The 61,066-nt window shown below is 50.8% G+C and overlaps 1 protein-coding gene across 1 annotated transcript; it reads left to right on the forward strand.

Moving 5' to 3' along the window:
- Positions 1-31,297: 31,297 nt before the first annotated feature.
- LOC142188746 (cell adhesion molecule CEACAM19-like) lies at positions 31,298-56,730 on the forward strand. Its single transcript, XM_075261975.1, has 4 exons — positions 31,298-31,365; positions 39,601-39,951; positions 44,710-44,826; positions 56,556-56,730. Exons 1-4 carry the CDS (start codon positions 31,344-31,346, stop codon positions 56,564-56,566), a joined length of 501 nt encoding a protein of 166 aa, XP_075118076.1. The 5' UTR covers positions 31,298-31,343; the 3' UTR covers positions 56,567-56,730.
- Positions 56,731-61,066: the final 4,336 nt, after the last annotated feature.

Here is a 61,066-nt window from a genome sequence, read left to right on the forward strand (position 1 = left end):
TCCCCCCCCATACAGTGGTCTTTTCACTGCTCTCCCCCCATACAGTGGTCTCTTCACTGCTCTCCCCCCATACAGTGGTCTCTTCACTGCTCTCCCCCCATACAGTCGTCTCTTCACGGGTCCCCCATACAGTGGTCTCTTCACTTGTCTCCCCCCCATATAGTGGTCTCTTCACAGGTCTCCCCCCATACAGTGGTCTCTTCACTGGTCTCCCCCCCATACAGTGGTCTCTTCACTGGTCCTCCCCATACAGTGTTCTCTTCACTGGTCCCCCATACAGTGGCCTCTTCACTGCTCTCCCCCATACAGTGGTCTCTTCACGGGTCCCCCCCAATACAGTGGTCTTTTCACTACTCTCCCCCCATACAGTGGTCTCTTCACTGGTCTCCCCCATACAGTGGTCTCTTCACTGGTCTCCCCCATACAGTGGTCTCTTCACTGCTCTCCCCCCCCATACAGTGGTCTCTTCACTGCTCTCCCCCCCATACAGTGGTCTCTTCACTGCTCTCCCCCCCATACAGTGGTCTCTTCACTGGTCCCCCCCAATACAGTGGTCTCTTCACTGCTCTTCCCCCATACAGTGGTCTCTTCACTGCTCTCCCCCCATACAGTCGTCTCTTCACGGGTCCCCCATACAGTGGTCTCTTCACTGGTCTCCCCCCATACAGTGGTCTCTTCACTGGTCTCCCCCCATACAGTGGTCTCTTCACTGGTCTCCCCCCATACAGTGGTCTCTTCACTGGTCACCCCCCATACAGTGGTCTCTTCACTGGTCTCCCCCATACAGTGGTCTCTTCACTGGTCCCCCCCCCCATACAGTGGTCTCTTCACTGCTCTCCCCCCAATACAGTGGTCTCTTCACTGCTCTCCCCCCATACAGTGGTCTCTTCACTGCTCTCCCCCCATACAGTGGTCTCTTCACTGTTCTCCCCCCATACAGTGGTCTCTTCACTACTCTCCCCCCATACAGTGGTCTCTTCACTGCTCTCCCCCCATACAGTGGTCTCTTCACTGGTCCCCCCCAATACAGTGGTCTCTTCACTGCTCTCCCCCTATACAGTGGTCTCTTCACTGGTCACCCCCAATACAGTGGTCTCTTCACTGGTCTCCCCCCATACAGTGGTCTCTTCACTGGTCACCCCCCAATACAGTGGTCTCTTCACTGCTCTCCCCCCATACAGTGGTCTCTTCACTGCTCTCCCCCATACAGTGGTCTCTTCACTGGTCTCCCCCCATACAGTGGTCTCTTCACTGGTCACGCCCCCATACAGTGGTCTCTTCACTGGTCCCCCCCCAATACAGTGGTCTCTTCACTGGTCCTCCCCATACAGTGGTCTCTTCACTGGTCTCCCCCCCCATACAGTGTTCTCTTCACTGGTCCCCCATAAAGTGGTCTCTTCACTGGTCCCCCCCCCAATACAGTGGCCTCTTCACTGCTCTTCCCCCCATACAGAGGTCTCTTCAATGCTCTCCTCCATACAGTGGTCTCTTCACTGGTCTCCCACCATACAGTGGTCTCCTCACTGGTCTCCCACCATACAGTGGTCTCTTCACTGGTCCCCCCCATACAGTGTTCTCTTCACTGGTCCCCCATACAGTGGTCTCTTCACTGGTCTCCCCCCATACAGTGGTCTCGTCACTAGTCCCCCCCATACAGTGGTCTCTTCACTGGTCCCCCCAATACAGTGGTCTCTTCACTGCTCTCCTCCCATACAGTGGTCTCTTCAATGGTCCCCCCCAATACAGTGGTCTCTTCACTGGTCCCCCCCCCAATACAGTGGTCTCTTCACTGGTCTTCCCCCCAATACAGTGGTCTCTTCACTGCTCTCCCCCCATACAGTGGTCTATTCACTGCTCTCCCCCCATATAGTGGTCTCTTCACTGCTCTTCCCCCATACAGTGGTCTCTTCACTGGTCTCCCCCAAACAGTGGTCTCTTCACTGGTCTCCCCCATACAGTGGTCTCTTCACTGGTCTCCCCCATACAGTGGTCTCTTCACTGTTCTCCCCCCCATACAGTGGTCTTTTCACTGCTCTCCCCCCCATACAGTGGTCTCTTCACTGCCCTCCCCCCATACAGTGGTCTCTTCACTGCTCTCCCCCCATACAGTCGTCTCTTCACGGGTCCCCCATACAGTGGTCTCTTCACTGGTCTCCCCCCATACAGTGGTCTCTTCACAGGTCTCCCCCCATACAGTGGTCTCTTCACTGGTCTCCCCCCATACAGTGGTCTCTTCACTGGTCCTCCCCATACAGTGTTCTCTTCACTGGTCCCCCATACAGTGGTCTCTTCACTGGTCTCCCCCCATACAGTGTTCTCTTCACTGGTCCCCCCATACAGTGGCCTCTTCACTGCTCTCCCCCATACAGTGGTCTCTTCACGGGTCCCCCCCAATACAATGGTCTTTTCACTACTCTCCCCCCATACAGTGGTCTCTTCACTGGTCTCCCCCATACAGTGGTCTCTTCACTGGTCTCCCCCATACAGTGGTCTCTTCACTGCTCTCCCCCCCATACAGTGGTCTCTTCACTGCTCTCCCCCCATACAGTCGTCTCTTCACGGGTCCCCCATACAGTCGTCTCTTCACTGGTCCCCCCAATACAGTGGTCTCTTCACTGCTCTCCTCCCATACAGTGGTCTCTTCAATGGTCCCCCCCAATACAGTGGTCTCTTCACTGGTCCCCCCCCCAATACAGTGGTCTCTTCACTGGCCCCCCCCCCCCAATACAGTGGTCTCTTCACTGCTCTCCCCCATACAGTTGTCTATTCACTGCTCTCCCCCCATACAGTGGTCTCTTCACTGCTCTCCCCCCATACAGTGGTCTCTTCACTGGTCCCCCCCCAATACAGTGGTCTCTTCACTGCTCTCCCCCCTATACAGTGGTCTCTTCACTGGTCCCCCCACCCCCATACAGTGGTCTCTTCACTGCTCTCCCCCCATACAGTGGTCTCTTCACTGTTCTCCCCCCATACAGTGGTCTCTTCACTACTCTCCCCCCATACAATAGTCTCTTCACTGGTCTCCCCCCAATACAGTGGTCTCTTCACTGTTCTCCCCCCCATACAGTGGTCTCTTCACTGCTCTCCCCCCATACAGTGGTCTCTTCACTGGTCCCCCCCAATACAGTGGTCTCTTCACTGCTCTCCCCCTATACAGTGGTCTCTTCACTGGTCACCCCCAATACAGTGGTCTCTTCACTGGTCTCCCCCCATACAGTGGTCTCTTCACTGGTCACCCCCCATACAGTGGTCTCTTCACTGGTCTCCCCCATACAGTGGTCTCTTCACTGGTTCCCCCCCCCCAATACAGTGGTCTCTTCACTGGTCCCCCCCCCATACAGTGGTCTCTTCACTGCTCTCCCCCCAATACAGTGGTCTCTTCACTGCTCTCCCCCCTTACAGTGGTCTCTTCACTGTTCTCCCCCCATACAGTGGTCTCTTCACTACTCTCCCCCCATACAGTAGTCTCTTCACTGGTCCCCCCAAATACAGTGGTCTCTTCACTGTTCTCCCCCCATAAAGTGGTCTCTTCACTGCTCTCCCCCCCATACAGTGGTCTCTTCACTGCTCTCCCCCCAATACAGTGGTCTCTTCACTGCTCTCCCCCCATACAGTGGTCTCTTCACTGTTCTCCCCCCCATACAGTGGTCTCTTCACTACTCTCCCCCCATACAGTAGTCTCTTCACTGGTCCCCCCCCAATACAGTGGTCTCTTCACTGTTCTCCCCCCATAAAGTGGTCTCTTCACTGCTCTCCCCCCATACAGTGGTCTCTTCACTGGTCCCCCCCAATACAGTGGTCTCTTCACTGCTCTCCCCCTATACAGTGGTCTTTTCACTGGTCACCCCCAATACAGTGGTCTCTTCACTGGTCTCCCCCCATACAGTGGTCTCTTCACTGCTCACCCCCCATACAGTGGTCTCTTCACTGGTCTCCCCCATACAGTGGTCTCTTCACTGGTCCCCCCCCCCAATACAGTAGTCTATTCACTGCTCTCCCCCATACAGTGGTCTCTTCACTGGTCTCCCCCATACAGTGGTCTCTTCACTGGTCCCCCCCCCCCAATACAGTAGTCTATTCACTGGTCTCCCCCATACAGTGGTCTCTTCACTGCTCTCCCCCATACAATGGTCTCTTCACTGGTCCCCCCCCCCAATACAGTGGTCTCTTCACTGGTCCCCCCCCCCCCCCATACAGTGGTCTCTTCACTGCTCTCCCCACAATACAGTGGTCTCTTCACTGCTCTCACCCCCATACAGTGGTCTCTTCACTGTTCTCCCCCCATACAGTGGTCTCTTCACTACTCTGCCCCCATACAGTAGTCTCTTCACTGGTCCCCCCCAATACAGTGGTCTCTTCACTGTTCTCCCCCCATACAGTGGTCTCTTCACTGCTCTCCCCCCATACAGTGGTCTCTTCACTGGTCCCCCCCAATACAGTGGTCTCTTCACTGCTCTCCCCCCTATACAGTGGTCTCTTCACTGGTCACCCCCAATACAGTGGTCTCTTCACTGGTCTCCCCCCATACAGTGGTCTCTTCACTGGTCACCCCCCATACAGTGGTCTCTTCACTGGTCTCCCCCATACAGTGGTCTCTTCACTGGTTCCCCCCCCAATACAGTGGTCTCTTCACTGGTCCCCCCCCCATACAGTGGTCTCTTCACTACTCTCCCCCCAATACAGTGGTCTCTTCACTGCTCTCCCCCCATACAGTGGTCTCTTCACTGTTCCCCCCCATACAGTGGTCTCTTCACTACTCTCCCCCCATACAGTAGTCTCTTCACTGGTCCCCCCCCAATACAGTGGTCTCTTCACTGTTCTCCCCCCATAAAGTGGTCTCTTCACTGCTCTCCCCCCATACAGTGGTCTCTTCACTGGTCCCCCCCAATACAGTGGTCTCTTCACTGCTCTCCCCCTATACAGTGGTCTCTTCACTGGTCACCCCCCAATACAGTGGTCTCTTCACTGGTCTCCCCCATACAGTGGTCTCTTCACTGGTCACCCCCCATACAGTGGTCTCTTCACTGGTCTCCCCCATACAGTGGTCTCTTCACTGGTCCCCCCCCCAATACAGTAGTCTATTCACTGCTCTCCCCCATACAGTGGTCTCTTCACTGGTCTCCCCCATACAGTGGTCTCTTCACTGGTCCCCCCCCCCCCAATACAGTAGTCTATTAACTGGTCTCCCCCATACAGTGGTCTCTTCACTGCTCTCCCCCATACAATGGTCTCTTCACTGGTCCCCCCCCAATACAGTGGTCTCTTCACTGGTCCCCCCCCCCCATACAGTGGTCTCTTCACTGCTCTCCCCCCAATACAGTGGTCTCTTCACTGCTCTCCCCCCATACAGTGGTCTCTTCACTGTTCTCCCCCCATACAGTGGTCTCTTCACTACTCTCCCCCCATACAGTGGTCTCTTCACTGCTCTCCCCCCATACAGTGGTCTCTTCACTGGTCCCCCCCAATACAGTGGTCTCTTCACTGCTCTCCCCCTATACAGTGGTCTCTTCACTGGTCACCCCCAATACAGTGGTCTCTTCACTGGTCTCCCCCCCATACAGTGGTCTCTTCACTGGTCACCCCCCATACAGTGGTCTCTTCACTGGTCCCCCCCCCCATACAGTGGTCTCTTCACTGCTCTCCCCCCAATACAGTGGTCTCTTCACTGCTCTCCCCCCATACAGTGGTCTCTTCACTGCTCTCCCCCCATACAGTGGTCTCTTCACTGTTCTCCCCCCCATACAGTGGTCTCTTCACTACTCTCCCCCCATACAGTGGTCTCTTCACTGCTCTCCCCCCATACAGTGGTCTCTTCACTGGTCCCCCCCAATACAGTGGTCTCTTCACTGCTCTCCTTCTATACAGTGGTCTCTTCACTGGTCACCCCCAATACAGTGGTCTCTTCACTGGTCTCCCCCCATACAGTGGTCTCTTCACTGGTCACCCCCAATACAGTGGTCTCTTCACTGCTCTCCCCCATACAGTGGTCTCTTCACTGCTCTCCCCCATACAGTGGTCTCTTCACTGGTCCCCCCCCCCCCAATACAGTGGTCTCTTCACTGCTCTCCCCCATACAGTGGTCTCTTCACTGCTCTCCCCCCATACAGTGGTCTCTTCACTGGTCCCCCCCCCCCAATACAGTAGTCTATTCACTGCTCTCCCCCCATACAATGGTCTCTTCACTGGTCCCCCCCAATACAGTGGTCTCTTCACTGCTCTCCCCCCAATACAGTGGTCTCTTCACTGCTTTCCCCCCATACAGTGGTCTCTTCACTGTTCTCCCCCCATACAGTGGTCTCTTCACTACTCTCCCCCCATACAGTGGTCTCTTCACTGGTCCCCCCCATACAGTGGTCTCTTCACTGCTCTCCCCCCATACAGTGGTCTCTTCACTGCTCTCCCCCCCATACAGTGGTCTCTTCACTGGTCCCCCAATACAGTGGTCTCTTCACTGCTCTCCCCCCATACAGTGGTCTCTTCACTGCTCTCCCCCTTACAGTGGTCTCTTCACTGGTCCTCCCCATACAGTGGTCTCTTCACTGGTCCTCCCCATACAGTGGTCTCTTCACTGGTCTCCCCCCCATACAGTGGTCTCTTCACTTGTCCCCCATACAGTGGTCTCTTCACTGGTCTCCCCCCCATACAGTGGTCTCTTCACTGGTCCCCCCCCCCAATACAGTGGTCTCTTCACTGGTCCTCCCCATACAGTGGTCTCTTCACTGGTCTCCCCCCCCATACAGTGTTCTCTTCACTGGTCCCCCATAAAGTGGTCTCTTCACTGGTCCCCCCCCCCAATACAGTGGCCTCTTCACTGCTCTTCCCCCCATACAGAGGTCTCTTCACTGCTCTCCTCCATACAGTGGTCTCTTCACTGGTCTCCCACCATACAGTGGTCTCCTCACTGGTCTCCCACCATACAGTGGTCTTTTCACTGGTCCCCCCATACAGTGTTCTCTTCACTGGTCCCCCATACAGTGGTCTCTTCACTGGTCTCCCCCCATACAGTGGTCTCGTCACTAGTCCCCCCCATACAGTGGTCTCTTCACTGGTCCCCCCAATACAGTGGTCTCTTCACTGCTCTCCTCCCATACAGTGGTCTCTTCAATGGTCCCCCCCAATACAGTGGTCTCTTCACTGGTCCCCCCCCAATACAGTGGTCTCTTCACTGGTCCCCCCCCCAATACAGTGGTCTCTTCACTGCTCTCCCCCATACAGTTGTCTATTCACTGCTCTCCCCCCATATAGTGGTCTCTTCACTGCTCTTCCCCCATACAGTGGTCTCTTCACTGGTCTCCCCCCAAACAGTGGTCTCTTCACTGGTCTCCCCCATACAGTGGTCTCTTCACTGGTCTCCCCCATACAGTGGTCTCTTCACTGCTCTCCCCCCCATACAGTGGTCTTTTCACTGCTCTCCCCCCCATACAGTGGTCTCTTCACTGCTCTCCCCCCATACAGTGGTCTCTTCACTGCTCTCCCCCCATACAGTCGTCTCTTCACGGGTCCCCCATACAGTGGTCTCTTCACTTGTCTCCCCCCATATAGTGGTCTCTTCACAGGTCTCCCCCCATACAGTGGTCTCTTCACTGGTCTCCCCCCATACAGTGGTCTCTTCACTGGTCCTCCCCATACAGTGTTCTCTTCACTGGTCCCCCATACAGTGGCCTCTTCACTGCTCTCCCCCATACAGTGGTCTCTTCACGGGTCCCCCCAATACAGTGGTCTTTTCACTACTCTCCCCCCATACAGTGGTCTCTTCACTGGTCTCCCCCATACAGTGGTCTCTTCACTGGTCTCCCCCCATACAGTGGTCTCTTCACTGCTCTCCCCCCCCATACAGTGGTCTCTTCACTGCTCTCCCCCCATACAGTGGTCTCTTCACTGCTCTCCCCCCATACAGTGGTCTCTTCACTGGTCCCCCCAATACAGTGGTCTCTTCACTGCTCTTCCCCCATACAGTGGTCTCTTCACTGCTCTCCCCCCATACAGTCGTCTCTTCACGGGGTCCCCCATACAGTGGTCTCTTCACTGGTCTCCCCCCATACAGTGGTCTCTTCACTGGTCTCCCCCCATACAGTGGTCTCTTCACTGGTCTCCCCCCATACAGTGGTCTCTTCACTGGTCACCCCCCATACAGTGGTCTCTTCACTGGTCTCCCCATACAGTGGTCTCTTCACTGGTCCCCCCCCCCCATACAGTGGTCTCTTCACTGCTCTCCCCCCAATACAGTGGTCTCTTCACTGCTCTCCCCCCATACAGTGGTCTCTTCACTGCTCTCCCCCCATACAGTGGTCTCTTCACTGTTCTCCCCCCATACAGTGGTCTCTTCACTACTCTCCCCCCATACAGTGGTCTCTTCACTGCTCTCCCCCCATACAGTGGTCTCTTCACTGGTCCCCCCCCAATACAGTGGTCTCTTCACTGCTCTCCCCCTATACAGTGGTCTCTTCACTGGTCACCCCCAATACAGTGGTCTCTTCACTGGTCTCCCCCCATACAGTGGTCTCTTCACTGGTCACCCCCAATACAGTGGTCTCTTCACTGCTCTCCCCCCATACAGTGGTCTCTTCACTGCTCTCCCCCATACAGTGGTCTCTTCACTGGTCTCCCCCCATACAGTGGTCTCTTCACTGGTCACCCCCCATACAGTGGTCTCTTCACTGGTCCCCCCCCAATACAGTGGTCTCTTCACTGGTCCTCCCATACAGTGGTCTCTTCACTGGTCTCCCCCCCCATACAGTGTTCTCTTCACTGGTCCCCCATAAAGTGGTCTCTTCACTGGTCCCCCCCCCAATACAGTGGCCTCTTCACTGCTCTTCCCCCCATACAGAGGTCTCTTCAATGCTCTCCTCCATACAGTGGTCTCTTCACTGGTCTCCCACCATACAGTGGTCTCCTCACTGGTCTCCCACCATACAGTGGTCTCTTCACTGGTCCCCCCATACAGTGTTCTCTTCACTGGTCCCCCATACAGTGGTCTCTTCACTGGTCTCCCCCCATACAGTGGTCTCGTCACTAGTCCCCCCCATACAGTGGTCTCTTCACTGGTCCCCCCCAATACAGTGGTCTCTTCACTGCTCTCCTCCCATACAGTGGTCTCTTCAATGGTCCCCCCCCAATACAGTGGTCTCTTCACTGGTCCCCCCCCCAATACAGTGGTCTCTTCACTGGTCTTCCCCCCAATACAGTGGTCTCTTCACTGCTCTCCCCCATACAGTGGTCTATTCACTGCTCTCCCCCCATATAGTGGTCTCTTCACTGCTCTTCCCCCATACAGTGGTCTCTTCACTGGTCTCCCCCAAACAGTGGTCTCTTCACTGGTCTCCCCCATACAGTGGTCTCTTCACTGGTCTCCCCCATACAGTGGTCTCTTCACTGTTCTCCCCCCCATACAGTGGTCTTTTCACTGCTCTCCCCCCATACAGTGGTCTCTTCACTGCCCTCCCCCCATACAGTGGTCTCTTCACTGCTCTCCCCCCATACAGTCGTCTCTTCACGGGTCCCCCATACAGTGGTCTCTTCACTGGTCTCCCCCCATACAGTGGTCTCTTCACAGGTCTCCCCCCATACAGTGGTCTCTTCACTGGTCTCCCCCCATACAGTGGTCTCTTCACTGGTCCTCCCCATACAGTGTTCTCTTCACTGGTCCCCCATACAGTGGTCTCTTCACTGGTCTCCCCCCATACAGTGTTCTCTTCACTGGTCCCCCATACAGTGGCCTCTTCACTGCTCTCCCCCATACAGTGGTCTCTTCACGGGTCCCCCCCAATACAATGGTCTTTTCACTACTCTCCCCCCATACAGTGGTCTCTTCACTGGTCTCCCCCATACAGTGGTCTCTTCACTGGTCTCCCCCATACAGTGGTCTCTTCACTGCTCTCCCCCCCATACAGTGGTCTCTTCACTGCTCTCCCCCCATACAGTCGTCTCTTCACGGGTCCCCCATACAGTGGTCTCTTCACTGGTCCCCCCAATACAGTGGTCTCTTCACTGCTCTCCTCCCATACAGTGGTCTCTTCAATGGTCCCCCCCAATACAGTGGTCTCTTCACTGGTCCCCCCCCAATACAGTGGTCTCTTCACTGGCCCCCCCCCCCAATACAGTGGTCTCTTCACTGCTCTCCCCCATACAGTTGTCTATTCACTGCTCTCCCCCCATATAGTGGTCTCTTCACTGCTCTTCCCCCATACAGTGGTCTCTTCACTGGTCTCCCCCAAACAGTGGTCTCTTCACTGGTCTCCCCCATACAGTGGTCTCTTCACTGGTCTCCCCCATACAGTGGTCTCTTCACTGCTCTCCCCCCCATACAGTGGTCTTTTCACTGCTCTCCCCCCATACAGTGGTCTCTTCACTGCTCTCCCCCCATACAGTGGTCTCTTCACTGCTCTCCCCCCATACAGTCGTCTCTTCACGGGTCCCCCATACAGTGGTCTCTTCACTTGTCTCCCCCCATACAGTGGTCTCTTCACAGGTCTCCCCCCATACAGTGGTCTCTTCACTGGTCTCCCCCCATACAGTGGTCTCTTCACTGGTCCTCCCCATACAGTGTTCTCTTCACTGGTCCCCCATACAGTGGCCTCTTCACTGCTCTCCCCCATACAGTGGTCTCTTCACGGGTCCCCCCAATACAGTGGTCTTTTCACTACTCTCCCCCCATACAGTGGTCTCTTCACTGGTCTCCCCCATACAGTGGTCTCTTCACTGGTCTCCCCCATACAGTGGTCTCTTCACTGCTCTCCCCCCCATACAGTGGTCTCTTCACTGCTCTCCCCCCATACAGTGGTCTCTTCACTGCTCTCCCCCCATACAGTGGTCTCTTCACTGGTCCCCCCAATACAGTGGTCTCTTCACTGCTCTTCCCCCATACAGTGGTCTCTTCACTGCTCTCCCCCCATACAGTCGTCTCTTCACGGGTCCCCCATACAGTGGTCTCTTCACTGGTCTCCCCCCATACAGTGGTCTCTTCACTGGTCTCCCCCCATACAGTGGTCTCTTCACTGGTCTCCCCCCATACAGTGGTCTCTTCACTGGTCACCCCCCATACAGTGGTCTCTTCACTGGTCTCCCCCATACAGTGGTCTCTTCACTGGTCCCCCCCCCATACAGTGGTCTCTTCACTGCTCTCCCCCCAATACAGTGGTCTCTTCACTGCTCTCCCCCCATACAGTGGTCTCTTCACTGCTCTTCCCCCATACAGTGGTCTCTTCACTGTTCTCCCCCCATACAGTGGTCTCTTCACTACTCTCCCCCCATACAGTGGTCTCTTCACTGCTCTCCCCCCATACAGTGGTCTCTTCACTGGTCCCCCCCAATACAGTGGTCTCTTCACTGCTCTCCCCCTATACAGTGGTCTCTTCACTGGTCACCCCCAATACAGTGGTCTCTTCACTGGTCTCCCCCCATACAGTGGTCTCTTCACTGGTCACCCCCAATACAGTGGTCTCTTCACTGCTCTCCCCCATACAGTGGTCTCTTCACTGCTCTCCCCCATACAGTGGTCTCTTCACTGGTCTCCCCCCATACAGTGGTCTCTTCACTGGTCACCCCCCATACAGTGGTCTCTTCACTGGTCCCCCCCCAATACAGTGGTCTCTTCACTGGTCCTCCCCATACAGTGGTCTCTTCACTGGTCTCCCCCCCATACAGTGTTCTCTTCACTGGTCCCCCATAAAGTGGTCTCTTCACTGGTCCCCCCCCCAATACAGTGGCCTCTTCACTGCTCTTCCCCCCATACAGAGGTCTCTTCAATGCTCTCCTCCATACAGTGGTCTCTTCACTGGTCTCCCACCATACAGTGGTCTCCTCACTGGTCTCCCACCATACAGTGGTCTCTTCACTGGTCCCCCCCATACAGTGTTCTCTTCACTGGTCCCCCATACAGTGGTCTCTTCACTGGTCTCCCCCCATACAGTGGTCTCGTCACTAGTCCCCCCCATACAGTGGTCTCTTCACTGGTCCCCCCAATACAGTGGTCTCTTCACTGCTCTCCTCCCATACAGTGGTCTCTTCAATGGTCCCCCCCAATACAGTGGTCTCTTCACTGGTCCCCCCCCCAATACAGTGGTCTCTTCACTGGTCTTCCCCCCAATACAGTGGTCTCTTCACTGCTCTCCCCCATACAGTGGTCTATTCACTGCTCTCCCCCCATATAGTGGTCTCTTCACTGCTCTTCCCCCATACAGTGGTCTCTTCACTGGTCTCCCCCAAACAGTGGTCTCTTCACTGGTCTCCCCCATACAGTGGTCTCTTCACTGGTCTCCCCCATACAGTGGTCTCTTCACTGTTCTCCCCCCCCATACAGTGGTCTTTTCACTGCTCTCCCCCCCATACAGTGGTCTCTTCACTGCCCTCCCCCCATACAGTGGTCTCTTCACTGCTCTCCCCCCATACAGTCGTCTCTTCACGGGTCCCCCATACAGTGGTCTCTTCACTGGTCTCCCCCCATACAGTGGTCTCTTCACAGGTCTCCCCCCATACAGTGGTCTCTTCACTGGTCTCCCCCCATACAGTGGTCTCTTCACTGGTCCTCCCCATACAGTGTTCTCTTCACTGGTCCCCCATACAGTGGTCTCTTCACTGGTCTCCCCCCATACAGTGTTCTCTTCACTGGTCCCCCATACAGTGGCCTCTTCACTGCTCTCCCCCATACAGTGGTCTCTTCACGGGTCCCCCCCAATACAATGGTCTTTTCACTACTCTCCCCCCATACAGTGGTCTCTTCACTGGTCTCCCCCATACAGTGGTCTCTTCACTGGTCTCCCCCATACAGTGGTCTCTTCACTGCTCTCCCCCCCATACAGTGGTCTCTTCACTGCTCTCCCCCCATACAGTGGTCTCTTCACTGCTCTCCCCCCATACAGTGGTCTCTTCACTGGTCCCCCCAATACAGTGGTCTCTTCACTGCTCTTCCCCCATACAGTGGTCTCTTCACTGCTCTCCCCCCATACAGTCGTCTCTTCACGGGTCCCCCATACAGTGGTCTCTTCACTGGTCTCCCCCCATACAGTGGTCTCTTCACTGGTCTCCCCCCATACAGTGGTCTCTTCACTGGTCTCCCCCCATACAGTGGTCTCTTCACTGGTCACCCCCCATACAGTGGTCTCTTCACTGGTCTCCCCCATACAGTGGTCTCTTCACTGGTCCCCCCCCCCCATACAGTGGTCTCTTCACTGCTCTCCCCCCAATACAGTGGTCTCTTCACTGCTCTCCCCCCATACAGTGGTCTCTTCACTGCTCTCCCCCCATACAGTGGTCTCTTCACTGTTCTCCCCCCATACAGTGGTCTCTTCACTACTCTCCCCCCATACAGTGGTCTCTTCACTGGTCCCCCCATACAGTGGTCTCTTCACTGCTCTCCCCCCATACAGTGGTCTCTTCACTGGTCCCCCCCAATACAGTGGTCTCTTCACTGCTCTCCCCCTATACAGTGGTCTCTTCACTGGTCACCCCCAATACAGTGGTCTCTTCACTGGTCTCCCCCCATACAGTGGTCTCTTCACTGGTCACCCCCCATACAGTGTTCTCTTCACTGGTCCCCCATAAAGTGGTCTCTTCACTGGTCCCCCCCCCCAATACAGTGGCCTCTTCACTGCTCTTCCCCCCATACAGAGGTCTCTTCACTGCTCTCCCCCATACAGTGGTCTCTTCACTGGTCTCCCACCATACAGTGGTCTCCTCACTGGTCTCCCACCATACAGTGGTCTCTTCACTGGTCCCCCCATACAGTGTTCTCTTCACTGGTCCCCCATACAGTGGTCTCTTCACTGGTCTCCCCCCCATACAGTGGTCTCATCACTAGTCCCCCCCCATACAGTGGTCTCTTCACTGGTCCCCCCAATACAGTGGTCTCTTCACTGCTCTCCTCCCCATACAGTGGTCTCTTCAATGGTCCCCCCCAATACAGTGGTCTCTTCACTGGTCCCCCCCCAATACAGTGGTCTCTTCACTGGTCCCCCCCCCAATACAGTGGTCTCTTCACTGCTCTCCCCCATACAGTGGTCTATTCACTGCTCTCCCCCCATATAGTGGTCTCTTCACTGCTCTTCCCCCATACAGTGGTCTCTTCACTGGTCTCCCCCAAACAGTGGTCTCTTCACTGGTCTCCCCCATACAGTGGTCTCTTCACTGGTCTCCCCCATACAGTGGTCTCTTCACTGCTCTCCCCCCCCATACAGTGGTCTTTTCACTGCTCTCCCCCCATACAGTGGTCTCTTCACTGCTCTCCCCCCATACAGTGGTCTCTTCACTGCTCTCCCCCCATACAGTCGTCTCTTCACGGGTCCCCCATACAGTGGTCTCTTCACTGTTCTCCCCCCATACAGTGGTCTCTTCACAGGTCTCCCCCCATACAGTGGTCTCTTCACTGGTCTCCCCCCATACAGTGGTCTCTTCACTGGTCCTCCCCATACAGTGTTCTCTTCACTGGTCCCCCATACAGTGGTCTGTTCACTGGTCTTCCCCCATACAGTGTTCTCTTCACTGGTCCCCCATACAGTGGCCTCTTCACTGCTCTCCCCCATACAGTGGTCTCTTCACGGGTCCCCCCCAATACAGTGGTCTCTTCACTACTCTCCCCCCATACAGTGGTCTCTTCACTGGTCTCCCCCATACAGTGGTCTCTTCACTGGTCTCCCCCATACAGTGGTCTCTTCACTGCTCTCCCCCCCATACAGTGGTCTCTTCACTGCTCTCCCCCCATACAGTGGTCTCTTCACTGCTCTCCCCCCATACAGTGGTCTCTTCACTGGTCCCCCCAATACAGTGGTCTCTTCACTGCTCTTCCCCCATACAGTGGTCTCTTCACTGCTCTCCCCCCATACAGTCGTCTCTTCACGGGTCCCCCATACAGTGGTCTCTTCACTGGTCTCCCCCCATACAGTGGTCTCTTCACTGGTCTCCCCCCATACAGTGGTCTCTTCACTGGTCTCCCCCCATACAGTGGTCTCTTCACTGGTCCTCCCCATACAGTGTTCTCTTCACTGGTCCCCCATACAGTGGTCTCTTCACTGGTCTCCCCCATACAGTGTTCTCTTCACCGGTCCCCCATACAGTGGTCTCTTCACTGGTCTCCCCCCATACAGTGGTCTCTTCACTGGTCCCCCCCAATACAGTGGTCTCTTCACTGCTCTCCCCCCATACAGTGGTCTCTTCACGGGTCCCCCCCCCCCAATACAGTGGTCTCTTCACTGCTCTCCCCCCATACAGTGGTCTCTTCACTGCCCCCCCCACCAATACAGTGGTCTCTTCACTGGTCCCCCCAATACAGTGGTCTCTTCACTGGTCTCCCCCCATACAGTGGTCTCTTTACTGGTCCCCCCCAATACAGTGGTCTCTTCACTGGTCTCCCCCCATACAGTGGTCTCTTCACTGGTCCCCCCCCCAATACAGTGGTCTCTTCACTGCTCTCCCCCCATACAGTGGTCTCTTCACGGGTCCCCCCCCAATACAGTGGTCTCTTCACTGCTCTCCCCCCATACAGTGGTCTCTTCACTGCCCCCCCCACCAATACAGTGGTCTCTTCACTGGTCCCCCCAATACAGTGGTCTCTTCACTGGTCTCCCCCCATACAGTGGTCTCTTTACTGGTCCCCCCCAATACAGTGGTCTCTTCACTGGTCTCCCCCCATACAGTGGTCTCTTCACTGGTCCCCCCCCCAATACAGTGGTCTCTTCACTGCTCTTCCCCCTTACAGTGGTCTCTTCACTGGTCCCCCCCCATACAGTGGTCTCTTCACTGGTCCTCCATACAGTGGTCTTTTCACTGGTCCCCCCCCCCATACAGTGTTCTCTTCTCTGGTCTCCCCCATACAGTGGTCTCTTCACTAGTCCCCCCCAATACAGTGGTCTCTTCACTAGTCCCCCCCAATACAGTGGTCTCTTCACTGGTACCCCCCAATACAGTGGTCTCTTCACTGCTCTCCCCCATACAGTGGTCTCTTCATTGCCCCCCCCCCCCAATACAGTGGTCTCTTCACTGCTCTCCCCCCATACAGTGGTCTCTTCACTAGTCCCCCCCAATACAGTGGTCTCTTCACTAGTCCCCCCCAATACAGTGGTCTCTTCACTGGTACCCCCCCAATACAGTGGTCTCTTCACTGCTCTGCCCCATACAGTGGTCTCTTCATTGCCCCCCCCCCCAATACAGTGGTCTCTTCACTGCTCTCCCCCCATACAGTGGTCTCTTCACGGGTCCCCCCCAATACAGTGGTCTCTTCACTGCTCTCCCCCCATACAGTGGTCTCTTCACTGGTCCCCCCCAATACAGTGGTCTCTTCACTGGTACCCCCCCAATACAGTGGTCTCTTCACTGCTCTCCTCCCATACAGTGGTCTCTTCACTGGTCCCCCCCAATACAGTGGTCTCTTCACTGCTCTCCCCCCATACAGTGTTCTCTTCACTGGTCCCCCATACAGTGGTCTCTTCACTAGTCCCCCCCCAATACAGTGGTCTCTTCACTGGTCTCCTCCCATACAGTGGTCTCTTCACTGCTCTCCCACCATACAGTGGTCTCTTCACTGGTCCCCCACCATACAGTGGTCTCTTCACTGGTCCCCCCCAAAACAGTGGTCTCTTCACTGCTCTCCCCCCATACAGTGGTCTCTTCACTGGTCCCCCCCAATACAGTGGTCTCTTCACTGGTCCCCCCCAAAACAGTGGTCTCTTCACTGCTCTCCCCCCATACAGTGGTCTCTTCACTGCTCTCCCCCCATACAGTGGTCTCTTCACTGCTCTCCCCCCATACAATGGTCTCTTCACTGGTCCCCCCCCCCAATACAGTGGTCTCTTCATTGGTCTCCCCCATACAGTGGTCTCTTCACAGGTCTCCCCCATACAGTGGTCTCTTCACAGGTCTCCCCCATACAGTGGTCTCTTCACTGGTCTCCCCCCATACAATGGTCTCTTCACTGGTCCCCCCCCAATACAGTGGTCTAGTCACTGCTCTCCCCCCATACAATGGTCTCTTCACTGCTCTCCCCCATACAGTGGTCTCTTCACAGGTCTCCCCCCATACAGTGATCTCTTCACTGGTCTCCCCCCATACAGTGGTCTCTTCACTGGTCCCCCCCAATACAGTGGTCTCTTCACTGCTCTCCCCCATACAGTGGTCTCTTCACTGGTCCCCCCAATACAGTGGTCTCTTCACTGCTCTCCCCCCATACAGTGGTCTCTTCACTGCTCTCCCCCATACAGTGGTCTCTTCACTGCTCTCCCCCCATATAGTGGTCTCTTCACTGCTCTCCCCCCATACAGTGGTCTCTTCACTGCTCTCCCCCCATACAGTGGTCTCTTCACTGCTCTCCCCCCATACAGTGGTCTCTTCACTGCTCTCCCCCCATACAGTGGTCTCTTCACTGGTCCCCCCCCCCATACAGTGGTCTCTTCACTGTTCCCCCCAATACAGTGGTCTCTTCACTGCTCTCCCCCCATACAGTGGTCTCTTCATGGGTCCCCCCATACAGTGGTCTCTTCACTGGTCCCCCCCCAATACAGTGGTCTCTTCACTGCTCTCTCCCTATACAGTGGTCTCTTCACTGCCCCCCCCCCCAATACAGTGGTCTCTTCACTGGTCCCCCCCCCCAATACAGTGGTCTAGTCACTGCTCTCCCCCATACAGTGGTCTCTTTACTGCTCTCCCCCCATACAGTGGTCTCTTCACTGCTCTCCCCCCATACAGTGGTCTCTTCACTGGTCTCCCCCATACAGTGGTCTCTTCACTGGTCCCCCCCCCCAATACAGTGGTCTCTTCACTGGTCCCCCCCCCCCCCCCAATACAGTGGTCTCTTCACTGCTCTCCCCATACAGTGGTCTCTTCACTGCTCTCCCCCCATACAGTGGTCTCTTCACTGCTCTCCCCCCATACAGTGGTCTCTTCACTGCTCTCCCCCCATACAGTGGTCTCTTCACTGGTCCCCCCCCCCAATACAGTGGTCTCTTCACTGCTCTCCCCCATACAGTGGTCTCTTCACTGCTCTCCCCCCAATACAGTGGTCTCTTCACTGGTCCCCCCCCCCAATACAGTGGTCTCTTCACTGGTCCCCCCCCCCAATACAGTGGTCTCTTCACTGCTCTCCCCCCTATACAGTGGTCTCTTCACTGCTGTCTCCCCCTATACAGTGGTCTCTTCACTGCTGTCTCCCCCAATACAGTGGTCTCTTCACTGCTGTCTCCCCCTATACAGTGGTCTCTTCACTGCTGTCTCCCCCCATACAGTGGTCTCTTCACTGGTCCCCCCAATACAGTGGTCTCTTCACAGGTCTCCCCCCATACAGTGATCTCTTCACTGGTCTCCCCCCATACAGTGGTCTCTTCACTGCTCTCCCCCCATACAGTGGTCTCTTCACTGCTCTCCCCCCATACAGTGGTCTCTTCACTGGTCCCCCCCCCAATACAGTGGTCTCTTCACTGGTCCCCCCCCCCCAATACAGTGGTCTCTTCACTGCTCTCCCCCCATACAGTGATCTCTTCACTGGTCTCCCCCCATACAGTGGTCTCTTCACTGCTCTCCCCCCATACAGTGGTCTCTTCACTGCTCTCCCCCCATACAGTGGTCTCTTCACTGGTCCCCCCCCCAATACAGTGGTCTCTTCACTGGTCCCCCCCCCCCCCAATACAGTGGTCTCTTCACTGCTCTCCCCCCAATACAGTGGTCTCTTCACTGCTCTCCCCCCATACAGTGGTCTCTTCACTGGTCCCCCCAATACAGTGGTCTCTTCACAGGTCTCCCCCCATACAGTGATCTCTTCACTGGTCTCCCCCCATACAGTGGTCTCTTCACTGCTCTCCCCCCATACAGTGGTCTCTTCACTGGTCCCCCCCATACAGTGGTCTCTTCACGGGTCCTCCATACAGTGGTCTCTTCACAGGTCTCCCCCCATACAGTGATCTCTTCACTGGTCTCCCCCCATACAGTGGTCTCTTCACTGCTCTCCCCCCATACAGTGGTTTCTTCATGGGTCCCCCCATACAGTGGTCTCTTCACGGGTCCCCCAATACAGTGGTCTCTTCACTGCTCTCCCCCCATACAGTGGTCTCTTCACTGCTCTCCCCCCATACAGTGGTCTCTTCACTGGTCCCCCCCCAATACAGTGGTCTCTTCACTGCTCTCCCCCCATACAGTGGTCTCTTCACTGGTCCCCCCAATACAGTGGTCTCTTCACTGCTCTCCCCCCATACAGTGGTCTCTTCACGGGTCCTCCATACAGTGGTCTCTTCACAGGTCTCCCCCCATACAGTGGTCTCTTCTCTGCTCTCCCCCCATACAGTGGTCTCTTCACTGGTCCCCCCCAATACAGTGGTCTCTTCACTGCTCTCCCCCCATACAGTGGTCTCTTCACGGGTCCTCCATACAGTGGTCTCTTCACAGGTCTCCCCCCATACAGTGGTCTCTTCACTGCTCTCCCCCCCCATACAGTGGTCTCTTCACTGGTCTCCCCCCAATACAGTGGTCTCTTCACTGCTCTCCCCCCCATACAGTGGTCTCGTCACTGGTCCCCCCCAATACAGTGGTCTCTTCATGGGCCCCCCAATACAGTGGTCTCTTCACTGCTCTCCCCCCATACAGTGGTCTCTTCACTGCTCTCCCCCCATGCAGTGGTCTCTTCACTGCTCTCCCCCCATGCAGTGGTCTCTTCACTGCTCTCCCCCCATACAGTGGTCTCTTCACTGGTCCCCCCAATACAGTGGTCTCTTCACTGCTCTCCCCCCATACAGTGGTCTCTTCACTGCTCTCCCCCCATACAGTGGTCTCTTCACAGGTCTCCCCCCATACAGTGATCTCTTCACTGGTCTCCCCCCATACAGTGGTCTCTTCACTGCTCTCCCCCCATACAGTGGTCTCTTCACGGGTCCCCCCATACAGTGGTCTCTTCACGGGCCCCCCAATACAGTGGTCTCTTCACTGCCCTCCCCCCCATACAGTGGTCTCTTCACTGGTCCCCCCAATACAGTGGTCTCTTCACTGCTCTCCCCCCATACAGTGGTCTCTTCACGGTTTCTCCATACAGTGGTCTCTTCACTGCTCTCCCCCCCATACAGTGGTCTCTTCACTGCTCTCCCCCCATATAGTGGTCTCTTCACAGGTCTCCCCCCATACAGTGGTCTCTTCACTGCTCTCCCCTCATACAGTGGTCTCTTCACGGGTCCTCCATACAGTGGTCTCTTCACAGGTCTCCCCCCATACAGTGGTCTCTTCACTGCTCTCCCCCCCATACAGTGGTCTCTTCACTGGTCTCCCCCCACTACAGTGGTCTCTTCACTGCTCTCCCCCCATACAGTGGTCTCTTCACTGGTCTCCCCCATACAGTGGTCTCTTCACTGGTCTCCCCCAATACAGTGGTCTCTTCACTGCTCTCCCCCCATACAGTGGTCTTTTCACTGCTCTCCCCCCATACAGTGGTCTTTTCACTGCTCTCCCCCCATACAGTGGTCTTTTCACTGCTCTCCCCCCATACAGTGGTCTCTTCACTGGTCTCCCCCAATACAGTGGTCTCTTCACTGCTCTCCCCCCATACAGTGGTCTCTTCACTGCTCTCCCCCCATACAGTGGTCTCTTCACTGGTCTCCCCCATACAGTGGTCTCTTCACTGGTCTCCCCCATACAGTGGTCTCTTCACTGCTTGTCACGAACTGAATTCACTGGGTCTTGAACCCATGACTTCCTGGCTATGTTCTGCGGCCTTAACCATTGCACTATTTGAAGTCCTGTTTTGTTCTGTGCTTTACCTGGTCTGGTCTCTTCTGTTGGAGTAATTGGTTTATTTAGATCACCTGTTCTGTGGCCAATCACAGTTTAGCCCGTCCTATAAAAAATCACAGCTCACTCCATCCAGTGCCTGATTATTCTGGCTGTCTGCTCCCTGTTGCACTGAACCGCACCACTACCTTGCTGCTCTTGTGTACTGAACATTGCTAACGTCTGACCACGGTTTCTTCTACTTCTGAGGTACTTATCCTTCATTTATTACTATTTAAGTACTGTACTATTTGCCCCACCATTTGGACTCCAAATCTGATAACCAGAATCGTTACACTGCTCTCCCCCCATACAGTGGTCTCTTCACTGCTTCCCCCCATACAGTGGTCTCTTCACTGGTCTCCCCCCCATACAGTGGTCTCTTCACTGCTGTCTCCCCCAATACAGTGGTCTCTTCACTGCTGTCTCCCCCTATACAGTGGTCTCTTCACTGCTGTCTCCCCCTATACAGTGGTCTCTTCACTGCTGTCTCCCCCTATACAGTGGTCTCTTCACTGCTGTCTCCCCCTATACAGTGGTCTCTTCACTGCTGTCTCCCCCAATACAGTGGTCTCTTCACTGCTGTCTCCCCCTATACAGTGGTCTCTTCACTGGTCTTCACTGTGTACTACACTATAAGGCCTAACAATATACTGTATACTACACTATAAGGCCTAACAATATACTGTATATTACACTATAAGCATACCTCCCAACTTTTGAAGAACTGAAAGAGGGACAAAATGTGTGGCGCGCTATGCGCGCCGTATCAAATTTAACCCCGCCCACTTTTGTGTTGACTCCGCCCACTCGTTAACTTTTCATGTGTCCGCACACAGTATAATCCTCCTACAGTCACCTGTAAATTATGTCCCCCCTCTATCTCTCCCCCAGTTTCATATACACCCTTCATCTGCCCCCAGTGTCATGTCCCCACATCTCTGCCCCCAGTGTCATGCCGTCCCCTCCTTCATCTGCCCCCAGTGTCATGCCGTCCCCTCCTTCATCTGCCCCCAGTGTCATGCCGTCCCCTCCTTCATCTGCCCCCAGTGTCATGCCGTCCCCTCCTTCATCTGCCCCCAGTGTCATGCCGTCCCCTCCTTCATCTGCCCCCAGTGTCATGCCGTCCCCTCCTTCATCTGCCCCCAGTGTCATGCCGTCCCCTCCTTCATCTGCCCCCAGTGTCATGCCGTCCCCTCCTTCATCTGCCCCCAGTGTCATGCCGTCCCCTCCTTCATCTGCCCCCAGTGTCATGCCGTCCCCTCCTTCATCTGCCTCCAGTGTCATGCCGTCCCCTCCATCTGCCCCCAGTGTCATGCCGTCCCCTCCATCTGCCCCCAGTGTCATGCCGTCCCCTCCATCTGCCCCCAGTGTCATGCCGTCCCCTCCATCTGCCCCCAGTGTCATGCCGTCCCCTCCTTCATCTGCCCCCAGTGTCATGCCGTCCCCTCCTTCATCTGCCCCCAGTGTCATGCCGTCCCCTCCTTCATCTGCCCCCAGTGTCATGCCGTCCTCTCCTTCATCTGCCCCCAGTGTCATGCCGTCCTCTCCTTCATCTGCCCCCAGACTCACGTTCCACCTCCACATTAAACTTACCTTCTCCTCCGCTCCCTCGCCGCCTCTCTCGCTGACACATATGCGGCTGAAGCGAGGAGCTGGCCTGTGTCACCTCCTTGCTTCAGCCACATATGTGTTCAACTCTGGACGCAGATCTGAATTGAAATCGGGACATACCTCCCTCCAACCGGGACCGCGGGACATGTCACCCAAATCGTGACTGTTCCGTGGAAATCGGGACGGTTGGGAGGTATGGTATAAGGCCTAACACTATACTGTATACTACACTATAAGGCCTAACACTATACTGTATACTACACTATAAGGCCTAACACTATACTGTATACTGCACTATAAGGCCTAACACTATACTGTATACTGCACTATAAGGCCTAACACTATACTGTATACTGCACTATAAGGCCTAACACTATACTGTATACTGCACTATAAGGCCTAACACTATACTGTATACTGCACTATAAGGCCTAACACTATACTGTATACTGCACTATAAGGCCTAACACTATACTGTATACTGCACTATAAGGCCTAACACTATACTGTATACTGCACTATAAGGCCTAACACTATACTGTACTAGCTGGTACCCGTGACTTGGTCTGCGGTGATTGTAGCAGTGGGTATATACAGGCGCGGGTAAGGTTTTCGTACTGTGTATAAGGGATGGGATATGAAATGTAACTGTGTATCTTGTTGTTGCTGTAATTCTGAGAATACATGAGACTTTTGTGTTGAATGTAATTTGTATTTCAGCCGCTATATATACGGTGTTGGTATAAACTGTACATAGTGTCTTTGGGACAGAGGGATTTCAGGTTAATATACTTGGATATACGACATTGTATGATTTGTTATTTCCCGCCAGTACATGTAAGTTTTGGGCACAGGATACTCTCGAGCAGCCACATAAAGTCTGGCCCTGTGCATGACAGTTTAGTAACTCCATGCGCCTCTTATTAATAGCAATTAACCCCATCATGTCCCTCACATTAACCCCAGTGTAAGAGTTACTGATAGAGATGAGCGAGTACTGTGAGGATCAGCCGATCTGAACAGCACGCTCGCATAGAAATGAATGGACGTAGCCGGCACGTGGGGGGTTAAGCGCGACGGCTATGTCCAAGCGGAAGTACCAGGTCATCCATTCATTTCTATGGAGCGTGCTGTTCGGATCGGCTGATCCCCACAGTACTCGCTCATCTCTAGTTACTGATATGTGAGAGACTTGGAGGTAATACTTAAAGAGGACCTTTCACCATTTTGCCCACAGGCAGTTCTATATACTGAGTTCAGCGCACTGTCGGCTTTCCCGATCTGGGCCCGGTGTGAAGAGCTTACAGTCCGGTACCGTAGCTCTTCTATGGTCAGAAGGGAGTTTCTGCCACTCAGTCAGAGACGTCCTTCTTCACAGCACAGCCAATCGCGCTGTAGAGTGTGAGCGGGGAGGAACGCCCCCCTCCCTCCCTGATAATGCTCGTCTATGGACGAGTACTGCGAGCAGAGGGAGGGGGGCGTTCCTCCCCGCTCACACTCTACAGCGCGATTGGCTGTGCTGTGAAGGACGTACCTGACTGAGTGGCAGAAACTCCCTTCTGACCATAGAAGAGCTACGGTACCGGACTGTAAGCTCTTCACACCGGGCCCAGATCGGGAAAGCCGACAGTGCGCTGAACTCAGTATATAGAACTGCCTGTGGGCAAAATGGTGAAAGGTCCTCTAAGTATCTTCATTATTGAGGTCTGTTATTAGTCCCTCCATATGTCTCACATATTAGTAACCTTTATATGGGGCACACAGGGGTTAATATGAGGGACATGATGGGGTTATTCCTATTAAAGTGAGGCACATGGAGTTACTAACACTAAACTAATAACCCCAAATGCCTGACATTAATGAGAATAGGAACTAAAGGAAGGTACCTGCGTGCTTGTTACTTTCACTTTGCTAGCAGCTTCCTCTCCTCCTCAGGGAAGGTTTGCAGGGTGCAGACGGCAGGAGCTATCACTATAGCAGGCAGGCAGAGACCTGAGCGATTAAGCTCCACCCCCTGGGTTTCCTGCACCCCTCTCATTGGAGGGCAGTGAGAGAAGGGGAGTGTCCTTATGCCTCAGCTCTAGCAGAGACTTCATTTAACTCTTGCAGGTCTGTGCTGCTGGCGTGCCAGTGAATATGGCAGGAGTGCCACTCTTGGGGTTGCTGACCTCTGCTGTAGAGGGTAATATAAATGTTGTGGCTTGCTATGGTCCAAAGTGTGTGAGAGTGAGTGTGTTGCCTATTGTGCAATCGAGTGTAGTGATTTGTGGAAAATTTCAGCCAAATCGGTGGAGCGGGTTTTGCGTGATTGAGGAACAAACATCCGAACATCCAAAGTCACAAACCCACAAACATTTCCACATTGTACATTACACCCCTCTATCTGACGCTATACATTGTCCATTACACCCTCCATCTGACACTATATATTGTACATTACACCCCTCCATCTGACACTATATATTGTACATTACACCCCTCCATCTGACACTATATATTGTACATTACACCCCTCCATCTGACACTATATATTGTACATTACACCCCTCCATCTGACACTATACATTGTACATTACACCCTCCATCTGACACTATATATTGTACATTACACCCCTCCATCTGACACTATACATTGTACATTACACCCCTCCATCTGACACTATACATTGTACATTACACCCCTCCATCTGACACTATATCTTGTACATTACACCCCTCCATCTGACACTATATATTGTACATTACACCCTCCATCTGACACTATATATTGTACATTACACCCTCCATCTGACACTATACATTGTACATTACACCCCTCCATCTGACACTATACATTGTACATTACACCCCTCCATCTGACACTATACATTGTACATTACACCCCCTCCATCTGACACTATACATTGTACATTACACCCCTCCATCTGACACTATATATTGTACATTACACCCCTCCATCTGACACTATACATTGTACATTACACCCCTCCATCTGACGCTATATATTGTACATTACACCCTCCATCTGACGCTATATATTGTACATTACTCCCTCCATCTGACGCTATATATTGTACATTACTCCCTCCATCTGACGCTATATATTGTACATTACACCCCTCCATCTGACGCTATATATTGTACATTACACCCCTCCATCTGACGCTATATATTGTACATTACTCCCTCCATCTGACGCTATACATTGTACATTACTCCCTCCATCTGACGCTATAACATTGTACATTACACCCCTCCATCTGACGCTATACATTGTACATTACACCCTCCATCTGACACTATATATTGTACATTACACCCCTCCATCTGACGCTATACATTGTACATTACTCCCTCCATCTGACACTATACATTGTACATTACACTGCAGATTATAGGGGAGCTCTGATGTTACAGTTTATGGGGACTTGGTGAGAGCAGAGGGACAATCTTTCCGGCTGACCATTGTGCGGAGAGTATTTCTAGCTGTTCACCATCAGTGTTGATCGATCCCTTCTCGTGTGTAGGAATTCCTGTGTCTGACATTCACCTTCCCTGGATAATCCAGTAAACCTTTCATCAAGCATCAGGAGTCGGAGCCCTTCCTGTAAGCTGCAGCGAGACCCACAGGCAAAGGTTACAGGAACGAACAATGCAAACAGGTGACCAAACGCCCTAATGGGAAGCAAGTGGCAGCATCGACCATGACGGAAGTGTCCGAGACCGACCAGCAGCATCACCATAAAGAAGGAGTCCTCGTCTATACATCATAGATAACGTGTCCCGGTCTATACGCCATAGATAACGTGTCCCGGTCTACACGCCATAGATAACGTGTCCCGGTCTACACGCCATAGATAACGTGTCCCGGTCTACACGCCATAGATAACGTGTCCCGGTCTACACGCCATAGATAACGTGTCCCGGTCTACACGCCATAGATAACGTGTCCCCGGTCTACACGCCATAGATAACGTGTCCCGGTCTACACGCCATAGATAACGTGTCCCGGTCTACACGCCATAGATAACGTGTCCCGGTCTACACGCCATAGATAACGTGTCCCGGTCTACACGCCATAGATAACGTGTCCCGGTCTACACGCCATAGATAACGTGTCCCGGTCTACACGCCATAGATAACGTGTCCCGGTCTACACGCCATAGATAAACGTGTCCCGGTCTACACGCCATAGATAACGTGTCCCGGTCTACACGCCATAGATAACGTGTCCCGGTCTACACGCCATAGATAACGTGTCCCGGTCTACACGCCATAGATAACGTGTCCCGGTCTACACGCCATAGATAACGTGTCCCGGTCTACAGTATATACCATAGATAACGTGTCCCTGTCTATATACCACAGCCGCTTCCTTAGATTCCAACTGCGCCGCAGCAACTCCTACCCCACCTGATACATAAAGTCAATCCCTCAGACCGTCCAGGATACAGTCCCATGTAAATACATCACTCCCTCCCCACAGTCTCCTCACACCCTGCAGTCCCATGTAATACAATCCTAACATACACATCCTGCAGTCTCATGTAATACAATCCTAACACACATATCCTGCAGTCCCATGTAATACAATCCTAACACATACATCCTGCAGTCCCATGTAATACAATCCTAACACTCATATCCAGCAGTCCCATGTAATACAATCCTATCACACACACATCCTGCAGTCCCATGTAATACAATCCCAACACACACATCCAGCAGTCCCATGTAATACAATCCTAACACACACATCCTGCAGTCCCATGTAATACAATCCTAACACATACATCCTGCAGTCCCATGTAATACAATCCTATCACACACATCCAGCAGTCCCATGTAATATAATCCTCACACACACATCCTGCAGTCCCATGTAATACAATCCTATCACACACACATCCTGCAGTCCCATGTAATACAATCCTATCACACACACACATCCTGCAGTCCCATGTAATACAATCCTAACACTCATATCCTGCAGTCCATGTAATACAATCCTATCACACACACATCCTGCAGTCCCATGTAATACAATCCTATCACACACACATCCTGCAGTCCCATGTAATACAATCCTAACACTCATATCCTGCAGTCCCATGTAATAAAATCCTATCACACACACATCCTGCAGTCCCATGTAATATAATCCTACACACATATCCTGCAGTCCCATGTAATACAATCCTCACACACACATCCTGCAGTCCCATGTAATACAATCCTAACACACATATCCTGCAGTCCCATGTAATATAATCCTCACACACACATCCTGCAGTCCCATGTAATACAATCCTAACACACATATCCAGCAGTCCCAAGTAATACAATCCTAACACACACATCCTGCAAGTCCCATGTAATACAATCCTAACACACATATCCAGCAGTCCCATGTAATACAATCCCACACACACACAACCTGCAGTCCCATGTAATACAATCTTAACACATACATCCTGCAGTCCCATGTAATACAATCCTATCACACACATCCTGCAGTCCCATGTAATACAATCCTAACACACACATCCAGCAGTCCCATGTAATACAATCCTAACACACACACCCTGCAGTCCCATGTAATATAATCCTAACACACATATCCTGCAGTCCCATGTAATACAATCCTAACACACACATCCTGCAGTCCCATGTAATACAATCCTAACACACACATCCTGCAGTCCCATGTAATATAATCCTCACACACAACCTGCAGTCCCATGTAATACAATCCTAACACACACATCCTGCAGTCCCATGTAATACAATCCTAACACACATATCCAGCAGTCCCATGTAATACAATCCTAACACACACATCCTGCAGTCCCATGTAATACAATCCTAACACACATCCAGCAGTCCCATGTAATACAATCCTAACACACATATCCAGCAGTCCCATGTAATACAATCCTAACACACACATCCAGCAGTCCCAATGTAATATAATCCTAACACACACATCCAGCAGTCCCATGTAATATAATCCCCACACACATATCCTGCAGTCCCATGTAATACAATCCTCACACACACACCCTGCAGTCCCATGTAATACAATCCTAACACTCATATCCTGCAGTCCCATGTAATATAATCCTCACACACATATCCTGCAGTCCCATGTAATACAATCCTAACACACACATCCTGCAGTCCCATGTAATACAATCCTAACACTCATAATCCTGCAGTCCCATGTAATATAATCCTAACACACACATCCTGCAGTCCCATGTAATACTAATCCTACACACACATCCAGCAGTCCCATGTAATACAATCCTAACACACAATCCTGCAGTCCCATGTAATACAATCCTCACACACATCCTGCAGTCCCATGTAATACTAATCCTAACACACACATCCAGCAGTCCCATGTAATATAATCCTCACACACATATCCTGCAGTCCCATGTAATACAATCCTCACACACATATCTGCAGTCCCATGTAATACAATCCTCACACACATATCCTGCAGTCCCATGTAATACAATCCTCACAACATATCCTGCAGTCCCATGTAATACAATCCTAACACACACATCCTGCAGTCCCATGTAATATAATCCTAACACACACATCCAGCAGTCCCATGTAATATAATCCTCACACACATATCCTGCAGTCCCATGTAATACAATCCTCACACACATATCCTGCAGTCCCATGTAATACAATCCTCACACACATATCCTGCAGTCCCATGTAATACAATCCTCACACACATATCCAGCAGTCCCATGTAATACAATCCTAACACATACATCCTGCAGTCCCATGTAATACAATCCTAACACTCATATCCTGCAGTCCCATGTAATACAATCCTAACACACACATCCTGCAGTCCCATGTAATACAATCCTAACACACACATCCTGCAGTCCCATGTAATATAATCCTCACACACACAACCTGCAGTCCCATGTAATACAATCTTAACACATACATCCTGCAGTCCCATGTAATACAATCCTAACACACATATCCAGCAGTCCCATGTAATACAATCCTAACACACACATCCTGCAGTCCCATGTAATATAATCCTAACACACACATCCAGCAGTCCCATGTAATATAATCCTCACACACATATCCTGCAGTCCCATGTAATACAATCCTCACACACACACCCTGCAGTCCCATGTAATACAATCCTCACACACACACCCTGCAGTCCCATGTAATACAATCCTCACACACATATCCTGCAGTCCCATGTAATATAATCCTAACACACACATCCAGCAGTCCCATGTAATATAATCCTCACACACATATCCTGCAGTCCCATGTAATATAATCCTCACACACATATCCTGCAGTCCCATGTAATACAATCCTAACACTCATATCCTGCAGTCCCATGTAATATAATCCTCACACACATATCCAGCAGTCCCATGTAATACAATCCTAACACACACATCCTGCAGTCCCATGTAATACAATCCTCACACACATATCCTGCAGTCCCATGTAATACAATCCTCACACACATATCCTGCAGTCCCATGTAATACAATCCTCACACACACACCCTGCAGTCCCATGTAATACAATCCTAACACACATACATCCTGCAGTCCCATGTAATACAATCCTCACACACACCCTGCAGTCCCATGTAATACAATCCTAACACACACACCCTGCAGTCCCATGTAATATAATCCTCACACACACATATCCTGCAGTCCCATGTAATACAATCCTCACACACACACCCTGCAGTCCCATGTAATACAATCCTAACACACACACCCTGCAGTCCCATGTAATATAATCCTCACACACACACATCCTGCAGTCCCATGTAATACAATCCTCACACACACATCCAGCAGTCCCATGTAATATAATCCTCACACACATATCCTGCAGTCCCATGTAATACAATCCTCACACACAACCTGCAGTCCCATGTAATACAATCCTCACACACACACCCTGCAGTCCCATGTAATACAATCCTCACACACACACCCTGCAGTCCCATGTAATACAATCCTAACACACACACCCTGCAGTCCCATGTAATATAATCCTCACACATATCCTGCAGTCCCATGTAATACAATCCTCACACACACACCCTGCAGTCCCATGTAATACAATCCTCACACACACGCCCTGCAGTCCCATGTAATACAATCCTAACACACACGCCCTGCAGTCCCATGTAATATAATCCTCACACACACATATCCTGCAGTCCCATGTAATACAATCCTCACACACACACCCTGCAGTCCCATGTAATATAATCCTCACACACACATATCCTGCAGTCCCATGTAATACAATCCTCACACACACATCCTGCAGTCCCATGTAATACAATCCTCACACACATATCCAGCAGTCCCATGTAATACAATCCTAACACACACATCCTGCAGTCCCATGTAATACAATCCTCACACACATATCCTGCAGTCCCATGTAATACAATCCTCACACACATATCCTGCAGTCCCATGTAATACAATCCTCACACACATATCCTGCAGTCCCATGTAATACAATCCTAACACACACATCCTGCAGTCCCATGTAATACAATCCTCACACACATATCCTGCAGTCCCATGTAATACAATCCTCACACACATATCCTGCAGTCCCATGTAATACAATCCTCACACACATATCCAGCAGTCCCATGTAATACAATCCTCACACACACACATCCTGCAGTCCCATGTAATACAATCCTAACACCCCCTACCCCTCACGTGCTTTAGAGCTAATACAAAATACCCCGCCCTCCTCGATGAAGCTCCGCCCTTTCTGTGACATCACACCTTCCTGTCTATGGTAGACTCCGGCCCCTCCCCCCGCCCATTCCCGGCAGACACTGCGCGACTCGCCCTGCTGGTTACCATAGTGACCGCAACGGAGAAACTGAAAGTAAAACCTCCTGGAAACTCCAGAGAAACCCGGAAATACCGAGCGAGTCCAGAATGAGGGTCAGTGTGCTGTCAGGTGAGTGTTGTATCCGGAGTGACCCGCTGTCACCTGTATAACAGAGCCCTAGTGACCCGCTGCCTCCTGTATAACAGAGCCCTAGTGACCCGCTGCCTCCTGTATAACAGAGCCGTAGTGACCCGCTGTCACCTGTATAACAGAGCCCTAGTGACCCGCTGTCACCTGTATAACAGAGCCCTAGTGACCCGCTGTCACCTGTATAACAGAGCCCTAGTGACCCGCTGTCACCTGTATAACAGAGCCCTAGTGACCCGCTGCCTCCTGTATAACAGAGCCGTAGTGACCCGCTGCCTCCTGTATAACAGAGCCCTAGTGACCCGCTGTCACCTGTATAACAGAGCCCTAGTGACCCGCTGTCACCTGTATAACAGAGCCCTAGTGACCCGCTGTCACCTGTATAACAGAGCCCTAGTGACCCGCTGTCACCTGTATAACAGAGCCCTAGTGACCCGCTGTCACCTGTATAACAGAGCCCTAGTGACCCGCTGTCACCTGTATAACAGAGCCCTAGTGACCCGCTGCCACCTGTATAACAGAGCCCTAGTGACCCGCTGCCTCCTGTATAACAGAGCTGTAGTGACCCGCTGTCACCTGTATAACAGAGCCCTAGTGACCCGCTGCCACCTGTATAACAGAGCCCTAGTGACCCGCTGCCCCCTGTATAACAGAGCCCTAGTGACCCGCTGCCTCCTGTATAACAGAGCCCTAGTGACCCGCTGTCACCTGTATAACAGAGCCCTAGTGACCCGCTGTCACCTGTATAACAGAGCCCTAGTGACCCGCTGTCACCTGTATAACAGAGCCCTAGTGACCCGCTGTCACCTGTATAACAGAGCCCTAGTGACCCGCTGTCACCTGTATAACAGAGCCCTAGTGACCCGCTGCCTCCTGTATAACAGAGCCCTAGTGACCCGCTGTCACCTGTATAACAGAGCCCTAGTGACCCGCTGCCTCCTGTATAACAGAGCCCTAGTGACCCGCTGCCTCCTGTATAACAGAGCCCTAGTGACCCGCTGCCTCCTGTATAACAGAGCCCTAGTGACCCGCTGTCACCTGTATAACAGAGCCGTAGTGACCCGCTGTCACCTGTATAACAGAGCCGTAGTGACCCGCTGTCACCTGTATAACAGAGCCCTAGTGACCCGCTGTCACCTGTATAACAGAGCCCTAGTGACCCGCTGTCACCTGTATAACAGAGCCCTAGTGACCCGCTGTCACCTGTATAACAGAGCCCTAGTGACCCGCTGTCACCTGTATAACAGAGCCCTAGTGACCCGCTGTCACCTGTATAACAGAGCCCTAGTGACCCGCTGTCACCTGTATAACAGAGCCCTAGTGACCCGCTGTCACCTGTATAACAGAGCCCTAGTGACCCGCTGTCACCTGTATAACAGAGCCCTAGTGACCCGCTGCCTCCTGTATAACAGAGCCCTAGTGACCCGCTGTCACCTGTATAACAGAGCCGTAGTGACCCGCTGTCACCTGTATAACAGAGCCCTAGTGACCCGCTGTCACCTGTATAACAGAGCCCTAGTGACCCGCTGTCACCTGTATAACAGAGCCCTAGTGACCCTCTGTCACCTGTATAACAGAGCCCTAGTGACCCGCTGTCACCTGTATAACAGAGCCCTAGTGACCCGCTGTCACCTGTATAACAGAGCCCTAGTGACCCGCTGTCACCTGTATAACAGAGCCCTAGTGACCCGCTGCCACCTGTATCACAGAGCCCTAGTGACCCGCTGTCACCTGTATAACAGAGCCCTAGTGACCCGCTGTCACCTGTATAACAGAGCTGTAGTGACCCGCTGCCACCTGTATAACAGAGCCCTAGTGACCCGCTGCCTCCTGTATAACAGAGCTGTAGTGACCCGCTGCCTCCTGTATAACAGAGCCCTAGTGACCCGCTGTCACCTGTATAACAGAGCCCTAGTGACCCGCTGTCACCTGTATAACAGAGCTGTAGTGACCCGCTGCCACCTGTATAACAGAGCCCTAGTGACCCGCTGTCACCTGTATAACAGAGCCCTAGTGACCCGCTGCCTCCTGTATAACAGAGCCCTAGTGACCCGCTGCCTCCTGTATAACAGAGCCGTAGTGACCCGCTGCCTCCTGTATAACAGAGCCCTAGTGACCCGCTGCCTCCTGTATAACAGAGCCCTAGTGACCCGCTGCCTCCTGTATAACAGAGCCGTAGTGACCCGCTGCCTCCTGTATAACAGAGCCCTAGTGACCCGCTGCCTCCTGTATAACAGAGCCCTAGTGACCCGCTGTCACCTGTATAACAGAGCCCTAGTGACCCGCTGTCACCTGTATAACAGAGCCCTAGTGACCCGCTGTCACCTGTATAACAGAGCCCTAGTGACCCGCTGTCACCTGTATAACAGAGCCCTAGTGACCCGCTGTCACCTGTATAACAGAGCCCTAGTGACCCGCTGTCACCTGTATAACAGAGCCCTAGTGACCCGCTGTCACCTGTATAACAGAGCCCTAGTGACCCGCTGCCACCTGTATAACAGAGCCCTAGTGACCCGCTGTCACCTGTATAACAGAGCCGTAGTGACCCGCTGTCACTAGGGCTCTGTCACGTTTCTATTCTGTAACGTAACGCGCCTGATGACGGGTGTTTCTATTCTGTGACGTAACGCGCCTGATGACGGGTGTTTCTATTCTGTAACGTAACGCGCCTGATGACGGGTGTTTCTATTCTGTAACGTAACGCGCCTGATGACGGGTGTTTCTATTCTGTAACGTAACGCGCCTGATGACGGGTGTTTCTATTCTGTGATGTAACGCGCCTGATGACGGGTGTTTCTATTCTGTGATGTAACGCGCCTGATGACGGGTGTTTTTGTTCTCCAAATTGAAGTCCGTTTTGATGGGTCTTTCTGTTCTGCGGTATGCACTGCTGCATGTCTCTATTTTTAGGCTTGAAGCGCCCCCATTTTTTTTGTTTTCAGTCATCACGCCCCATGTTGGGTTTTTCTGTTTTCCGTCATCACGCCCCATGTTGGGTTCTTCTGTTTTCCGTCATCACGCCCCATGTTGGGTTCTTCTGTTTTCCGTCATCACGCCCCATGTTGGGTTTTTCTGTTTTCCGTCATCACGCCCCATGTTGGGTTTTTCTGTTTTCCGTCATCACGCCCCATGTTGGGTTTTTCTGTTTTCCGTCATCACGCCCCATGTTGGGTTTTTCTGTTTTCCGTCATCACGCCCCATGTTGGGTTCTTCTGTTTTCCGTCATCACGCCCCATGTTGGGTTCTTCTGTTTTCCGTCATCACGCCCCATGTTGGGTTTTTCTGTTTTCCGTCATCACGCCCCATGTTGGGTATTTTTTCCTGCAGGTTACTCTGCAGCTGTCAGATAAAAGCATCACTGCAGGATTCAGATGAATTTATTTTTGGGGTATTTTTGGCGATTGTTGGGTTCTGACCCTGTGTCGCGCCCCCGCCCTTTACCACAATCATCCTCACAGACTAGGATAGTGCTGATGCAATAAAGGGGCACATGGAACCTCATCTTGCTGATTTGGGGGATAAGAGTTGCCCAACAAGGATAAGCCCAGGGACAATAACATGAAGCTGTCGTACGGTATCTGCAGCCAAAGCAAGGAGTGAATTAAATGTAGGAAATTTCCCATACCCCCCCCCCTCCCCCCGCCCCTCCCCCGCCCCCTATTACCATCTACTCCTTCAAAACTCCATCACCGAGACACACGGGAAAACGCCCTTGTGTACCCCATTGTGACCACTTGTTTATATAGTAACTGCATCTTGTCCTCCCGCTTGGGCCGCGGCCTGTTAGTGCCAGTAACAGCATCAGGTCCGCCATCTTGTCCTACCTCTTGGGCCGCGGCCTGTTAGTGCCAGTAACAGCAGCAGGTCCGCCATCTTGTCCTCCCGCTTGGTCGGCCTGTTAGTGCCAGTAACAGCAGGTCCGCCATCTTGTCCTCCCACTTGGTCGGCCTGTTAGTACCAGTAACAGCAGCAGGTCCGCCATCTTGTCCTACCTCTTGGGCCGCGGCCTGTTAGTGCCAGTAACAGCAGCAGGTCCGCCATCTTGTCCTCCCGCTTGGTCGGCCTGTTAGTGCCAGTAACAGCATCAGGTCCGCCATCTTGTCCTCCCACTTGGTCGGCCTGTTAGTACCAGTAACAGCAGCAGGTCCGCCATCTTGTCCTCCCGCTTGGGCCGCGGCCTGTTAGTACCAGTAACAGCAGCAGGTCCGCCATCTTGTCCTCCCGCTTGGGCCGCGGCCTGTTAGTGCCAGTAACAGCAGCAGGTCCGCCATCTTGTCCTCCCGCTTGGGTCATGGCCTGTTAGTGCCAGTAACAGCAGGTCCGCCATCTTGTCCTCCCGCTTGGGCGGCCTGTTAGTGCCAGTAACAGCATCAGGTCCGCCATCTTGTCCTCCCGCTTGGGATATGCCCTGTTAGTGCCAGTAACAGCAGCAGGTCCGCCATCTTGTCCTCCCGCTTGGTCGGCCTGTTAGTGCCAGTAACAGCATCAGGTCCGCCATCTTGTCCTCCCACTTGGTCGGCCTGTTAGTACCAGTAACAGCAGCAGGTCCGCCATCTTGTCCTCCCGCTTGGGCCGCGGCCTGTTAGTACCAGTAACAGCAGCAGGTCCGCCATCTTGTCCTCCCGCTTGGGCCGCGGCCTGTTAGTGCCAGTAACAGCAGCAGGTCCGCCATCTTGTCCTCCCGCTTGGGTCATGGCCTGTTAGTGCCAGTAACAGCAGGTCCGCCATCTTGTCCTCCCGCTTGGGCGGCCTGTTAGTGCCAGTAACAGCATCAGGTCCGCCATCTTGTCCTCCCGCTTGGGATATGCCCTGTTAGTGCCAGTAACAGCAGCAGGTCCGCCATCTTGTCCTCCCGCTTGGGCCGCGGCCTGTTAGTGCCAGTAACAGCAGGTCCGCCATCTTGTCCTCCCGCTTGGGCCGCGGCCTGTTAGTGCCAGTAACAGTAGCAGGTCCGCCATCTTGTCCTCCCGCTTGGGCCGCGGCCTGTTAGTACCAGTAACAGCAGCAGGTCCGCCATCTTGTCCTCCCGCTTGGGCCGCGGCCTGTTAGTGCCAGTAACAGCATCAGGTCCGCCATCTTGTCCTCCCACTTGGTCGGCCTGTTAGTACCAGTAACAGCAGCAGGTCCGCCATCTTGTCCTACCTCTTGGGCCGCGGCCTGTTAGTACCAGTAACAGCAGCAGGTCCGCCATCTTGTCCTACCTCTTGGGCCGCGGCCTGTTAGTGCCAGTAACAGCAGCAGGTCCGCCATCTTGTCCTCCCGCTTGGTCGGCCTGTTAGTGCCAGTAACAGCATCAGGTCCGCCATCTTGTCCTCCCACTTGGTCGGCCTGTTAGTACCAGTAACAGCAGCAGGTCCGCCATCTTGTCCTCCCGCTTGGGCCGCGGCCTGTTAGTGCCAGTAACAGCAGGTCCGCCATCTTGTCCTCCCACTTGGGTCATGGCCTGTTAGTGCCAGTAACAGTAGCAGGTCCGCCATCTTGTCCTTCCGCTTGGGCGTGGCTTGTTAGTGCCAGTAACAGCAGCAGGTCCGCCATCTTGTCCTCCCGCTTGGGTCATGGCCTGTTAGTGCCAGTAACAGCAGGTCCGCCATCTTGTCCTCCCGCTTGGGCGGCCTGTTAGTGCCAGTAACAGCATCAGGTCCGCCATCTTGTCCTCCCGCTTGGGATATGCCCTGTTAGTGCCAGTAACAGCAGCAGGTCCGCCATCTTGTCCTCCCGCTTGGGCCGCGGCCTGTTAGTGCCAGTAACAGCAGGTCCGCCATCTTGTCCTCCCGCTTGGGTCATGGCCTGTTAGTGCCAGTAACAGCAGGTCCGCCATCTTGTCCTCCCGCTTGGGCCGCGGCCTGTTAGTGCCAGTAACAGTAGCAGGTCCGCCATCTTGTCCTCCCGCTTGGGCCGCGGCCTGTTAGTACCAGTAACAGCAGCAGGTCCGCCATCTTGTCCTTCCGCTTGGGCCGCGGCCTGTTAGTGCCAGTAACATCAGGTCCGCCATCTTGTCCTTCTGATTGGGCCGCGGCCTGTTAGTGCCAGTAACAGTAGCAGGTCCGCCATCTTGTCCTCCCGCTTGGGCCGCGGCCTGTTAGTACCAGTAACATCATGTCCGCCATCTTGTCCTTCCGCTTGGGCCGTGGCTTGTTAGTGCCAGTAACAGCAGCAGGTCCGCCATCTTGTCCTACCTCTTGGGCCGCGGCCTGTTAGTGCCAGTAACATCATGTCCGCCATCTTGTCCTTCCGCTTGGGCCGTGGCTTGTTAGTGCCAGTAACAGCAGCAGGTCCGCCATCTTGTCCTACCTCTTGGGCCGCGGCCTGTTAGTGCCAGTAACATCATGTCCGCCATCTTGTCCTTCTGATTGGGCCGCGGCCTGTTAGTGCCAGTAACAGCAGGTCCGCCATCTTGTCCTCCCGCTTGGGCGGCCTGTTAGTGCCAGTAACAGCATCAGGTCCGCCATCTTGTCCTCCCGCTTGGGATATGCCCTGTTAGTGCCAGTAACAGCAGCAGGTCCGCCATCTTGTCCTCCCGCTTGGGCCGCGGCCTGTTAGTGCCAGTAACAGCAGGTCCGCCATCTTGTCCTCCCGCTTGGGTCATGGCCTGTTAGTGCCAGTAACAGCAGGTCCGCCATCTTGTCCTCCCGCTTGGGCCGCGGCCTGTTAGTGCCAGTAACAGTAGCAGGTCCGCCATCTTGTCCTCCCGCTTGGGCCGCGGCCTGTTAGTACCAGTAACAGCAGCAGGTCCGCCATCTTGTCCTTCCGCTTGGGCCGCGGCCTGTTAGTGCCAGTAACATCAGGTCCGCCATCTTGTCCTTCTGATTGGGCCGCGGCCTGTTAGTGCCAGTAACAGTAGCAGGTCCGCCATCTTGTCCTCCCGCTTGGGCCGCGGCCTGTTAGTACCAGTAACATCATGTCCGCCATCTTGTCCTTCCGCTTGGGCCGTGGCTTGTTAGTGCCAGTAACAGCAGCAGGTCCGCCATCTTGTCCTACCTCTTGGGCCGCGGCCTGTTAGTGCCAGTAACATCATGTCCGCCATCTTGTCCTTCCGCTTGGGCCGTGGCTTGTTAGTGCCAGTAACAGCAGCAGGTCCGCCATCTTGTCCTACCTCTTGGGCCGCGGCCTGTTAGTGCCAGTAACATCATGTCCGCCATCTTGTCCTTCTGATTGGGCCGCGGCCTGTTAGTGCCAGTAACATCATGTCCGCCATCTTGTCCTTCTGATTGGGCCGCGGCCTGTTAGTACCAGTAACAGCAGCAGGTCTGCCATCTTGTCCTCCCGCTTGGGCCGCGACCTGTTAGTGCCAGTAACAGCAGGTCCGCCATCTTGTCCTCCCGCTTGGGCCGCGACCTGTTAGTACCAGTAACAGCAGCAGGTCCGCCATCTTGTCCTCCCGCTTGGGCCGCGACCTGTTAGTACCAGTAACAGCAGCAGGTCCGCCATCTTGTCCTCCCGCTTGGGCCGCGGCCTGTTAGTGCCAGTAACAGCAGGTCCGCCATCTTGTCCTCCCGCTTGGGCCGCGACCTGTTAGTGCCAGTAACAGTAGCAGGTCCGCCATCTTGTCCTCCCGCTTGGGCCGCGACCTGTTAGTACCAGTAACAGCAGCAGGTCCGCCATCTTGTCCTCCCGCTTGGGCCGTGGCTTGTTAGTGCCAGTAACATCAGGTCCGCCATCTTGTCCTCCCGCTTGGGCCGCGGCCTGTTAGTGCCAGTAACATCAGGTCCGCCATCTTGTCCTTCTGATTGGGCCGCGGCCTGTTAGTGCCAGTAACAGTAGCAGGTCCGCCATCTTGTCCTCCCGCTTGGGCCGTGGCCTGTTAGTGCCAGTAACAGTAGCAGGTCCGCCATCTTGTCCTCCCGCTTGGGCCGTGGCCTGTTAGTGCCAGTAACAGTAGCAGGTCCGCCATCTTGTCCTCCCGCTTGGGCCGCGACCTGTTAGTACCAGTAACAGCAGCAGGTCCGCCATCTTGTCCTCCCGCTTGGGCCGCGACCTGTTAGTGCCAGTAACAGTAGCAGGTCCGCCATCTTGTCCTCCCGCTTGGGCCGCGACCTGTTAGTGCCAGTAACAGTAGCAGGTCCGCCATCTTGTCCTCCCGCTTGGGCCGTGGCTTGTTAGTACCAGTAACAGTAGCAGGTCCGCCATCTTGTCCTCCCGCTTGGGCCGCGACCTGTTAGTACCAGTAACAGCAGCAGGTCCGCCATCTTGCCTTCATTGTGTTCTTGTGTGTTGCAGTTCTCGTGACTACATGGCTTCCGTCAGCCTTTGGACTTACCATAGATATTTCGCCCCGCTCTCCTCGCCCTGGCCAGAATGTTCTTCTTAATGTTTCGGATATTCCTCAGTCCTTCCTCTTGGTAGAATGGTACAAGGGACAGAGCCCAAGCGCCAGCGATCAGATCATCAGCATCCAAGTGAATGGCTCCCCAGTCAGCCGAAATCTATTGGGGTTCCATGAGGTCGACCTGTTCTCTAATGGCTCGTTACAGATCCGAAATCTCCAGAACCTCCACAAGGGCTTCTACACAGTGAGCGTCCAGATGAGGGAGGGGCTGCTACAGGCCAAAGCCGACCTGATCCTAGATGGTGAGTGTGCAGGACCCAATATGGCGCTGACCGCACCGGCCGACCATTGTAGTATGTAAGTGGAGGATCAGATCTACGGGCAGAGCAACAACAGATTGTATATGGCGGCATATGGAGCCCAGGCGGGTGAATAGGAGGTTCAGCGTGTGCCCCCTTATGTGGGTGGTGGAGGAGGACCATCGGGAGAGACCAAAGCAGGCGGTGAGGGGGGGGGGGGGAGTCTGTGTAATGGGGATGTTGTAATCGCCCATGATGATGGTGGGGGTGTCTGAGCAGGTGGTGAAGTGGCCGATGAAGGCGGCGGTAGGTCCCGGCGGTCGGTATATGGCGGCAGTGGCATAACTAGGAATGACGGGGCCCCCCCTGACCGACAACGAAGACCTCGACCGACCCCCTCCTATGCATTCCTGCGCGCTCTAATATACCCCATAGTGGCCCCTGCACACAGTATAATGTCCCATAGTGGTCCCTGCTCACAGTATTATGTCCCATAGTGGCCCCTGCACACAGTATTATGTCCCATAGTGGCCCCTGCACACAGTATTATGTCCCATAGTGGCCCCTGCACACAGTATTATCCCCCATAGTGGCCCCTGCACACAGTATTATCCCCCATAGTGGCCCCTGCACACAGTATTATGTCCCCTATAGTGACCCCTGCACACAGTATTATGCCCCATAGTGGTCCCTGCACACAGTATTATGCCCCATAGTGGCCCCTGCACACAGTATTATGTCCCATAGTGGCCCCTGCACACAGTATTATCCCCCATAGTGGCCCCTGCACACAGTATTATATCCCATAGTGGCCCCTGCACACAGTATTATGTCCCATAGTGGCCCCTGCACACAGTATTATATCCCATAGTGGCCCCTGCACACAGTGTTATGTCCCATAGTGGCCCCTGCACACAGTGTTATGTCCCATAGTGGCCCCTGCACACAGTGTTATGTCCCATAGTGGCCCCTGCACACAGTGTTATGTCCCATAGTGGCCCCTGCACACAGTGTTATGCCCCATAGTGACCCCTGCACACAGTATTATCCCCCATAGTGGCCCCTGCACACAGTATTATCCCCCATAGTGGCCCCTGCACACAGTATTATCCCCCATAGTGGCCCCTGCACACAGTATTATATCCCATAGTGGCCCCTGCACACAGTATTATGTCCCATAGTGGCCCCTGCACACAGTGTTATATCCCATAGTGGCCCCTGCACACAGTGTTATGTCCCATAGTGGCCCCTGCACACAGTGTTATGTCCCATAGTGGCCCCTGCACACAGTGTTATGTCCCATAGTGGCCCCTGCACACAGTATTATGCCCCATAGTGACCCCTGCACACAGTATTATCCCCCATAGTGGCCCCTGCACACAGTATTATCCCCCATAGTGGCCCCTGCACACAGTATTATGTCCCATAGTGGCCCCTGCACACAGTATTATCCCCCATAGTGGCCCCTGCACACAGTATTATCCCCCATAGTGGCCCCTGTACACAGTATTGTGGCCCCTGCACACAGTATTATACCCCATAGTGCCCCCTGCACACAGTATTATCCCCCATAGTAGCCCCTGCACACAGTATTATCCCCCATAGTGGCCCCTGCACACAGTATTATCCCCCATAGTGGCCCCTGCACACAGTATTATGCCCCATAGTGGCCCCTGCACACAGTATTATCCCTCATAGTGGCCCCTGCACACAGTATTATCCCTCATAGTGGCCCCTGCACACAGTATTATGTCCCATAGTGGCCCCTGCACACAGTATTATGTCCCATAGTGGCCCCTGCACACAGTATTATGTCCCATAGTGACCCCTGCACACAGTATTATGCCCCATAGTGACCCCTGCACACAGTATTATCCCCCATAGTGGCCCCTGCACACAGTATTATCCCCCATAGTGGCCCCTGCACACAGTATTATATCCCATAATGGCCCCTGCACACAGTATTATGTCCCATAGTGGCCCCTGCACACAGTATTATCCCCCATAGTGGCCCCTGCACACAGTATTATCCCCCATAGTGGCCCCTGTACACAGTATTGTGGCCCCTGCACACAGTATTATACCCCATAGTGCCCCCTGCACACAGTATTATCCCCCATAGTAGCCCCTGCTCACAGTATTATGTCCCATAGTGACCCCTGCACACAGTATTATGTCCCATAGTGGCCCCTGCTCACAGTATTATGTCCCATAGTGGCCCCTGTACACAGTATTATGTCCCCTATAGTGACCCCTGCACACAGTATTGTACCCCATAGTGGCCCCTGCACACAGTATTATCCCCCATAGTGGCCCCTGTACACAGTATTGTGGCCCCTGCACACAGTATTATACCCCATAGTGCCCCCTGCACACAGTATTATCCCCCATAGTAGCCCCTGCTCACAGTATTATGTCCCATAGTGGCCCCTGTACACAGTATTATGTCCCCTATAGTGACCCCTGCACACAGTATTATGTCCCATAGTGGCCCCTGCTCACAGTATTATGTCCCATAGTGACCCCTGCACACAGTATTATGTCCCCTATAGTGACCCCTGCACACAGTATTGTACCCCATAGTGGCCCCTGCACACAGTATTATGTCCCCTATAGTGACCCCTGCACACAGTATTATCCACCATAGTGACCCCTGCACACAGTATTATACCCCATAGTGGCCCCTGCACACAGTATTATGTCCCCTATAGTGACCCCTGCACACAGTATTATACCCCATAGTGGCCCCTGCACACAGTATTGTACCCCATAGTGGCCCCTGCACACAGTATTATGTCCCCTATAGTGACCCCTGCACACAGTATTATCCCCCATAGTGGCCCCTGCACACAGTATTATGTCCCCTATAGTGACCCCTGCACACAGTATTATACCCCATAGTGCCCCCTGCACACAGTATTATCCCCCATAGTAGCCCCTGCACACAGTATTATCCCCCATAGTGGCCCCTGTACACAGTATTGTGGCCCCTATAGTGACCCCTGCACACAGTATTGTACCCCATAGTGGCCCCTGCACACAGTATTATACCCCATAGTGGCCCCTGCACACAGTATTATCCCCCATAGTGGCCCCTGCACACAGTATTATGTCCCCTATAGTGACCCCTGCACACAGTATTGTACCCCATAGTGGCCCCTGCACACAGTATTATGTCCCATAGTGACCCCTGCACACAGTATTATGTCCCCTATAGTGACCCCTGCACACAGTATTATCCCCCATAGTGGCCCCTGCACACAGTATTATGTCCCCTATAGTGATCCCTGCACACAGTATTATCCCCCATAGTGGCCCCTGCACACAGTATTATGCCCCATAGTGGCCCCTGCACACAGTATTATGCCCCATAGTGGTCCCTGCACACAGTATTATCCCCCATAGTGGCCCCTGCACACAGTATTATGTCCCATAGTGGCCCCTGCACACAGTATTATGTCCCATAGTGGCCCCTGCACACAGTATTATGCCCCATAGTGGTCCCTGCACACAGTATTATGCCCCATAGTGGCCCCTGCACACAGTATTATGCCCCATAGTGGCCCCTGCACACAGTATTATCCCCCATAGTGGCCCCTGCACACAGTATTATATCCCATAGTGGTCCCTGCACACAGTATTATCCCCCATAGTGGCCCCTGCACACAATATTATGCCCCATAGTGGCCCCTGTACACAGTATTATGCCCCATAGTGGTCCCTGCACACAGTATTATCCCCCATAGTGGCCCCTGCACACAGTATTATGCCCCATAGTGGCCCCTGCACACAGTATTATGCCCCATAGTGGCCCCTGCACACAGTATTATGCCCCATAGTGGCCCCTGCACACAGTATTATCCCCCATAGTGGCCCCTGCACACAGTATTATGCCCCATAGTGGTCCCTGCACACAGTATTATGTCCGCCGATCGTTATACTCGGGGGTCCGAAAAGACCCCCCGAGTATAGTGATAGTGGTAGCGCCTGTCACCGGGCCCCTAATGTCTCGGGCCCTGTGGCAGCTTCCTCTGCTTCTCCGGCGGTAGTTACGCCACTGTATGACGGCCAGTTGTAGGTTGGAGGGTGAGTAGATATGAACCGAGTTCACTTCAAAGGCGGAGGTGGTGAAGGCAGGTGACGGTTGGATGAGGGCGAATGAGCAATCGTGTGACAGGAGGACGCCTCCACCTCCATCAGGGTTATTGTTGGGACGGGGAGTGTGTGAGAATGGCAGACCCCCATAGGAGGGGGAGGCGGTGTCTGGAGGGTCAGCCATGTTTCTGTGATGCCGAGAAATGTAAATCCATTAGTAATGAAGAGGTGGTGGATGTAGTCTAGTTTATTGCGTGCGGAGCGGGTGTTCCAGAGTGCATCAGAGAGGACAGGGGGAGGGGCAGGTTAGATAGGTGTAAGATTTAGGGGGTTCCGTTCGCTGACTCCGGGTGTGGGGAACAAGCTGAAAGTAGGGATTTGCTGGGGTGGTCCAGGATTAGGAAGAAGTAAGGAGTAGCCGGGAGAGGGACAGCAGGGGTAGGTAGGAGATACTGCCGCCACCCCATGTCTCACGTCACCAGTCCTGCGGCTAATACTGACCCCTCTATACATTAGTCACTGGGTGGAAATGCCCCGCTGCCAAATCCACACTGGTCAGAAAATCAGAAGTGTTCACAACCGTTGATCTCGTGACCACCGCGGTCAGAAGGTTCTGTCTGTCCCCGTTTTAGCCCATTTTATTATATTGTTGGTGTCTCTTCTTAGATTCCACCAGTGGATTGAGTGCCGGGGCGATCGCTGGGATCTGCGTAGGCGTCATCGCAGCAGTCGCCCTGATTGGAGTATCTGTATATGTGTATATAAGGAAAAACAGCTCCGGAGGTAAGTGACTGGTGCCCGGGTAATCATCCTGGAGGAACGTGCGGGAATTGCAAGTAGGGGTATGGTGGATAGTACTATTATTAGTGCATTGGTGGGGGGGTAGATATGGTAAATACTATTATTAGTGTATGGGGGTAGATATGGTAGATACTATTATTAGTGTATGGGGGTAGATATGGTAGATACTATTATTAGTGCATTGGTGGGGGGGTAGATATGGTAAATACTATTATTAGTGTATGGGGGTAGATATGGTAGATACTATTATTAGTGCATTGGTGGGGGGGTAGATATGGTAAATACTATTATTAGTGTATGGGGGTAGATATGGTAGATACTATTATTAGTGTATGGGGGTAGATATGGTAGATACTATTATTAGTGTATGGGGGTTGATATGGTAGATACTATTATTAGTGTATGGGGGTAGATATGGTAGATACTATTATTAGTGTATGGGGGTAGATATGGTAGATACTATTATTAGTGTATGGGGGGGTAGATATGGTAAATACTATTATTAGTGTATGGGGAGTAGATATGGTAAATACTATTATTAGTGTATGGGGAGTAGATATGGTAGATACTATTATTAGTGTATGGGGAGTAGATATGGTAAATACTATTATTAGTGTATGGGGAGTAGATATGGTAAATACTATTATTAGTGTATGTGGGGTAGATATGGTAGATACTATTATTAGTGTATGTGGGGTAGATATGGCAGACACTATTATTAGTGTATGGGGAGTAGATATGGTAGATACTATTATTAGTGTATGGAGGGTAGATATGGTAGATACTATTAGTGTATGGAGAGTAGATATGGTAGATACTATTATTAGTGTATGGGGGGTAGATATGGTAGATACTATTATTAGTGTATGGGGGTAGATATGGTAGATACTATTATTAGTGTATGGGGGAGTAGATATGGTAGATACTATTATTAGTGTATGGGGGTAGATATGGTAGATACTATTATTAGTGTATGGGGGTAGATATGGTAGATACTATTATTAGTGTATGGGGGGTAGATATGGTAGATACTATTATTAGTGTATGTGGGGTAGATATGGTAGATACTATTATTAGTGTATGGGGAGTAGATATGGTAGATACTATTAGTGTATGGGGGGGGATATGGTAGATACTATTAGTGTATGGGGGGGTAGATGTGGTAGATACTATTATTAGTGTATTGGGGGTAGATGTGGTAGATACTATTATTAGTGTATGGGGGGTAGATGTGGTAGATACTATTATTAGTGTATGTGGGGTAGATATGGTAGATACTATTATTAGTGTATGGGGAGTAGATATGGTAGATACTATTAGTGTATGGGGGGGGATATGGTAGATACTATTAGTGTATGGGGAGTAGATATGGTAGATACTATTATTCGTGTATGGGGGGTAGATATGGTAGATACTATTATTAGTGTATGGGGGTAGATATGGTAGATACTATTATTAGTGTATGTGGGGTAGATATGGCAGACACTATTATTAGTGTATGGGGAGTAGATATGGTAGATACTATTATTAGTGTATGGAGGGTAGATATGGTAGATACTATTAGTGTATGGAGAGTAGATATGGTAGATACTATTATTAGTGTATGGGGGGTAGATATGGTAGATACTATTATTAGTGTATGGGGAGTAGATATGGCAGACACTATTATTAGTGTATGGAGGGTAGATATGGTAGATACTATTAGTGTATGGGGGGGTAGATGTGGTAGATACTATTATTAGTGTATTGGGGGTAGATATGGTAGATACTATTATTAGTGTATGGGGAGTAGATATGGTAGATACTATTATTAGTGTATGGGGAGTAGATATGGTAGATACTATTATTAGTGTATGGGGGTAGATATGGTAGATACTATTATTAGTGCATTGGTGGGGGGTAGATATGGTAGATACTATTATTAGTGTATGGGGGAGATATGGTAGATACTAATATTAGTGTATGGGGGAGATATGGTAGATACTATTATTAGTGTATGGGGGGTAGATATGGTAGATACTATTATTAGTGTATGGGGGAGATATGGTAGATACTATTATTAGTGTATGGGGGGGTGACTTTTTGCTATAAATACATACAATATTATTGACCACTCTTCAGTAACACTTCGTACAATTGGTCACATGACTACGTCTCTAAATAACTTAAAGGGGTCTCCCATCTACATAATTATTTTTACATTTGTAGATAATTAAAAGTTAAACATTTTTGAAAATATAAGTAACTAGCTGTTACCCGCGACTTGGTCTGCGGTGATTGTAGCAGTGGGTATATACAGGCGCGGGTAAGGATTTCGTAGTGTGTATAAGGGATGGGATATGAAATGTAACTTTGTATCTTGTTGTTGCTGTAATTCAGAGAATCCGTGAGACTTTTGTGTTGCAGTTACTTTGTATTTGAGCTGCTATATATACGGTGTTGTGAGAAACTTTACATAGTGACTTTGGGACAGAAGTATTTGAAGTTAACCCTTTCCCGCCGATGGCATTTTTGGTTTTTCGTTTTTGACTCCCCTCCTTCTAAACCCCATAACTTTTTTATTTCTCCGCTCCCAGAGTCATATGAGGTCTTAATTTTTGCGGGACAAATTTTTCTTCATGATGCCACCATTATTTATTCTATATAATGTACTGGGAAGCAGGGAAAAAATTCAGAATGGGGTGGATTTGAAGAAAAAATGCATTTCTGCGACTTTCTTACGGGCTTTGGTTTTACGGCGTTCACTGTGCAACCAAAATGACCTGTCCCCTGTATTCTGTGTTTCGTTACGATGCCGGGGATACCAAATTTATATGGTTTTATTTACATTTTGACCCCTTAAAAAAAAATCCAAAACTGTGTTAAAAAATGTTTTTTTGAAAAGTCGCCATATTCCGACAGGAGTAACTTTTTTATACGTCCGTGTACGGGGATGTATAGGGCGTCTTTTTTTGCGGGACGGGGTGTACTTTGTAGTTCTACCATTTTTGGGAAATGTTATTGCTTTGATCACTTTTTATTCCAATTTTTATCAGAATCAAAACAGTGAAAAAACGGCGGTTTGGCACTTTTGACCATTTTTCCCGCTACGGCGTTTACCGAACAGGAAAAATATTTGTATATCTTTGTAGAGCCGGCGATTTAGGACGCGCGGATACCTAACATGTATGTGTTTCACAGTTTTTAACTACTTTTATATGTGTTCTAGGGAAAGGGGGGGTGATTTTGAATTTTTAATCCTTTTTATTTTTTTAAATTTTTTTTTTACTTTTTTTTTGCATTTATTAGACGGCCTAGGGGTATTGACATGGGTGGGCGGTGTCGCGGATTGTCAGAGCGGTGGGGGTTGGCAAACATGGCTGCTCCGGAGCGTTAAAGAGCGCCTCCTGGAGTATCGGTAAGGTGAGGGGCAAAGTGGTAAAGTATATGTATATGTGATTGTGTGGGGTTAGGGGCGAGGCTGTAGAGGGCAATAGGAATTTTGTGGCTTGCTATGGTCCAAAGTGTGTGAGATTGCAGAGATGGTGGTGTGAGTTTGGGTTTTGTGGGGGTCCTGGCACAAACGTATGTGCGCTATTGTGACGAAAAGTAGCCTATTGCGCAATCGGGTGTATTAACTATGTTTGTGGAAAATTTCAGCCAAATTGATGGAGCGGGTTTTGCGTGATTGAGGAACAAACATCCAAACACACAAACCCACAAACCCACAAACTTTCCCATTTATAATATTAATAGGGTTACAAATTCTGCCGAGTTTTAAAGATTTTCTCTTTCTTATGGTGAGAGTCTGTTGTCTTGATCAGTTGCCAGTGGATACGACCACTAATTCAGAAACTTTGTAAGGTCAGAGAGTCAGCCCTGATGTCCTTCTAGTGGCCGGGAGATCTCCTGATACATGGAGTGTCCCTGCCTGATAACCCGGATACAATAAAGTCCTAGCTGGTTCCTGACAAGTCCTAGACCATAGAAAGCTTCTGCATTAATGGTCGTACCCATTGGCAACCGCTCAATCCAACAGACTCTCACCACTAAGACATTACAGGAAATCTATAAAACTCTGCAGAATTTGTAATTACTGAGATCTGCAAAAATGTTTCACTTTTAATCATCTACAAATTTATAAATAATTGTGTAGCTGGGAGATTCCCCCTTTGTGTCGTCTCCTTTCCTCCATGTCACATGACTGGTGTCCGATCTGATACCTGCGCCCAGAGGTGCGGCGGACGGGTGGGCGGATAATCCCTAAATTCAGTGTAATAAGATCCCACTCGGATGAGATCGATAGAAGTGATTTGTAGCCGTGAGGTGGACATTGCTCGCTGCAGAAAATACACATCGGCCTCATCCGACTCTACAGCAGAGCTTCTCAAACTGATTTTGTCTACCGCCCACTTCGAGAATTATTTTCTAGCGCCCCCCCCCCCTAAATTTTTTTACTTTACTACATCTTAAGAATCACAATCGCAGTCATTATGTTAATATTGGAGCTTACCGCCATCTATGGTACAGTTTGACAACTTTTGGACAGGAAATAGTTACTGTCTAGTCCCCTAGATGGCGTTACACGAGGAAACGCACGTTAAGCGTAAAGGAGCGGTAAAGTTTGTGTTAAAAGCAAAAAAACAATTTTAAAGGGGTAGCCTCATGAAGCTCGATCTGCCTTCTAAGCTGCCTAAAAATCTTCTTTCTTCCTGTTTGCTCGCTTCAATTAGCCCCACCCCCAAATTAGTGTGTAGCTCCGCCCACCACATAGCGTGATCCTATGGGATGGCTGAAGGGCCTGTGATGTCATCAAAAGGTCCTGTAGACTTGGATTTACCTTGTACAGAGTTTCCTAAAGGACCTGGCTCCTCTGCCCACTAGCAGGCTGCTCTATATAATAAAGCTTTATCCTAGTGAGCAGAGAGAGCAGCTCCTTTACCCAGTAGGATTTAGACTGCTTTATATAAGAAAGCAGCACTTATTCCACACCCCCCTCTATCTCACAGCGGGGAGCTAGGTGATGTGTATGTGATGTGTATGTGATGTGTATGTGATGTGTATGTGATGTGTATGTGATGTGTATGTGATGTGTATGTGATGTGTATGTGTGGTGCAGACACAGGCTGGCTCCGTACACTCAGACCCCCCACACACAGCAGGGAGCTAGGTGACGTGTATGTGACGTGTATGTGACGTGTATGTGACGTGTATGTGACGTGTATGTGACGTGTATGTGTGGTGCAGACACAGGCTGGCTCCGTACACTCAGCCCACACACAGCAGGGAGCTAGGTGATGTGTATGTGACGTGTATGTGACGTGTATGTGACGTGTATGTGACGTGTATGTGATGTGTATGTGATGTGTATGTGTGGTGCAGACACAGGCTGGCTCCGTACACTCAGACCCCCCACACACACAGCAGGGAGCTAGGTGATGTGTATGTGACGTGTATGTGACGTGTATGTGATGTGTATGTGATGTGTATGTGATGTGTATGTGATGTGTATGTGATGTGTATGTGATGTGTATGTGTGGTGCAGACACAGGCTGGCTCCGTACACTCAGACCCCCCACACACACAGCAGGGAGCTAGGTGACGTGTATGTGACGTGTATGTGATGTGTATGTGACGTGTATGTGACGTGTATGTGACGTGTATGTGACGTGTATGTGATGTGTATGTGTGGTGCAGACACAGGCTGGCTCCGTACACTCAGCCCCCCCCCCCCCACACACAGCAGGGAGCTAGGTGATGTGTATGTGACGTGTATGTGACGTGTATGTGATGTGTATGTGTGGTGCAGACACAGGCTGGCTCCGTACACTCAGCCCCCCCCCCCCACACACACAGCAGGGAGCTAGGTGATGTGTATGTGATGTGTATGTGATGTGTATGTGATGTGTATGTGATGTGTATGTGATGTGTATGTGATGTGTATGTGATGTGTATGTGATGTGTATGTGTGGTGCAGACACAGGCTGGCTCCGTACACTCAGCCCCCCCCCACACACACAGCAGGGAGCTAGGTGATGTGTATGTGATGTGTATGTGATGTGTAGGTGATGTGTATGTCATGTGTATGTGATGTGTATGTGTGGTGCAGACACAGGCTGGCTCCGTACACTCAGCCCCCCCCCCCACACACAGCAGGGAGCTAGGTGATGTGTATGTGATGTGTATGTGATGTGTATGTGATGTGTATGTGATGTGTATGTGATGTGTATGTGATGTGTATGTGTGGTGCAGACACAGGCTGGCTCCGTACACTCAGCCCCCCCCCCCACACACACAGCAGGGAGCTAGGTGATGTGTATGTGATGTGTATGTGATGTGTATGTGATGTGTATGTGATGTGTAGGTGATGTGTATGTCATGTGTATGTGATGTGTATGTGTGGTGCAGACACAGGCTGGCTCCGTACACTCAGCCCCCCCCCCCCCCCCACAGCAGGGAGCTACGTCATGTGGCTCCCTCAGCAATGAGCAGGGGGCCAGGTGCTAGTGTCCACAATGAAGTGAATAAACTAAGATAGTGGACACACAAAGCAGTTTTGCTGAAGCCGTGTATTTAGGAAAAGTCTTACATCCACATTAACATGCAGTATAGATAGAATCATTGTTATGATACCACCCCTGTAAATTACCCATCGCCCCCCTAAACCGCTTCAACACCCCCCAATCTTCTCTGTGCCCTTTACTGCCCCCCTATAGGCCTCCAGCGCCCACAAGGGGGCGTTATCGCCCACTTTGAGAGAGACTGCTCTACAGTATGTATATAAGACAAAACAATAAAACCGAAGACAAGTGAGTGAGCCGCCATAGCCTATGTGTATATACAATCATGACAGACAGTACGTATAGCTATATACAAGATTATCACGTTTGGTTTGTTACGGAATATAATCGAATGAACATTCATAACAATACAAAGGTAGAAATCCTCCAATAACCAGAGTCGGAGACCAAGGACCTTCACGATCAGCCGCGTATGCACCACCTTGTAATCTGTTACAACCAGCGTGTACGGCCCCGCAGGATTTCTACCTTTGTATGGTTATGAATCTTCAATTCCACCACATTCTGAATTTTTCCAGTACAATTTGTCCTGCAAAAATAACCCCTCCCCCTTGTCTGTGAGCAGGAAAACAAACATGTTATGGATTCAGGAAAGCTGGGGGGTAAAAATCAAAAATGGCCTCGGCAAGATGGGGCTAAGGTCCTAATCCTTGGCGCAAAGAGGCGCGGACAGCCATATTGGATGTGATTCTGTGTATTATTAGACCGTGCACATATACACTAGACAGTCATATACTACACCAGATTTATCACAGTGACTGATACTGGATGATACATTGTACAGATTACTAATCCTGTGTAATATTAGACAGTGTAACCTTAGACTAGACAGTCTTATACTACACCAGATTTATCACAGTGACTGATACTGGGTGATACATTGTACAGATTACTAATCCTGTGTAATATTAGACAGTGTAACCTTACACTAGACAGTCTTATACTGTACAGATTTATCCTGTACAGATTTATCACAGTGACTGATACTGGATGATACATTGTACAGATTACTAATCCTGTGTAATATTAGACAGTGTAACCTTAGACTAGACCGTCTTATACTACACCAGATTTATCACAGTGACTGATACTGGATGATACATTGTACAGATTACTAATCCTGTGTAATATTAGACAGTGTAACCTTATACTAGACAGTCTTATACTGTACAGATTTATCCTGTACAGATTTATCACAGTGACTGATACTGGATGATACATTGTACAGATTACTAATCCTGTGTAATATTAGACAGTGTAACCTTATACTAGACAGTCATATACTACACCAGATTTATCACAGTGACTGATACTGGATGATACATTGTACAGATTACTAATCCTGTGTAATATTAGGCAGTGTAACCTTACACTAGACAGTCTTATACTGTACAGATTTATCACAGTGACTGATACTGGATGATACATTGTACAGATTACTAATCCTGTGTAATATTAGACAGTGTAACCTTATACTAGACAGTCTTATACTGTACAGATTTATCCTGTACAGATTTATCACAGTGACTGATACTGGATGATACATTGTACAGATTACTAATCCTGTGTAATATTAGACAGTGTAACCTTAGACTAGACCGTCTTATACTACACCAGATTTATCACAGTGACTGATACTGGATGATACATTGTACAGATTACTAATCCTGTGTAATATTAGACAGTGTAACCTTATACTAGACAGTCTTATACTGTACAGATTTATCCTGTACAGATTTATCACAGTGACTGATACTGGATGATACATTGTACAGATTACTAATCCTGTGTAATATTAGACAGTGTAACCTTATACTAGACAGTCATATACTACACCAGATTTATCACAGTGACTGATACTGGATGATACATTGTACAGATTACTAATCCTGTGTAATATTAGGCAGTGTAACCTTACACTAGACAGTCTTATACTGTACAGATTTATCACAGTGACTGATACTGGATGATACATTGTACAGATTACTAATCCTGTGTAATATTAGACAGTGTAACCTTATACTAGACAGTCTTATACTGTACAGATTTATCCTGTACAGATTTATCACAGTGACTGATACTGGATGATACATTGTACAGATTACTAATCCTGTGTAATATTAGACAGTGTAACCTTACACTAGACAGTCTTATACTGTACAGATTTATCACAGTGACTGATACTGGATGATACATTGTACAGATTACTAATTCTGTGTAATATTAGACAGTGTAACCTTACACTAGACAGTCTTATACTGTACAGATTTATCCTGTACAGATTTATCACAGTGACTGATACTGGATGATACATTGTACAGATTACTAATCCTCTGTAATATTAGACAGTGTAACCTTACACTAGACAGTCTTATACTACACCAGATTTATCACAGTGACTGATACTGGATAATACATTGTACAGATTACTAATCCTGTGTAATATTAGACAGTGTAACCTTACACTAGACAGTCTTATACTGTACAGATTTATCACAGTGACTGATACTGGGTGATACATTGTACAGATTACTAATCCTGTGTAATATTAGACAGTGTAACCTTGGACTAGACAGTCTTATACTACACCAGATTTATCACAGTGACTGATACTGGATGATACATTGTACAGATTACTAATCCTGTGTAATATTAGACAGTGTAACCTTATACTAGACAGTCTTATACTACACCAGATTTATCACAGTCACTGATACTGGATGATACATTGTACAGATTACTAATCCTGTGAAATAGTAGACAGTGTAACCTTAGACTAGACAGTCTTATACTACACCAGATTTATCGCAGTAACTGATACTGGATGATACATTGTACAGATTACTAATCCTGTGTAATATTAGACAGTGTAACCTTAGACTAGACAGTCTTATACTACACCAGATTTATCACAGTGACTGATACTGGATGATACATTGTACAGATTACTAATCCTGTGTAATATTAGACAGTGTAACCTTATACTAGACAGTCTTATACTACACCAGATTTATCGCAGTAACTGATACTGGATGATACATTGTACAGATTACTAATCCTGTGTAATATTAGACAGTGTAACCTTAGACTAGACAGTCTTATACTATACCAGGTTTATCACAGTGACTGATACTGGATGATACATTGTACAGATTACTAATTCTGTGTAATATTAGACAGTGTAACCTTACACTAGACAGTCTTATACTGTACAGATTTATCACAGTGACTGATACTGGGTGATACATTGTACAGATTACTAATCCTGTGTAATATTAGACAGTGTAACCTTACACTAGACAGTCTTATACTGTACAGATTTATCACAGTGACTGATACTGGAGATACATTGTACAGATTACTAATCCTGTGTAATATTAGACAGTGTAACCTTAGACTAGACAGTCTTATACTACACCAGATTTATCACAGTGACTGATACTGGATGATACATTGTACAGATTACTAATCCTGTGTAATATTAGACAGTGTAACCTTAGACCAGACAGTCATATACTACACCAGATTTATCACAGTGACTGATACTGGATGATACATTGTACAGATTACTAATCCTCTGTAATATTAGACAGTGTAACCTTACACTAGACAGTCTTATACTACACCAGATTTATCACAGTGACTGATACTGGATAATACATTGTACAGATTACTAATCCTGTGTAATATTAGACAGTGTAACCTTACACTAGACAGTCTTATACTGTACAGATTTATCACAGTGACTGATACTGGGTGATACATTGTACAGATTACTAATCCTGTGTAATATTAGACAGTGTAACCTTAGACTAGACAGTCTTATACTACACCAGATTTATCACAGTGACTGATACTGGATGATACATTGTACAGATTACTAATCCTGTGTAATATTAGACAGTGTAACCTTAGACTAGACAGTCTTATACTACACCAGATTTATCACAGTGACTGATACTGGATGATACATTGTACAGATTACTAATCCTGTGAAATAGTAGACAGTGTAACCTTAGACTAGACAGTCTTATACTACACCAGATTTATCGCAGTAACTGATACTGGATGATACATTGTACAGATTACTAATCCTGTGTAATATTAGACAGTGTAACCTTAGACTAGACAGTCTTATACTATACCAGGTTTATCACAGTGACTGATACTGGATGATACATTGTACAGATTACTAATTCTGTGTAATATTAGACAGTGTAACCTTAGACTAGACAGTCTTATACTGTACAGATTTATCCTGTACAGATTTATCACAGTGACTGATACTGGATGATACATTGTACAGATTACTAATCCTGTGTAATATTAGACAGTGTAACCTTATACTAGACAGTCTTATACTACACCAGATTTATCGCAGTAACTGATACTGGATGATACATTGTACAGATTACTAATCCTGTGTAATATTAGACAGTGTAACCTTAGACTAGACAGTCTTATACTGTACAGATTTATCCTGTACAGATTTATCACAGTGACTGATACTGGATGATACATTGTACAGATTACTAATTCTGTGTAATATTAGACAGTGTAACCTTAGACTAGACAGTCTTATACTGTACAGATTTATCCTGTACAGATTTATCACAGTGACTGATACTGGGTGATACATTGTACAGATTACTAATCCTGTGTAATATTAGACAGTGTAACCTTAGACTAGACAGTCTTTTACTGTACAGATTTATCACAGTGAATGATACTGGATAATACATTGTACAGATTACTAATCCTGTGTAACCTTAGACTAGACAGTCTTATACTGTACAGATTTATCACAGTGACTGATACTGGATGATACATTGTACAGATTACTAATCCTGGGTAATATTAGACAGTGTAACCTTAGACTAGACCGTTCTATACTACACCAGATTTATCACGGTGACTGATTCAGTCTGATAATCCATTGTTCGTTTACACTGCCTATGTTAAGGTTGCAACATTTCTAAGCTAGCTTAGTTTACTACAGAATTTTGGCTCAATAGTGCGTAGTATAGTATATGGGATAGTATGTAGAATGGCATGTAAGATAGTAAATAACATAGTATGTAGGACAGTACATAGGCCTGAGATCTCACTGCTGGGGGGTGGTCTCTGATGCTGATGTTTTTGTATCCACAGCCGGCCACTAGTGCCTCAGACCAGACCTCGCTGTTGTTCCCAGGACAGTGATTGGCTACTTACAGTCAGAGGACTAATATCAGACAAGCTTATTGGATCTCTCCACGACCTGAGACAAGGTCACTGCATCAGACCCTCCACGATGTCCCTCTGACTGGCAGATTTACTAACGCTGAGTGTCGGCACTGCATGTACCCTGTGGGGTGTCCTGCTGGGCGCTGCATGTACCCTGTGGGGTGTCCTGCTGGGCGCTGCATGTACCCTGTGGGGTGTCCTGCTGGGCGCTGCATGTACCCTGTGGGGTGTCCTGCTGGGCGCTGCATGTACCCTGTGGGGTGTCCTGCTGGGCGCTGCATGTACCCTGTGGGGTGTCCTGCTGGGCGCTGCATGTACCCTGTGGGGTGTCCTGCTGGGCGCTGCATGTACCCTGTGGGGTGTCCTGCTGGGCGCTGCATGTACCCTGTGGGGTGTCCTGCTGGGCGCTGCATGTACCCTGTGGGGTGTCCTGCTGGGCGCTGCATGTACCCTGTGGGGTGTCCTGCTGGGCGCTGCATGTACCCTGTGGGGTGTCCTGCTGGGCGCTGCATGTACCCTGTGGGGTGTCCTGCTGGGCGCTGCATGTACCCTGTGGGGTGTCCTGCTGGGCGCTGCATGTACCCTGTGGGGTGTCCTGCTGGGCGCTGCATGTACCCTGTGGGGTGTCCTGCTGGGCGCTGCATGTACCCTGTGGGGTGTCCTGCTGGGCGCTGCATGTACCCTGTGGGGTGTCCTGCTGGGCGCTGCATGTACCCTGTGGGGTGTCCTGCTGGGCGCTGCATGTACCCTGTGGGGTGTCCTGCTGGGCGCTGCTCCCTGGTCTCTTTCTCGGCATATCTCTCTCTGCTTCTCTCACACAGATACTTGCATGTTACTTGGGTTTCAGGACTGACTGACTGACATGGTAGGGGGTCATCCTCACCACCTGAAGCCATGTATACCAGGTAGGGCCAATGGTAAATGGGCCAAGTACCCCGGGGGCTCTGCCTGCTGATACCAGTCTTGTAGGTCGCTGGAAGATTAATGGTATATTTTGTTGGGTCATGTTCATACAGGGCCCAGATATACAGCCAACACCCGGACTATATTTCTGTGCCCCAATCCTTTCTAATCATTGATCCATCTTTTTTCCATTACATTTGGGACTTTATTTTATTATCCTTTTTTAGATTAATATTTTTATATACTTTTTATGGAGTTTTTTTTTTTTCTTGGCTTTTCGCATTTTTTTTATACTAATTTTCCAGTTGTGCCAACTGTCTCCATGCGCCCTGACACCTCTATATAGGAGATGTGTGGGGTGCCTCTGTGTGCCCTGACACCTCTATATAGGAGATGTGTGGGGTGCCTCTGTGTGCCCTGACACCTCTATATAGGAGATGTGTGGGGTGCCTCTGTGTGCCCTGATACCTCTATATAGGAGATGTGTGGGGTCCCTCTGTGTGCCCTGATACCTCTATATAGGAGATGTGTGGGGTCCCTCTGTGTGCCCTGACACCTCTATATAGGAGATGTGTGGGGTGCCTCTGTGTGCCCTGACACCTCTATATAGGAGATGTGTGGGGTGCCTCTGTGTGCCCTGACACCTCTATATAGGAGATGTGTGGGGTGCCTCTGTGTGCCCTGACACCTCTATATAGGAGATGTGTGGGGTGCCTCTGTGTGCCCTGATACCTCTATATAGGAGATGTGTGGGGTGCCTCTGTGTGCCCTGATACCTCTATATAGGAGATGTGTGGGGTCCCTCTGTGTGCCCTGATACCTCTATATAGGAGATGTGTGGGGTCCCTCTGTGTGCCCTGACACCTCTATATAGGAGATGTGTGGGGTCCCTCTGTGTGCCCTGACACCTCTATATAGGAGATGTGTGGGGTGCCTCTGTGTGCCCTGACACCTCTATATAGGAGATGTGTGGGGTGCCTCTGTGTGCCCTGATACCTCTATATAGGAGATGTGTGGGGTGCCTCTGTGTGCCCTGATACCTCTATATAGGAGATGTGTGGGGTCCCTCTGTGTGCCCTGACACCTCTATATAGGAGATGTGTGGGGTGCCTCCGTGTGCCCTGACACCTCTATATAGGAGATGTGTGGGGTGCCTCCGTGTGCCCTGACACCTCTATATAGGAGATGTGTGGGGTGCCTCCGTGTGCCCTGACACCTCTATATAGGAGATGTGTGGGGTGCCTCTGTGTGCCCTGACACCTCTATATAGGAGATGTGTGGGGTGCCTCTGTGTGCCCTGACACCTCTATATAGGAGATGTGTGGGGTGCCTCTGTGTGCCCTGACACCTCTATATAGGAGATGTGTGGGGTGCCTCTGTGTGCCCTGACACCTCTATATAGGAGATGTGTGGGGTGCCTCCGTGTGCCCTGACACCTCTATATAGGAGATGTGTGGGGTGCCTCCGTGTGCCCTGACACCTCTATATAGGAGATGTGTGGGGTGCCTCCGTGTGCCCTGATACCTCTATATAGGAGATGTGTGGGGTGCCTCTGTGTGCCCTGACACCTCTATATAGGAGATGTGTGGGGTGCCTCTGTGCGCCCTGACACCTCTATATAGGAGATGTGTGGGGTGCCTCCGTGTGCCCTGATACCTCTATATAGGAGATGTGTGGGGTGCCTCCGTGTGCCCTGATACCTCTATATAGGAGATGTGTGGGGTGCCTCTGTGCGCCCTGACACCTCTATATAGGAGATGTGTGGGGTGCCTCCGTGTGCCCTGATACCTCTATATAGGAGATGTGTGGGGTCCCTCTGTGTGACCTGACACCTCTATATAGGAGATGTGTGGGGTGCCTCTGTGTGCCCTGACACCTCTATATAGGAGATGTGTGGGGTGCCTCTGTGTGCCCTGACACCTCTATATAGGAGATGTGTGGGGTCCCTCTGTGTGACCTGACACCTCTATATAGGAGATGTGTGGGGTGCCTCTGTGTGCCCTGATACCTCTATATAGGAGATGTGTGGGGTCCCTCTGTGTGACCTGACACCTCTATATAGGAGAGTGAGATTCTGCAGAGATGCTGATGACCCATCAGATATCCGACATATTCTACTAAGATGAGACGTATGTGCCAGTATCTGCAGATATATATCTCACGTGTGATCTGCAGATATATAACTCACGTGTGATCTGCAGATATATATCTCACGTGTGATCTGCACATATATATCTCGTGTGTGTGATCAGCTTTAGGGAGCCTTCACACGATGTTGCGCTGCGCTCATTCTGATTGTAAAAACACATTCAGAATGAGCGCGTAAAAAGCAGCTCGCATTGACTTGGATCGGATCCGGCGTACGTGCGCTCCCCATTGCAATCAGTGGAGCCTTTTTCTCCCTATTAATACATTGAAAGCAATCGGAATGAGCGCGGCGTAACATTGTGCGAATGCTCCCTTTGGCCTTATTCACATTGCCATATGCAGCGGGACTGTAGTGTCCGTGTTATGGCCGTAGGCCTGGACTCCGGTCTTGGGTTACTACAGAACCCTATTATATGTGTCTGCACTATGGCGGATATATTGGTGTGGATGAGGCCTAAAGCCTGGGAGGAGACCTGAGGGGACCCCTCGCTGTGACTGCGGCTCGCCCCTTTACACTCTCGCTTCTGTGATCTGTTGGTGATGGATTTCTGATCTTGGTCCCATGTTCACACTGTGCACCTTAGTAAATCTGCCGACTGTCTTCCTGGAGCGTAATACCGCGAGGTGTCCTGTTCTAACTTTGTCCACGAGTTTCACGTTTCTATTACATGAAGACTTTTAGATCGCTGCACTTTTTTTTTTTTTTTGCTGATTTTGTTTATTGCACTTGATATTATGTGATACTTTGACATGGCGCCTGTCACACCCGTAACCCACGTGGCGCCTGTCACACCTGTAACCCGCATGGCGCCTGTCACACCTGTAACCCGCATGGCGCCTGTCACACACCTGTAACCCGCATGGCGCCTGTCACACCTGTAACCCGCATGGCGCCTGTCACACCTGTAACCCGCATGGCGCCTGTCACACCTGTAACCCACATGGCGCCTGTCACACACCTGTAACCCACATGGCGCCTGTCACACACCTGTAACCCACATGGCGCCTGTCACACACCTGTAACCCACATGGCGCCTGTCACACCTGTAACCCACATGGCGCCTGTCACACACCTGTAACCCACATGGCGCCTGTCACACCTGTAACCCACATGGCGCCTGTCACACACCTGTAACCCACATGGCGCCTGTCACACACCTGTAACCCACATGGTGCCTGTCACACCTGTAACCCACATGGCGCCTGTCACACACCTGTAACCCGCATGGCGCCTGTCACACCTGTAACCCGCATGGCGCCTGTCACACCTGTAACCCGCATGGCGCCTGTCACACCTGTAACCCACATGGCGCCTGTCACACACCTGTAACCCACATGGCGCCTGTCACACACCTGTAACCCACATGGCGCCTGTCACACACCTA

Source organism: Leptodactylus fuscus, unplaced genomic scaffold (assembly GCF_031893055.1).
Source record: "Leptodactylus fuscus isolate aLepFus1 unplaced genomic scaffold, aLepFus1.hap2 HAP2_SCAFFOLD_727, whole genome shotgun sequence".
NCBI classification, from domain to species: Eukaryota; Metazoa; Chordata; class Amphibia; order Anura; family Leptodactylidae; genus Leptodactylus; species Leptodactylus fuscus.

What these genes read in the sequence shown, in the direction of transcription:
- LOC142188746 (XM_075261975.1), top strand. Translation starts at nt 31,344, where the DNA reads ATGAGGGTCAGTGTGCTGTCAG. An exon ending in GAGGGTCAGTGTGCTGTCAG is followed by an intron (nt 31,366 to 39,600) that starts GTGAGTGTTGTA and finishes TGTGTGTTGCAG; the next exon opens with TTCTCGTGACTACATGGCTT. An exon ending in AGCCGACCTGATCCTAGATG is followed by an intron (nt 39,952 to 44,709) that starts GTGAGTGTGCAG and finishes GTCTCTTCTTAG; the next exon opens with ATTCCACCAGTGGATTGAGT.